Source organism: Telopea speciosissima, chromosome 4 (assembly GCF_018873765.1).
Source record: "Telopea speciosissima isolate NSW1024214 ecotype Mountain lineage chromosome 4, Tspe_v1, whole genome shotgun sequence".
Classification (NCBI taxonomy): domain Eukaryota; kingdom Viridiplantae; phylum Streptophyta; class Magnoliopsida; order Proteales; family Proteaceae; genus Telopea; species Telopea speciosissima.
In genome coordinates this window covers 50,278,997-50,351,085 of record NC_057919.1, presented here as the reverse complement: position 1 = coordinate 50,351,085, position 72,089 = coordinate 50,278,997, and the positions used below count along the sequence as shown (strand labels likewise).

Sequence of the window (72,089 nt, the reverse complement as noted above, 5' to 3'; positions counted from 1 at the left end):
CCGTGTTGCATTATTGGAAGGCATTTCTGCTGGTTATACTGATCTTTTGGTGGAGTCTAATCATATAGGTGTTGTCAATTATCTTCAACATGGTGGGGGTTCGATATTGATGGAGATCATACCTATTTTGGAGGATATTCTGTTAATATCTTCCTCTTTTATTTCTTATTTTTTTGCTTATGTTCCAAGGGAGATATATAGCTTTGTTGACTCCCTAGTAAGAAGGGCTCTGTCAGTAACGTGTACGACAATCAGGCCTAATTTTGATCCCTGGTTTGTGAAATTTGTTTCTTTATCTCCACCTATGTACTACACGTTGATTAATAATATCTACTCCTTTATACAAAAAAAAAAAGGGAATTGTTAATTTTATATCCTAAGAAAAATCTAAAACTAATTACGACCAAGGGTAATAAGAATATAAGAAACTTATAAGAAAAGACATGAAGAATGATAACAGAAAGAGAGAATTTAAATAAAAAAAATAAGGATAAAGATGTCCAATAAAAGTTTTACCACGAAACATGAGTTTGTGCACTTATATAATAGTATGATCTCTCTCTCTCTCTCTCTCTCTCTCTCTCTATATATATATATATATATATACATAAGTCTATTTAACTTGCATATAGGATGAGAACCATTGATGTGGAATGAACACAACTCATTGGCGAGGTTGGGGGCCCTACCTTTTCAACAGAAGATATGGGAAGTTCGTTTCACAGTGGGAGGACTACAGACTTGGCTACAAAAGCAAAGCAAACAAAATCCATCGAATATGTTGAAGGATACATGTGTGGACAACTTAAAAGACTGACAGATGTCTTTGATCTTCTAAAAGGAGTGGACATAAATAAATAATTATATTTTTTTAAAAGGAAGGAGGATATGTTGAAAGTATCACATGCACTGAACTTATGTCTCGAATACATTTGTTTCTCTTCTTGGATTATGTACATATAAAATGCCGAAGGAAGCATAAGTGTTTTTTTTAATCAGTTGATGCACAGTTTGGTAATGACTTTGTTGCCTTGGAACTGGATTTGGTTGTGCCCAAATGCTTAAATTTTGTCTTAAATACAGTTCGGTCATCTTCAAAGTGTCTGAATTTGCTTTCCTAGTGTGAAGATATGAATAGGGCAATAATTTTTTTTAATAGTATTGCCTCTTCTATAGTGCTCATAGAATGCTTGCTATTGAAAATTTGGAATGAGCAAGTCTATTGGAAAGTTGAAATGAGCCCACTTCTGTAAAATCCTAGTGATGTTACTGTTGGTTTGGATTTCTATAACCTTAACTAGAAATTCGAGTGATGTTACTGTTGGTTAAGATTACGGATCTTCCATAATACAGGCAAGCAAAATTCTTTTTCTTGATTTAGAACTTAACTAAATCGGTTTTGTTTTTCTAGAGTCTCCATCTCATTCTTGGGTTTTTTAGTTCTGTTTTTCACCCAAGTTGGTGATGCGAGCTTTTCTCCATCTTCCTTGCAGAGAACTGGCAAAATTTTGATTCAATTTACAACCTTGAATTTGGGAGTCAACAGTTTTGTGTGACATTGCTAGTGGGGAAAATGCTAAGTATTTTATTATACTTCTATCCTTTACATAGGACATCGATCGGAAAAGATCTCAGACATGATGCAACTTTGCTGAAGACTTCCAGAGGGATTCTGCATTTTCCCTAAACCCAGCCCTATAGTGGCATGAATCCCCTTGGAACCTAATAATTTGGCTGACAGTTCCAACAGTAAGTGTGTATTCTGAATCATTGCTTGTATATATAGGAAGATTAATTAGTGAATAAGAACCCAAGTAAAGGAAATGAAATGTTAGTGAACTGCAATGAATCATTCTGCCACTCAGTTGAAAGCCCACTTATCTTATATGAACAAGTATACCAACATTAAGAAGTAATGAAACATAAATTCTTGCTGTGCTGGATCCTCTAACGATTTTAAGTACATTCAACCTCCAATGTGAACAACATTGGCAATTACAACTACTTGCAAACTACTTTAGTGAACTTTCTTTTAATGTCTATAATCTATATTACAAAACCCCAACCAAGCAATGTCTAATTCTGAATCATTGCTTGCATACATAATAAGTGTGCATTCTGAATCTTAACAAATAGTAACATCACTAGGACTTTACAGAAGTGGGAGTGATGCAGAAGGTTCTAACAACCTTAACTAGAAATTCAACCAATGATAAAAATAAATACTGAAGGTTCCTGTTTCCCTCTAAGATGATAACTAAATAATCTGTAGAATTCATTGCTTGGTCATCTACAAGAAGCAAAGCAACTACATCTTATTAACGGAAAGGTTCCAAATTTGATTAAAACAAAAATAGGCCTCCTCTACAACTGTCTTCTTGTTGCCACAACAAAAAATTTACCAAGCTCTGTTTTAGCTAACCATAAAAAAGCCTTAGTAGCACACCTCCACATAATGAGCTTCAGCTTCATTGGCCAACTTCAAATTCCACTAATTCTGTTCCTACATTTCATTAGACATTACACTCAATTAGACAATATATAAACTCTTATTGTCAAGATATGTATTTACATTCTAAAAAAAACTTATAATAAATTTACCAAACTTGTTGTGCCATTTCCTTCCTTGCTTTGAGTATGGTGGAGCACTGATGTTGAGCCTTGAGAGGAGTACATCAAAGATTGTGAATAACCAATATGTCCCTACACAACAATAATAATGCAATTAAGATGGGAGGGATAAAAACATGTATAAATAAATGTTAAATTTTAGCATAAAATATACCATTAATGGTGTCGTAAAGGAAGAACTGTTCTCCAAACCATGCCATATATAAGATGGAGCCATTTGTACTGGATAGGAGGTTGCATTTGGTTGACTTTGATGAGCATCTTGGGAATAGGAATGAGATCTAGTGTTCGTTTTTTTCTTTGTAGTCCTCTGCATTTCAAACCTAGATTTTATTCTTTTTCCACAGTGGTTTTTCTCTTTCTTCTTCAGCCCTTTGTTCTCTAATTGCACAATGGCACTCTCACCACTATCATCTGGATCCTCCTCATTGCATTGAAAATTTTGAAGTTGTTTACACAACTCATGGGCATTTTTGTGAGCCAAAGTGTATCCCTCAGCTGAAGTCAATGCTTGTGAAACTATTTTAACATACAAAGGGCAAAGAACATTATAACATTGTGTATAATCCAACTGAACATCTTCCTTAACTATTTTCCCTTGATTGTCTTCCACCTCAATATTCCTCACTGCCCTAGTCCATCTCCTCAAAACTTATGATTCAGGAATTTTCTTGATATCTAGTACATTTAAAGTTTTAAGAGCATGGCAACATAGAATGCCATACGTCTCAAATTTCTTGCAACTGTAAACAATCATAGGCTCAAATGGATTACATACGACATGAAATTCTTCATCCACATTATCCACAACAACTATATACTCACGATAGACACTACTCTCATTTCTCAGTTTTATGTAGCAATCCCCAACCATGTTGAACTCATTGTGGAATACGTCAAATATTTTAAGAGTGTAAACTTCTGCTGCTTGTCTAAGTAGTGGATGAATATAATGCCTTGGCCTTGTAATTTTATTCCTTGCCTCATATTATGCTTTCATCTCATTGTGACATTTGTCATTTATCACCTTTTTAAAATGCTTAAAAAATTGAGGAATGTCCAAACCGGATCTTAGGTAGTTCTTTAAACTCCCATTTAAATTTTTACTGAGTTGCGTACTCCTTATACCTTTGGTGAAGGTCTTCTTCATATAGCAGTTAGCCCATTTATGTCTTAGCCCATAGATACAATCTAACGATGAACCATCATTCACTTCACAATCAATACACAGCTTCTCCCATGTCTTTTCAAATTCTACTTCATCATAGAATGAATCAACAGTCTCATCATATAATAGTGCAGCCCAAAAAAATTACAACTCCCCTGTGATAATTGTATCCGACTCTGTACTTGGTATCAGAGCCAGCTCTCGATGGGGGTGTGGATTGTGGCAAAGCTGCGAAAGCTTTAGTCCCACATCGCTCAGCGAGGCTGTATACTCTAGCTAATATAGAGTTGCCACCCTTCCCCTGGTAGACGCGTTTTCTCAGGTGCGTAGGCGCGACTCTGTACTTGGTATCAGAGCCAGCTCTCGATGGGGGTGTGGATTGTGGCAAAGCTGCGGAAGCTTTAGTCCCACATCGCTCAGCGAGGCTGTATACTCTAGCTAATATAGAGTTGCCACCCTTCCCCTGGTAGACGCTTTTTCTCAGGTGCGTAGGCGAGATACCATATTCAGAGTATTCATTAATTTACGGAACTTGACTTACAAACAGAGCAGACGAGCTGCTTAAATAGAAAAACTTCTAAATACAAACAAACTAAACCAAGGTTATTAACCAAGGTTACTTGAAGACTTTGAATACAAACTACGGTTACTTTAAGACTTTAATACAAACCACAGTTACTTTAAGACTTTAATACAAACCACAGTTACTTTAAGACTTTAATACAAACCAACCCTGTTGACTAATACAATACAGGACAAAATAAGACACGACACGACAAACACTAGTCTGTGTCGAAGTCGGTGTCACTGGTGTAAGGGATGAACATGTCCAATGCATTATCCACTTCGAACTCCAGGTGTTCGCTCATGATTCGCTGAATGACTGGGTGCTGTAATTCGTTGTTGACATCCCAAGCTGTACGGGTGCTGCGGAGAAGGCAAGCTGGCAGGGTTGTAGGATCAACATGGTTGTAGGAGCACATGGTGGTCATGAAGGTGTACCATCGTTTTTTGTGAGCCTCAGAATCATCACGGTGAACGAAGAGATCTTCGGTACTGGTGCCATGGAGAGAGAAGGTCGGATCATAGGCAATAAGATTGTGATTCAGGATGGGAGGTGTGACCAGGTGATGATGGATGAAATCAGGTGGTCGATGGAAAATATAGGTGACGAAGGGGTCGTCATCAAGAGCAGAGAGTGACAGAAGCCATTGAGGTATGGGAGCAAAGAGACGGAGAAAACGGGCAAGACACTGAGGTCGTTGGAGACGAAAGTAAATAGTGCCAATAGGATTGGAGAAGATGGTGGAGACTGTACTCGGATAGTGATAGAGAGTATGACGGTTGAAGGTGAGAGCAATCGTGAACAGCAAGAAGGTGCCGAAGAACACGACACATTCTTTATCGAAGAGGGCCGGATTGATGGTGAAAGGGGTAAGGAAAGGGAAATCGGGTGACGAGACTACCCAATCAAACGAAGACCACTATTATGGACTATGGAGATAAGGACGATGGTAGGTTGATATGCTATTGGTCCCGAGGTACGAAGGGAAATATTACAAGAGGGATGTTGGAAGATCTCGTAAGAGGTCAAGGAGTGGGTCGTGGGTCGGGTAGTGGTGGAGCTGAAGAGGATGAGGAAGCTCCAGGGATAAGGGGCATGCAAAGGGTAGGGATGGAAGAAGATAATGGTAGATTCTTCTTGGTCCTAGAGAGGAAATCGGCAAGGACATTATCTTTGCCTTTGATGTGACGAATCGTAAAAGACCATTGTGAGAACCATCGTGTGCCCATCGAAGTAGCCGAGATTCGGGAGCTGCCGCTTGAACTGTAACATCTTTGGGAAAGCTGTCATATCCATCTCGATCTGGAATGTATGGCCAATAAGGAAGAACTGGAATTTCTCAATTCCACGACGAACTGCAAGTATCTCTTTGAATGTGGAGTGGTAGTGTTGTTCAGCTGGTTTGAACATGCCACTACGGTATCCGCATACACGTCGTAACTTGTCTGGAGATTCTTCAAGTAGAACTGCACCCCATTGGGTATCACTGGCATCTGACTGGAGAATACGGAGTCCTGTGGATGGGATCTGTAGAGTTGGTAATGACTGGGCCAGGGCTTTCAGATCTTTGACTGCCTGGGTATGAACAGAGGACCAGGGTGGTGCATCCTTTCTGAGGAGTCGGTGAAGATGATGCGTGAACCGAACCTGGTGAGGTAAGAACTCGGTCATATAATTGATGATGCCGAGGAACTGCGCAACTCTTGCTTGAGTAAAGGGGCCATCTCGAGAAGTCGAGGAGGGAGAGGCCAATATGTGGCTGTAGCTGAAATTGTCCTTTGGATATAGTAACGCCGAGAAAGTCAATAGTGTCGACTGCAACTTCCATTTTTGTGGGTGAAAGCATTATACCATGGGCTATGGTGATGTCTAAGAACTGCTGAAGTAGAAGAGCATGATCTTCTTCTGTACTGGAGAAGAGAAGTATGTCGTCTATATAGATCAAAGCATGTTCTTGAATGGGAGCATAGACCTGTAGCATAGCTTGTTGGAATAGGGAAGGAGCCACCTTGAGACCAAAGGGAAGAACTGTCCACTGGAAGTGTCCACCGGGAATACAGAATCCGGTTTTGGACCTGTCATCTGGATGAATTCCGAGCTGCCAAAATCCTGCTTTGAGATCAAACTTGCTGAATATCTTCGCCTTAGAGAGTTGAAGTAGAAGGGCAGGCCTTGTAGGTAACGGGAATTTGTCGTCAGCCAAAAATGCATTGAGGGGCTGATAGTTGATCACAAGCCTGAGTTTGCCACGCTTCTGTTCAGCTCTTTTGTTCACATAGAAGGCTTCACAAGCCCAAGGGGAAGATGTCTTCTCAATAAGACCTTGTGCTTCTAGCAGGGCAACTTCTGTTGTGCATTGGTGAGATGTTCGGAGCTTCATACCGAGTGACTGGCTTTAGTAGGATTTGCATCCTCATTCTTTTTGAAAGGGAGGCGGATGAAGAACTTCTGGTTCGCCAGAGGGGATGATCACACTTGGTAAGGAAGTCTGCATGATTCTCAGCACCACATCGGAGGAACAATTGTGCTTTAATATCTGCAATAGGAGTGATTAGTAGCAAACTAGGAACAGTTGTCCAAGGGATGAAATGCTTCTTGTGGCTGAGACCATGTACACTCCATCGGAGGTGGGGTAACTGACAAAGGATGTCAAAACCAATAAGAGCATCACGACCGGGAAGAGAGGATCCTAGGACTGTATGACATAAGGTAAGAGAGGGAAACATTTGAAAACGGATAGGGTGTTTAGAGATGAGGTTGACCGAAAAGGTTTGACCATCGGCTGCAGTGAAGAACTGCTTGTGAGGTTTCCAACAGTCAGAAGGAAGGATATGGGGAGCTAATATGGTTGTGGAACAACCTGTATCAAAGTAACCAATAACTTTGATAGGACGGTCCCATGTGGTAGGAGATATGGAGAGGCTAGCTTGAGGAAGTGGGGTCTTGGTGATAGCAAAAGCTGGTGACTTAGAAGGGCTAGGAGGGGACAAAGGAGAGGCTATCGGGTAGATGGGGTCAAATCCATCGGACTCGGAGTCGGGTGAGGAAGAGGTATCCAAGGCTTCTTCTTCTTCTTGAAGGACAAATAGTAGGTCCGGGGAGAAGTCATCATCTACAGAGTAGAGGGATTCAACATCCGCATCTGGATCATCATTGATGGAAAAGGGGGCTAGCATATGCATTAGTTTGGCCTGCTTAGTTTTGTCAGGGCAATTGCGAGCAAAGTGGCCAATTTTTCCACACGCAAAACACTTGGTGGAGGTCTTCTGCCGAAATTTCTTTCGTTTGAAGAACTTATAGGGCTGCTGCCTATGCTGATGCTGATGCTTGCGTTTGAACCGAGGAGATCTGTGCATTCTGGAAAACCTTTCTGGTCGAGAATTGGTCTTGAAGTGGGACTTCTTCTTGGATGGACAAGAACAGTCTTTGTCTTTGCACTTGATCTTAAGATGAGATGTGTCACACGCATCAGTGAGTCTATGCGTGGCCTTTTCCCATTGCTTGAAGAAGACTTGCTGATCACACAACTTCTGCAGAGCACTAAGGATTTCTTGGTAGAGACGACCGATAGGAGCTTGATCAATTTGGAGACCAAAATGGTGCAATGATTTTAGGGCTTCTTTGCCCAAGGGTTCAGGGAAAGAATTGAGGAACACTTGCTTCCTATTTGGGTCATCCAATCCTCCAAGGATGTAAAATCGATCCAACATCCGTGTATAGTGCTTAGCAAGATCATTCTTCTGAAAAGAGCAACACTTCATCTGGAAGTATTCTTCTCGGGCTTTGAGTCTGTTGTTCTCAATGGGTCCAATCATCTCATTGTACAATTGTGCGATGAAGACATCAATGGGAATCTGAGTCCATTGGAGTTGGCGATAACCACCAAGGGCCATAAACCATTCTCTGAGGGTTCCATGGGTACGGGCCAAGAACTTGGTGATAACGATTGCCTCGTGGCTCCAAGCAACTAACATTTCTGCGATGAGCCAAGCATGAAACTCCGAAATGCGCTCAGGCCATTTGTGAAAAGGGAGACCATCAAAAGTGAAGAGCTGCTTCGGGTCCTGATTGGTAAAGGGACTGGGATGTGGTGCCTGAGGGGGAATATGAGGAGCTGCAGGGGCGGCTCTGGGCTGGTGCTGCTGTGTTGCAGTATCAACTTCACTGTCGCTGCTATAGATAATGGGTTCAGTTGGAGCCTGGGAGGCATCTGGCGCCGGGGGATGGGTTTGGTAAGCAGGTAGAGGACTCTGGGTAGTGGACGAATCTGTGTCTGAAAAGGAGGTAACAGAGGCAACCTTGGCTATGGACAAAACCGGTATGGTCTTGGGTGGAGTCAAGGTCAACTGAGTGAGAAATGTACTGAGGGTGTTACTCTCTGGGAGAGGAATAACAGGACAAGCTGAATCAGGGATATCGGGTTTTGATCTGGGAGGAACCCAAGGAACAAAACCAGGGGGTCCTGGTTGTTGGTCAGGTAAGGTTTGGAAAGTAGGTTGAACCATGGGTTTTTGCAGGGAAATAGGAGTAGGTTGGAAAATAGGTTGAGAAGAGACAGGGTAAGATGTATGGGATCGCTTCGGTTTCGGGGATCTGGCTTTGAGCGAAGCTAGATGTCTCTGTTGGTCCTGTAACTCCTTAAACATAGCAGTGGGAAAACTATGTGGAGTGGAATACTCATGGTAGACTGGGGTTGTGAATGAATCAGGGAAGAGAGAAGGGCTGGATGGGAATGGTTGAGTCTGAGCCATCCTGAGCTGTTCTTCCAACAATTTCTTTTCCTTTTCTCGGCCAGAGATGAGAAAGGAGGCATAAGAGGAATCTTTCACCGTCATAGCTATAGTCATCAGCTCCTGGTGGAGAGATTCAATCCGTGTTTTGAGATAACGGATGTCAGATTCATTCTGCCGGAGTGCAAGAGTATGGTGCTCTTGGTAGGAAAGAAGCTTGTTCAGTGCGGTTCGGACCAAAGCATTTTTCGCCGCCGATTAAGCTGTGCTTCAATCGTGGGAATTGGCGACCATCTGGCCCATGTTGTCAAGGACATTAGGGGGAGTGGCTTTCCATTTGTGGCGGCGACGATCAGCATCTTCATAATCAGCAGTGGGAGGGAAATTCCGACTGATCCCTTCTGAACTAGAAGCCATAAAACAGGGAATAGGTTGCTGCACTTGAGTCTGCCACAACATCACCGGGGGATCCGTTGGAGGGGAAGGCAGAGCCGGAGGTAACGCTGGTTTATGGTATCAGAGCCTTGTGAGTAATCCCTTGCCTTCTGTTCGACGGAGCTCTGCTCCTTGGCTCCTTATCTGTAATGATGATGATATCTCCTTATGCAGCCTAAGTATGCTCTGCAGTTGCCGTCTTCGACGGATCCTCTACATCAGAAACAGGTGTGTGTGGTGTATGGTGGTCTTCTCCGACCAGGTTGGTAACGTCCCTTGAGTAAGGTGTGGGTCCGCAGACGGAGACCGCTCTAAATCCTGGCACACTCGGGTTACCTCCGGTGCAGGTCGAGAAAAGGACACTATTCGCCTTACACTATGCTTACTTTTCCCATCCCATGACAGATAAGAGTCCGGTGCACCTCTGAAGGACGGAAGACATCCCTCTTACCTCCTATCATGAGTTTACAACCTCCTACTGCTCCAGTGACACTTAAATCTTCCCATGCCTCTAAGGTAGACTACTTATATGAACTTAATTATACCCGGCTGAACAACAAATACACCCCAACTTCCCTATCATAAACCCTTATGATGTTTTTCCCCAATCTTCTACCTCGGTCACCAGGAAGATCCGACAATCCTATCTCCTAAAAAGACTCAAGGTCTAAAGGAATATGTCCAGGCTCCTCCTTTTTCCCGAATCGAGATCACGCTAGTGGCAAAGAGCGATTTCCCTGTGAACATCGTTCGAGTTGATCCGCCAGTGGATCCAGTTAGGGTACACCCATCTCCATCTTGGTGCCGTCAAAATAGCCGTTACCTTCCACGGTCGTAAGGGTCTCCCAGTGGCCATGCGCCTAAATCTTCTGGACACCAGGTTCAAGAATTTCCCGCATGCAACCATCACGGACGTTCAGACCACCACGAGCGATGGCATTTATTTTCTACGGTGTATCCCAACTACAACATCTCTCTGAAGATCCGAACACGCTTTGATGCTTGGCGCTTTTACGTCTGATTGGCCGTGCGCCTCGAAAGAGACAACAATAGCAGCCACTCTTCACTACCAGGTGCACTACTGAGACTCCAAAACCATGCCATGAACCTTAATACTGGATTCTCCAGTAATGATGCAGCCCTGTTCGTTCAGATTGGAGAGGATCGGATCCCTACTATCACTTATGTCCCTCGCCAAATCGACAGAGCAGCCCTGCTCAAACTCATTCCTGAGTCATGGATCACGGCTTACGAGTCTACTCATAACATCCCAGATGCTATTCCACCTCTGACGGCTACAAATCCTGTCTACAAGCCTCTTGAGGATGGCCGCACACTTGTCACATATCCAAAGCCTGCGGACATGTGCTCTATGATTCCTACGGTGTTCCCAGCCTGGATGGACGACGTCGATGATCTTGAAGAAGATCCTCCACCTCCTCCACCTCCAAAGCCAAAGAAGAAAAAGCGCCAGCCAGATTCTCTATGGCTCCGCTACCAAGCCGGCTGTCCAAATGTCGGATCACTTGGAGAAGATCGTGGGAGATACCAATTTATAGTGGACTATGGCAACAACAAGCCCTGTTCTTTGGGTTGCTGTTCTCCACCGCCAGCTCAATCTCCTCCACCAGTCACGCCCTACTGCAAACCAGCGTTACCTCCGGCTCCGCCTTCCCCTCCAACGGATCCCCCGTTGATGTTGTGGCAGACTCAAGTGCAGCAACCTATTCCCGGTTTTATGGCTTCTAGTTCAGAAGGGATCAGTCGGAATTTCCCTCCCACTGCTGATTATGAAGATGCTGATCGTCGCCGCCACAAATGGAAAGCCACTCCCCCTAATGTCCTTGACAACATGGGCCGATGGCGCCAATTCCACAGATTGAAGCACGCCTTAAGCTCGGCGGTGCGAAAAATGCTTTGGTCCAGAACCGATTACTGAACAAGCTTCTTTCCTACCAAGAGCACCATACTCTTGCACTCCGTGAGAATGAATCGACATCCGTTATCTCAAAACACGGATTGAATCTCTCCACCAGGAGCTGATGACTATAGCTATGACGGTGAAAGATTCCTCTTATGCCTCCTTTCTCATCTCGGCCGAGAAAAGGAAAAGAAATTGTTGGAAGAACAGCTCAGGATGGCTCGAACTCAACCATTCCCATCCACCCTTCTCTCTTCCCCGATTCATTCACAACCCCAGTCTACCATAAGTATTCCACTCCACATAGTTTTCCCCTTTGCTATGTTTAAGGAGTTACAGGACCAACAGAGACATCTAGCTTCGCTCAAAGCCGATCCCGAAACCGGAAGCGATCCCATACATCTTACCCTGTCTCTTCTCAACTTGTTTTCCAACCTACTCCTATTTCCTGCAAAAACCCATGGTTCAACCTACTTTCCAAACCTTACCTGACCTACAGGACCCCTGGTTTTGTTCCTTGGGTTCCTCCCGAGATCAAAACCCGATATCCCCGATTCGACTTGTCCCTGTTATTCCTCTCCCGAGAGTAACACCCTCAGTACATTTCTCACTCGATTGACCTTGACTCCACCCAAGACCATACCGGTTTTGTCCATAGCCAAGGTTGCCTCTCATTACCTCCTTTTCGCACACGATTCGTCCACTACCCAGTCCTCTACCGCTTACCAAACCCATCCCCGCGCGAGATGCCTCCCTGGCTCCAATCGAACCCATTATCTATAGCAATGACAGTGAAGTTGATACTCGCAACACAAGCAGCCCAGCCGAGCCGCCCGCAGCTCCTCATATTCCCCCTCGGGCACCACATCCTAGGTCCCTTTACCAATCAGGACCCGAGCGAGCTCTTCACTTTTGATGGTCTCCCTTTTCACAAATGGCCTGAGCGCATTTCGGAGTTTCATGCTTGGCTCACTGCAGAAATGTTAGTTGCTGGAGCCACAGACGGTACTGTTATCACCAAGTTCTTGGCCCGTACCCATGGAACCCTCAGAGAATGGTTTATGGCCCTTGGTGGTTATCGCCAACTCCAATGGACTCAGATTCCCATTGATGTCTTCATCGCACAATTGTACAATGAGATGATTGGACCCATTGAGAACAACAGACTCAAAGCCCGAGAAGAATACTTCCAGATGAAGTGTTGCTCTTTTCAGAAGAATGATCTTGCTAAGCACTATACACGGATGTTGGATCGATTTTACATCCTTGGAGGATTGGATGACCCAAATATGAAGCAAGTGTTCCTCAATTCTTTCCCTGAACCCTTGGGCAAAGAAGCCCTAAAATCATTGCACCATTTTGGTCTCCAAATTGATCAAGCTCCTATCGGTCGTCTCTACCAAGAAATCCTTAGTGCTCTGCAGAAGTTGTGTGATCAGCAAGTCTTCTTCAAGCAATGGGAAAAGACCACGCATAGACTCACTGATGCGTGTGACACATCTCATCTTAAGATCAAGTGCAAAGACAAAGACTGTTCTTGTCCATCCAAGAAGAAGTCCCACTTCAAGACCAATTCTCGACCGAAAAGGTTTTCCAGAATGCACGGATCTCCTCGGTTCAAACGCAAGCATCAAGCATCGGCATAGGCGGCAGCCTATAAGTTCTTCAAACGAAAGAAATTTCTGGAAGACCTCCACCAAGTGTTTTGCGTGTGGAAAAATTGGCCACTTTGCTCGCAATTGCCCCGACAAAACTAAGCGAGCCAAACTAATGCATATGCTAGCCCCTTTTCCATCAATGATGATCCGGGATGCGGATGTTGAATCCCTCTACTCAGATGATGACTTCTCCCGGACCTACTATTTGTCCTTCAAGAAGAAGAAGAAGCCTTGGATACCTCTTCCTCACCCGACTCCGAGTCCGATGGATTTGACCCCATCTACCCGATAGCCTCTCCTTTGTCCCCTCCTAGCCCTTCTAAGTCACCAGCTTTTGCTATCACCAAGACCCCACTTCCTCAAGCTAGCCTCTCCATATCTCCTACCACATGGGACCGTCCGATCAAAGTTATTGGTTACTTTGATACAGGTTGTTCCACAACCATATTAGCTCCCCATATCCTTCCTTCTGACTGTTGGAAACCTCACAAGCAGTTCTTCACTGCAGCCGATGGTCAAACCTTTTCGGTTAACCTCATCTCTAAACACCCTATCCGTTTTCAAATGTTTCCCTCTCTTACCTTATGTCATACAGTCCTAGGATCCTCTCTTCCCGGTCGTGATGCTCTTATTGGTTTTGACATCCTTTGTCAGTTACCCCACCTCCGATGGAGTGTACATGGTCTCGGCCACAAGAAGCATTTCATCCCTTGGACAACTGTTCCTAGTTTGCTACTAATCACTCCTATTGCAGATATTAAAGCACAATTGTTCCTCCGATGTGGTGCTGAGAATCATGCGACTTCCTTACCAAGTGTGATCATCCTCCTGCAGCGGAACCAGGAAGTTCTTCATCCGCCTCCCTTTCAAAAAGAATGAGGATGCAAATCCTACCAAAGCCACTCACTCTGGTATGAAGCTTCCGAACATCTCACCAAGTGCACGACAGAAGTTGCCTGCTAGAAGCACAAGGTCTTATTGAGAAGACATCTTCCCCTTGGGCTTGTGAAGCCTTCTATGTGAACAAAAGAGCTGAACAGAAGCGTGGCAAACTCAGGCTTGTGATCAACTATCAGCCCCTCAATGCATTTTTGGTGACGACAAATTCCCGTTACCTACAAGGCCTGCCCTTCTACTTCAACTCTCTAAGGCGAAGATATTCAGCAAGTTTGATCTCAAAGCGGGATTTTGGCAGCTCGGAATTCATCCAGGATGACAGTCCAAAACCGGATTCTGTATTCCCGGTGGACACTTCCAAGGTGGGCGGTTCTTCCCTTTGGTCTTAAGGTGGCTCCTTCCCTATTCCAACAAGCTATGCTACAGTCTATGCTCCCATTCAAGAACATGCTTTGATCTATATAGACGACATACTTCTCTTCTCCAAATCTGAGAAGAAGATCATGCTCTTCTACTTCAGCCAGCTTCTTAGACATCACCATAGCCCATGGTATAATGCTTTCACCCACAAAAATGGAAGTTGCGATCGACACTATTGACTTTCTCGGCGTTACTATATCCAAAGGACAATTTCAGCTACAGCCACATATTGGCCTCTCCCTCCTCGACTTCTCAGATGGCCCCTTTACTCGGCAAGAGTTGCAGCAGTTCCTCGGCATCATCAATTATATGACCGAGTTCTTACCTCACCAGGTTCGGTTCACGCATCATCTTCACCGACTCCTCAGAAAGGATGCACCACCCTGGTCCTCTGTTCATACCCAGGCAGTCAAAGATCCCAAAGCCCTGGCCCGGTCATTACCAACTCTACGAGATCCCATCCACAGGACTCGTATTCTCCATCGGATGCCAGTGATACCCAATGGGGTGCGGTTCTACTTGAAGAATCTCCAGACAAGTTACGACGTGTATGCGGATACCGTAGTGGCATGTTCAAACCAGCTGAACAACACTACCACTCCACATTCAAAGAGATACTTGCAGTTCGTCGTGGAATTGAGAAATTCCAGTTCTTCCTTATTGGCCATACATTCCAGATCGAGATGGATATGACAGCTTTCCCAAAGATGTTACAGTTCAAGCAGAAGCAGCTCCCTGAATCTCAGCTACTTCGATGGGCACAGTGGTTCTCACAATGGTCTTTTACAGTTCGTCACATCAAAGGCAAAGATAATGTCCTTGCCGATTTCCTCTCTAGGACCAAGAAGAATCTACCATTATCTTCTTCCATCCCTACCCTTTGCATGCCCCTTATCCCTGGAGCTTCCTCATCCTCTTCAGCTCCACCACTACCTGACCCACCTGACCCACTCCTTGACCTCTTACCAGATCTTCCAGCATCCCTCTTCAGTAATATTTCCCTTCGTACCCTCAGGACCAATAGCATATCAACCTACCAGTCCGTCCTTATCTCCATAGTCCATAATAGTGGTCTTCAGTTTGATTGGGTAGTCTGTCACCCAGATTTCCCTTTCCTTACCCCTTTCACCATCAATCCGGCCCTCTTCGATAAAGAATGTGTCGTGTTCTTCTGGCACCTTCTTGCTGTTCACACAGTTGCTCTCACCTTCAACCGTCATACTCTCTATCACTATCTGAGTACAGTCTCCACCATCTTCTCCAATCCTATTGGCACTATTTACTTTCGTCTCCAACGACCTCAGTGTCTTGCCCGTTTTCTCCGTCTCTTTGCTCCCATACCTCAATGGCTTCTGTCACTCTCTGCTCTTGATGACGACCCCTTCGTCACCTATATTTTCCATCGACCACCTGATTTCATCCATCATCACCTGGTCACACCTCCCATCCTGAATCACAACCTTATTGCCTATGATCCAACCTTCTCTCTCCATGGCACCAGTACCGAAGATCTCTTCGTTCACCGTGATGATTCTAAGGCTCACAAAAAATGATGGTACACCTTCATGACCACCATGTGCTCCTACAACCATGTTGATCCTACAACCCTGCCCAGCCTTGCCTTCTCCGCACACACGTCTGACTTGGGATGTCAACAACGAATTACAGACACCGAGTTATTCGGCAATCATGAGCGAACACCGGAGTTCGAAGTGGATAATGCATTGGACATGTTCATCCCTTACACCAGTGACACCGACTTCGACACAGACTAGTGCTTGTCGTGTCTTATTTTGTCCTGTATTTGTATTAAAGTCTTAAAGTAACTGTGGTTTGTATTAAAGTCTTAAAGTAACTGTGGTTTGTATTAAAGTCTTAAAGTAACTGTGGTTTGTATTAAAGTCTTAAAGTAACCGTAGTTTGTATTCAAAGTCTTCAAGTAACCTTGGTTAATAACCTTGGTTTAGTTTGTTTGTATTTAGAAGTTTTTCTATTTAAGCAGCTCGTCTGCTCTGTTTGTAAGTCAAGTTCCGCAAATTAATGAATACTCTGAATATGGTATCAGAGCCTTGTGAGTAATCCCTTGCCTTCTGTTCGACGGAGCTCTGCTCCTTGGCTCCTTATCTGTAATGATGATGATATCTCCTTATGCAGCCTAAGTATGCTCTGCAGTTGCCGTCTTCGACGGATCCTCTGCATCAGAAACAGGTGTGTGTGGTGTATGGTGGTCTTCTCCGACCAGGTTGGTAACGTCCCTTGAGTAAGGTGTGGGTCTGCAGACAGAGATCGCTCTAAATCCCGGCACACTCGGGTTACCTCCGGTCTGGTCAGAAAAGGACACTATTCGCCTTACACTATGCTTACTATTCCCATCCCATGACAGATAAGAGTCCGGTGCACCTCTGAAGGACGGAAGACATCCCTCTTACCTCCTATCATGAGTTTACAACCTCCTACTGCTCCAGTGACACTTAAATCTTCCCATGCCTCTAAGGTAGACTACTTATATGAACTTAATTATACCCCGGCTGAACAACAAATACACCCAGCCAACTTCCCTATCATAAACCCTTATGATGTTTTTCCCCAATCTTCTACCTCGGTCACCAGGAAGATCCGGACAATCATATCTCCTAAAAAGACTCAAGGTCTAAAGGAATATGTCCAGGCTCCTCCTTTTTCCCGAGAATCGAGATCACTGCTAGTGGCAAAGAGCGATTTTCCACGTGAACATCGGTTACGAGTTGATCCGCCAGTGGATCCGGTTAGGTACACCCATCTCCATCTTGGTGCCGTCAAAATAGCCGTTACCTTCCACGGTCGTAAGGGTCTCCCGGTGGCCATGCGCCTAAATCTTCTGGACACCAGGTTCAAGAATTTCCCGCATGCAACCATCACGGACGTTCGAGACCACCCTGAACGATGGCACTGTTTTCTACGGTGTATCCCAACTACAACATCTCTACGCAAGATCCGAACTGCTGATGCTTGGCGGTTTACGTCTGATTGGCCGGTGCGCCTCGAAAGAGACAGCAATAGCAGCCACTCTTCACTACCGTGCTACGCTGACTCCAAAACCATGCCATGAACCTTAATCTTTGGATTCTCCAAATGATGCAGCCCTGTTCGTTCGATTGGAGAGGATCGGATCCCTACTATCACTTATGTCCCTCGCCAAATCGTGAGCAGCCCTGCTCAAACTCATTCTGAGTCATGGATCACGGCTTACGAGTCTACTCATAACATCCCGAGATGCTATTCCACCTCTGAAGGCTACAAATCCACGTCTACAAGCCTCTTGAGGATGGTGCACACTTGTCACATATCCAAAGCACGAGGACATGTGCTCTATGATTCCTACGGTGTTCCCGGCTGGATGGACGACGTCGATGATCTTGAAGAAGATCCTCCACCTCCTCCACCTCCAAAGCTAAAGAAGAAAAAGCGCCAGCCAGATTCTCTATGGCTCCGCTACCAAGCCGGCTGTCCAAATGTCGGACCACTTGGAGAAGATCGTGGGAGATACCAATTTATAGTGGACTATGGCAACAACAAGCCCTGTTCTTTGGGTTGCTGTTCTCCACCGCCAGTTCAATCTCCTCCACCAGTCACGCCCTACTGCAAACTAGCGCTCGATGGGGGTGTGAATAGTGGCAAAGCTGCGTAAGCTTTAGTCCCACATCGCTCGTCGAGGCTGTATACTCTAGCTAATATATGATCCTATACCCTCACTTGTGTAACCGATTTTACGGGTCGAGGGCGCGGTCTTTATTGGTATCAGAGCCTTGTGAGTAATCCCTTGCCTTCTGTTCGATGGAGCTCTGCTACTTGGCTCCTTATCTGTAATGATGATGATATCTCCTTATGCAGCCTAAGTATGCTCTGCGATTGCCATCTTGACGGATCCTCTGCATCGAAAGCAGTGTGTGTGGTGTATGGTGGTCTTCTCCGACCAGGTTGGTAACGTCCCTTGAGTAAGGTGTGGAGTGCGGACAGAGATCGCTCTAAATCCCGGCACACTCGGGTTACCTCCGGTCTGGTGAGAAAAGGACACTATTCGCCTTACACTATGCTTACTATTCCCATCCCATGACAGATAAGAGTCCGGTGCACCTCTGAAGGACGGAAGACATCCCTCTTACCTCCTATCATGAGTTTACACCCTCCTACTGCTCCAGTGACACTTAAATCTTCCCATGCCTCTAAGGTAGACTACTTATATGAACTTAATTATACCCCGGCTGAACAACAAATACACCCAGCCAACTTCCCTATCATAAACCCTTATGATGTTTTTCCCCAATCTTCTACCTCGGTCACCAGGAAGATCCGGACAATCATATCTCCTAAAAAGACTCAAGGTCTAAAGGAATATGTCCAGGCTCCTCCTTTTTCCCGAGAATCGAGATCACGCTAGTGGCAAGAAGCGATATTTCCCTGTGAACATCGATTCACGAGTTGATCCGCCCGATGGATCCGGTTAAGTACACCCATCTCCATCTTGGTGCCGTCAAAATAGCCGTTACCTTCCACGGTCGTAAGGGTCTCCCAGTGGCCATGCGCCTAAATCTTCTGGACACCAGGTTCAAGAATTTCCCGCATGCAACCATCACGGACGTTCAGACCACCCTGAACGATGGCACTGTTTTCTACACGGTGTATCCCAACTACAACATCTCTCTGCAAGATCCGAACCTGCCTGATGCTTGGCAGGTTTCGTCTGATTGACCGGTGCGCCTCGAGAAAGAGACGGCAATAGCAGCCACTCTTCACTACCAGTGCACTCTGAGACTCCAAAACCATGCCATGAACCTTATCTTGGATTCTCCGATGTGATGCAGCCACCTGTTCGTTCAGATTGGAGAGGATCGGATCCCTACTATCACTTATGTCCCTCGCCAAATCGACAGAGCAGCCCTGCTCAAACTCATTCCTGAGTCATGGATCACGGCTTACGAGTCTACTCATAACATCCCGGATGCTATTCCACCTCGACGGCTACAAATCCGTCTACAAGCCTCTTGAGGATGGCCGCACACTTGTCACATATCCAAAGCCTGCGGACATGTGCTCTATGATTCCTACGGTGTTCCCAGCCTGGATGGACGACGTCAATGATCTTGAAGAAGATCCTCCACCTCCTCCACCTCCAAAGCCAAAGAAGAAAAAGCGCCCGGCCCGATTCTCTATGGCTCCGCTACTGCTTGGCTGTCCAAATGTCGGACCACTTGGAGAAGATCGTGGGAGATACCAATTTATAGTGGACTATGGCAACAACAAGCCCTGTTCTTTGGGTTGCTATTCTCCACCGCCAGCTCAATCTCCTCCACCAGTCACGCCCTACTGCAAACCAGCGTTACCTCCGGCTCCGCCTTCCCCTCCAACGGATCCCCCGTTGATGTTGTGGCAGACTCAAGTGCAGCAACCTATTCCCTGTTTTATGGCTTCTAGTTCAGAAGGGATCAGTCGGAATTTCCCTCCCACTGCTGATTATGAAGATGCTGATCGTCGCCGCCACAAATGGAAAGCCACTCCCCCTAATGTCCTTGACAACATGGGCCGGATGGCTGCCAATTCCACAGTTGAAGCACAGGCTTAAGCGCGGGCGAGAAAATGCTTTGGTCGAGAACCGATGCACGAACAAGCTTCTTTCCTACCAAGAGCACCATACTCTTGCACTCCGGAGAATGAATCGACATCCGTTATCTCAAAACACGGATTGAATCTCTCCACCAGGAGCTGATGACTATAGCTATGACGGTGAAAGATTCCTCTTATGCCTACTTTCTCATCTCGGCCGAGAAAAGGAAAAGAAATTGTTGGAAGAACAGCTCAGGATGGCTCAGACTCAACCATTCCCATCCAGCCCTTCTCTCTTCCCTGATTCATTCACAACCCCAGTCTACCATGAGTATTCCACTCCACATAGTTTTCCCCTTTGCTATGTTTAAGGAGTTACAGAGGACCAACGAGACATCTAGCTTCGCTCAAAGCCGGATCCCGAAACAGAGCGATCCCATACATCTTACCACTGTCTCTTCTCAACTTTGTTTTCCAACCTACTCCTATTTCCTGCAAAAACCCATGGTTCAACCTACTTTCCAAACCTTACGACCAACAACCAGGACCCCTGGTTTTGTTCCTTGGGTTCCTCCCAGGATCAAAACCCGATATCCCACGATTCACTTGTCTGTTATTCCTCTCCCAGAGTAACACCCTCGATACATTTCTCACTCGATTGACCTTGACTCCACCCAAGACCATACCGGTTTTGTCCATAGCCAAGGTTGCCTCTGTTACCTCCTTTTCGGACACGGATTCGTCCACTACCCGAGTCCTCTACACGCTTACCAAACCCATCCCCGGCGCCGGATGCCTCCCAGGCTCCAAGCGAACCCATTATCTATAGCAACGATAGTGAAGTTGATATCGCAACACAAGAAGACCAGCCCGAGCCGCCCGCAGCTCCTCATATTCCCCCTCGGGCACCACATCCCGGTCCCTTTACCAATCGGGACCCGAAGGCTCTTCACTTTTGATGGTCTCCTTTTCACAAATGGCCTCGAGCGCATTTCGGAGTTTCATGCTTGGCTCATGCGAAATGTTAGTTGGAGCCACGACGGCATCTATTATCACCAAGTTCTTGGCCCGTACCCATGGAACCCTCGAGAGAATGGTTTATGGCCCTTGGTGGTTATCGCCAACTCCAATGGACTCGATTCCCATTGATGTCTTCATCGCACAATTGTACAATGAGATGATTGGACCCATTGAGAACAACGGACTCAAAGCCCGAGAAGAATACTTCCGGATGAAGTGTTGCTCTTTTCGGAAGAATGATCTTGCTAAGCACTATACACGGATGTTGGATCGATTTTACATCCTTGGAGGATTGGATGACCCAAATATGAAGCAAGTGTTCCTCAATTCTTTCCCTGAACCCTTGGGCAAAGAAGCCCTAAAATCATTGCACCATTTTGGTCTCCAAATTGATCAAGCTCCTATCGGTCGTCTCTACCAAGAAATCCTTAGTGCTCTGCAGAAGTTGTGTGATCAACAAGTCTTCTTCAAGCAATGGGAAAAGACCACGCATAGACTCACTGATGCATGTGACACATCTCATCTTAAGATCAAGTGCAAAGACAAAGACTGTTCTTGTCCATCCAAGAAGAAGTCCCACTTCAAGACCAATTCTTGACCAGAAAGGTTTTCCAGAATGCACAGATCTCCTCGGTTCAAACACAAGCATCAGCATCAGCATAGGCAGCAGCCCTATAAGTTCTTTAAACGAAAGAAATTTTGGCACAAGAACTCCACCAAGTGTTTTGCGTGTGGAAAAATTGGCCACTTTGCTCGCAATTGCCCTGACATAACTAAGCAGGCCAAACTAATGCATATGCTAGCCCCCTTTTCCATCAATGATGATCCAGATGCGGATGTTGAATCCCTCTACTCTGTAGATGATGACTTCTCCCCGGACCTACTATTTGTCCTTCAAGAAGAAGAAGAAGCCTTGGATACCTCTTCCTCACCCGACTCCGAGTCCGATGGATTTGACCCCATCTACCCGATAGCCTCTCCTTTGTCCCCTCCTAGCCCTTCTAAGTCACCAGCTTTTGCTATCACCAAGACCCCACTTCCTCAAGCTAGCCTCTCCATATCTCCTACCACATGGGACCGTCCTATCAAAGTTATTGGTTACTTTGATACAGGTTGTTCCACAACCATATTAGCTCCCCATATCCTTCCTTCTGATTGTTGGAAATCTCACAAGCAGTTCTTCACTGCAGCCGATGGTCAAACCTTTTCGGTCAACCTCATCTCTAAACACCCTATCCGTTTTCAAATGTTTCCCTCTCTTACCTTATGTCATACAGTCCTAGGATCCTCTCTTCCCGGTCGTGATGCTCTTATTGGTTTTGACATCCTTTGTCAGTTACCCCACCTCCGATGGAGTGTACATGGTCTCACCACAAGAAGCATTTCATCCCTTGGACAATTGTTCCTAGTTTGCTACTAATCACTCCTATTGCGGATATTAAAGCACAATTGTTCCTCCGATGTGGTGCTTGAGAATCATGCGAGACTTCCTTACCAAGTGTGATCATCCCCTGCAGCGGAACCAGAGTTCTTCATCCGCCTCCCTTTCAAAAAGAATGAGGATGCAAATCCTACCAAAGCCAGTCACTCGGTATGAAGCTCGAACATCTCACCAGTTGCACGACAGAAGTTGCCTGCTAGAAGCACAAGGTCTTATTGAGAAGACATCTTCCCCTTGGGCTTGTGAAGCCTTCTATGTGAACAAAAGAGCTGAACAGAGCGTGGCAAACTCGGGCTTGTGATCAACTATCAGCCCCTCAATGCATTTTTGGCTGACGACAAATTCCCGTTACCTACAAGGCCTGCCCTTCTACTTCAACTCTCTAAGGCGAAGATATTCAAAAGTTTGATCTCAAAGCGGGATTTTGGCAGCTGAATTCATCCGGATGAGCGGTCCAAAACCGGATTCTGTATTCCCGGTGGACACTTCCATGGGCAGTTCTTCCCTTTGGTCTCAAGGTGGCTCCTTCCCTATTCCAACAAGCTATGCTACAGGTCTATGCTCCCATTCAAGAACATGCTTTGATCTATATAGACGACATACTTCTCTTCTCCAGTACAGAAGAAGATCATGCTCTTCTACTTCAGCAGTTCTTAGACATCACCATAGCCCATGGTATAATACTTTCACCCACAAAAATGGAAGTTGCAATCGACACTATTGACTTTCTCGGCGTTACTATATCCAAAGGACAATTTCAGCTACGACCACATATTGGCCTCTCCCTCCTCGACTTCTCGAGATGGCCCCTTTACTCGGCAAGAGTTGCGCAGTTCCTCGGCATCATCAATTATATGACCGAAGTTCTTACCTCACCAGGTTCGGTTCACGCATCATCTTCACCGACTCCTCAGAAAGGATGCACCACCCTGGTCCTCTGTTCATACCCAGGCAGTCAAAGATCTGAAAGCCCTGGCCCGTCATTACCAACTCTACAGATCCCATCCACAGGACTCCGTATTCTCGGTCGGATGCAGTGATACCCAATGGGGTGCGGTTCTACTTGAAGAATCTCCGGACAAGTTACGACGTGTATGCGGATACCGTAGTGGCATGTTCAAACCAGTGAACAACACTACCACTCCACATTCAAAGAGATACTTGCGGTTAAGTCGTGGAATTGAGAAATTCCATTCTTCCTTATTGGCCATACATTCCAGGATCGAGATGGATATGACGCTTTCCCAAAGATGTTACGATTCAAGCGAAGCAGCTCCTCGAATCTCGGCTACTTCGATGGGCACAGTGGTTCTCATAATGGTCTTTTACAGTTCGTCACATCAAAGGCAAAGATAATGTCCTTGCCGATTTCCACTCTAGGACCAAGAAGAATCTACCATTATCTTCTTCCATCCCTACCCTTTGCATGCCCCTTATCCCTGGAGCTTCCTCATCCTCTTCAGCTCCACCACTACCTGACCCACCTGACCCACTCCTTGACCTCTTACCAGATCTTCCAGCATCCCTCTTCAGTAATATTTCCCTTCGTACCCTCAGGACCAATAGCATATCAACCTACCAGTCCGTCCTTATCTCCATAGTCCATAATAGTGGTCTTCAGTTTGATTGGGTAGTCTGTCACCCAGATTTCCCTTTCCTTACCCCTTTCACCATCAATCCGGCCCTCTTCGATAAAGAATGTGTCGTGTTCTTCTGGCACCTTCTTGCTGTTCACACAGTTGCTCTCACCTTTAACCGTCATACTCTCTATCACTATCTGAGTACAGTCTCCACCATCTTCTCCAATCTTATTGGCACTATTTACTTTCGTCTCCAATGACCTCAGTGTCTTGCCCGTTTTCTCCGTCTCTTTGCTCCCATACCTCAATGGCTTCTGTCACTCTCTGCTCTTGATGACGACCCCTTCGTCACCTATATTTTCCATCGACCACCTGATTTCATCCATCATCACCTGGTCACACCTCCCATCCTGAATCACAATCTTATTGCCTATGATCCGACCTTCTCTCTCCATGGCACCAGTACCGAAGATCTCTTTGTTCACCGTGATGATTCCGAGGCTCACAAAGAACGATGGTACACCTTCATGACCACCATGTGCTCCTACAACCATGTTGATCCTACAACCCTGCCAGCTTGCCTTCTCCGCAGCACCCGTACAGCTTGGGACGTCAACAACGAATTACAGCACCCAGTCATTCAGCGAATCATGAGCGAACACCTGGAGTTCGAAGTGGATAATGCATTGGACATGTTCATCCCTTACACCAGTGACACCGACTTCGACACAGACTAGTGTTTGTCGTGTCGTGTCTTATTTTGTCCTGTATTGTATTAGTCAACAGGGTTGGTTTGTATTAAAGTCTTAAAGTAACGTGGTTTGTATTAAAGTCTTAAAGTAATGTGGTTTGTATTAAAGTCTTAAAGTAACCGTAGTTTGTATTCAAAGTCTTCAAGTAACCTTGGTTAATAACCTTGGTTTAGTTTGTTTGTATTTAGAAGTTTTTCTATTTAAGCAGCTAAATGCGCTTCTGTTTGTAAGTCAAGTTCCGCAAATTAATGAATACTCAATATGGTATCGAGCCTTGTGAGTAATCCCTTGCCTTACGTTTCGACGGAGCTCTGCTCCTTGGCTCCTTATACTGTAATGATGATGATATCTCCTTATGCACGCCCTAAGTATGCTCTGCCGATTGCGTCTTCGACGGATCCTCCGCATCGAAAAGCAGTGTGTGTGGTGTATGGTGGTCTTCTCCGACCAGGTTGGTAACGTCCCTTGAGTAAGGTGTGGGTCTGGACAGAGATCGCCCTAAATCCCGGCACACTCGGGTTACCTCCGGTGCAGTCGAAAAAGGACACTATTAGCGCCTTACACTATGCTTACTATTCCCATCCCATGACAGATAAGAGTCCTGCACCTCGAAGGACGGAAGACATCCCTCTTACCTCCTATCATGAGTTTACAACCTCCTCTTGCTCCAGTGACACTTAAATCTTCCCATGCCTCTAAGGTAGACTACTTATATGAACTTAATTATACCCTGAACAACAAATACACCCACCAACTTCCCTATCATAAACCCTTATGATGTTTTTCCCCAATCTTCTACCTCGGTCACCAGGAAGATCCGGACAATCATATCTCCTAAAAAGACTCAAGGTCTAAAGGAATATGTCCAGGCTCCTCCTTTTTCCCAGAATCAGATCACTGCTAGTGGCAAAGAGCAGTATTTCCCTGTGAACATCAGTTCTGAGTTGATCCGCCAGTGGATCCAGTTAGGGTACACCCATCTCCATCTTGGTGCCGTCAAAATAGCCGTTACCTTCCACGGTCGTAAGGGTCTCCCAGTGGCCATGCGCCTAAATCTTCTGGACACCAGGTTCAAGAATTTCCCGCATGCAACCATCACGGACGTTCGGACCACCCTGAACGATGGCACTGCTTTTTCTACGGTGTATCCCAACTACAACATCTCTCTCGCAAGATCCGAACTGCCTCGATGCTTGGCAGTTTCTGATACAGTTGACCGGTGCGCCTCAGAAAGAGACAGCAATAGCAGCCACTCTTCACTACCAGGTCTGCTACAGACTCCAAAACCATGCCATGAACCTTAATCTTTGGATTCTCCAGAATGATGCAGCCTGTTCGTTCAGATTGGAGAGGATCGGATCCCTACTATCACTTATGTCCCTCGCCAAATCGACAGAGCAGCCCTGCTCAAACTCATTCCTGAGTCATGGATCACGGCTTACGAGTCTACTCATAACATCCCAGATGCTATTCCACCTCTGAAGGCTACAAATCCTGTCTACAAGCCTCTTGAGGATGGCTGCACACTTGTCACATATCCAAAGCCTGAGGACATGTGCTCTATGATTCCTACGGTGTTCCCAGCCTGGATGGACGACGTCGATGATCTTGAAGAAGATCCTCCACCTCCTCCACCTCCAAAGCTAAAGAAGAAAAAGCGCCAGCCAGATTCTCTATGGCTCCGCTACCAAGCCGGCTGTCCAAATGTCGGACCACTTGGAGAAGATCGTGGGAGATACCAATTTATAGTGGACTATGGCAACAACAAGCCCTGTTCTTTGGGTTCTTTGTTCTCCACCCCACTCAATCTCCTCCACCGATCACGCCCTCACGCAAACCAGGCGTTACCTCGGCTCCGCCTTCCCCTCCAACGGATCCCCGTTGATGTTGTGGGAGACTCAAGTGCGCAACCTATTCCCTGTTTTATGGCTTCTAGTTCGGAAGGGATCGGTATCGGAATTTCCCTCCCACTGCTGATTATGAAGATGCTGATCGTTGCCACCACAAATGGAAAGCCACTCCCCCTAATGTCCTTGACAACATGGGCCAGATGGCTGCCAATTCCACAGTTGAAGCACAGCTTAACTGGCAGGCAGAAAATGCTTTGGTCCAGAACCAGTACCTGAACAAGCTTCTTTCCTACCAAGAGCACCATACTCTTGCACTCCGGCAGAATGAATCTGACATCCGTTATCTCAAAACACGGATTGAATCTCTCCACCAGGAGCTGATGACTATAGCTATGACGGTGAAAGATTCCTCTTATGCCTCCTTTCTCATCTCTGGCCGAGAAAAGGAAAAGAAATTGTTGGAAGAACAGCTCAGGATGGCTCAGACTCAACCATTCCCATCCAGCCCTTCTCTCTTCCCTGATTCATTCACAACCCCAGTCTACCATGAGTATTCCACTCCACATAGTTTTCCCACTTGCTATGTTTAAGGAGTTACAGGACCAACAGAGACATCTAGCTTCGCTCAAAGCCAGATCCCCGAAACCGAAGCGATCCCATACATCTTACCCTGTCTCTTCTCAACCTGTTTTCCAACCTACTCCTATTTCCCTGCAAAAACCCATGGTTCAACCTACTTTCCAAACCTTACCTGACCAACAACCAGGACCCCCAGGTTTTGTTCCTTGGGTTCCTCCCAGATCAAAACCCGATATCCCTGATTCAGCTTGTCCTGTTATTCCTCTCCCAGAGAGTAACACCCTCAGTACATTTCTCACTCAGTTGACCTTGACTCCACCCAAGACCATACCGGTTTTGTCCATAGCCAAGGTTGCCTCTGTTACCTCCTTTTCAGACACAGATTCGTCCACTACCCAGAGTCCTCTACCTGCTTACCAAACCCATCCCCCGGCGCCAGATGCCTCCCAGGCTCCAACTGAACCCATTATCTATAGCAGCGACAGTGAAGTTGATACCGCAACACAAGGCGACCAGCCCGAGCCGCCCTGCAGCTCCTCATATCCCCCTCAGGCACCACATCCCGAGTCCCTTTACCAATCAGGACCCGAAGCAGCTCTTCACTTTTGATGGTCTCCCTTTTCACAAATGGCCTGAGCGCATTTCGGAGTTTCATGCTTGGCTCACTGCAGAAATGTTAGTTGCTGGAGCCACAGATGGTACTGTTATCACCAAGTTCTTGGCCCGTACCCATGGAACCCTCAGAGAATGATTTGTGGCCCTTGGTGGTTATCGCCAACTCCAATGGACTCAGATTCCCATTGATGTCTTCATCGCACAATTGTACAATGAGATGATTGGACCCATTGAGAATAACAGACTCAAAGCCCGAGAAGAATACTTCCAGATGAAGTGTTGCTCTTTTCAGAAGAATGATCTTGCTAAGCACTATACACGGATGTTGGATCGATTTTACATCCTTGGAGGATTGGATGACCCAAATATGAAGCAAGTGTTCCTCAATTCTTTCCCTGAACCCTTGGGCAAAGAAGCCCTAAAATCATTGCACCATTTTGGTCTCCAAATTGATCAAGCTCCTATCGGTCGTCTCTACCAAGAAATCCTTAGTACTCTGCAGAAGTTGTGTGATCAGCAAGTCTTCTTCAAGCAATGGGAAAAGACCACGCATAGACTCACTGATGCGTGTGACACATCTCATCTTAAGATCAAGTGCAAAGACAAAGACTGTTCTTGTCCATCCAAGAAGAAGTCCCACTTCAAGACCAATTCTCGACCGAGGAAAGGTTTTCCTGAATGCACGGATCTCCTCGGTTCAAACGCAAGCATCAAGACCATAGCAGCAGCCTATAAGTTCTTCAAACGAAAGAAATTTCGGCAGAAGACCTCCACCAAGTGTTTTGCGTGTGGAAAAATTGGCCACTTTGCTCGCAATTGCCCTGACATAACTAAGCAGGCCAAACTAATGCATATGCTAGCCCCCTTTTCCATCAATGATGATCCAGATGCGGATGTTGAATCCCTCTACTCTGTAGATGATGACTTCTCCCCGGACCTACTATTTGTCCTTCAAGAAGAAGAAGAAGCCTTGGATACCTCTTCCTCACCCGACTCCGAGTCCGATGGATTTGACCCCATCTACCCGATAGCCTCTCCTTTGTCCCCTCCTAGCCCTTCTAAGTCACCAGCTTTTGCTATCACCAAGACCCCACTTCCTCAAGCTGGCCTCTCCATATCTCCTACCACATGGGACCGTCCTATCAAAGTTATTGGTTACTTTGATACGAGGTTGTTCCACAACCATATTAGCTCCCCATATCCTTCCTTCCTTAATCGTTGGAAACCTCACAAGCGGTTCTTCATGCAGCATGATGGTCAAACCTTTTCGGTCAACCTCATCTCTAAACACCCTATCCGTTTTCAAATGTTTCCCTCTCTTACCTTATGTCATACAGTCCTAGGATCCTCTCTTCCCGGTCGTGATGCTCTTATTGGTTTTGACATCCTTTGTCAGTTACCCCACCTCCGATGGAGTGTACATGGTCTCAGCCACAAGAAGCATTTCATCCCTTGGAAAACTGTTCCTAGTTTGCTACTAATCACTCCTATTGCAGATATTAAAGCACAATTGTTCCTCCGATGTGGGCTGAGAATCATGCAGACTTCCTTACCAAGTGTGATCATCCCCTCTGGCGAACCGAAGTTCTTCATCCGCCTCCTTTCAAAAAGAATGAGGATGCAAATCCTACCAAAGCCACACTGGTATGAAGCTTCAACATCTCACCAAAGGCACGACAGAAGTTGCCTCGCTAGAAGCACAAGGTCTTATTGAGAAGACATCTTCCCCTTGGGCTTGTGAAGCCTTCTATGTGAACAAAAGAGCTGAACGAGCGTGGCAAACTCGGGCTTGTGATCAACTATCGCCCCTCAATGCATTTTTGGTGACGACAAATTCCCGCTACCTACAAGGCCTGCCCTTCTACTTCAACTCTCTAAGGCGAAGATATTCAAGCAAGTTTGATCTCAAAGCAGGATTTTGGCACTGAATTCATCCAGATGACAGTCCAAAACCGGATTCTGTATTCCCGGTGGACACTTCCAGTGGACAGTTCTTCCCTTTGGTCTCAAGGTGGCTCCTTCCCTATTCCAACAAGCTATGCTACAGGTCTATGCTCCCATTCAAGAACATGCTTTGATCTATATAGACGACATACTTCTCTTCTCCAGTACAGAAGAAGATCATGCTCTTCTACTTCAGCAGTTCTTAGACATCACCATAGCCCATGGTATAATGCTTTCACCCACAAAAATGGAAGTTGCAGTCGACACTATTGACTTTCTCGGCGTTACTATATCCAAAGGACAATTTCAGCTACAGCCACATATTGGCCTCTCCCTCCTCGACTTCTCAGATGGCCCCTTTACTCGGCAAGAGTTGCAGCAGTTCCTCGGCATCATCAATTATATGACCGAGTTCTTACCTCACCAGGTTCGGTTCACGCATCATCTTCACCGACTCCTCGTAAAGGATGCACCACCCTGGTCCTCTGTTCATACCCAGCGATCAAAGATCCAAAGCCCTGGCCCGGTCATTACCAACTCTACAGATCCCATCCACAGACTCGTATTCTCGGTCCGGATGCCGTGATACCCAATAGGGTGCAGTTCTACTTGAAGAATCTCCAGGACAAGTTACGACGTGTATGCGGATACCGTAGTGGCATGTTCAAACCAGTGAACAACACTACCACTCCACATTCAAAGAGATACTTGCGGTAGTCGTGGAATTGAGAAATTCCAGCTTCTTCCTTATTGGCCATACATTCCGGATCGAGATGGATATGACACTTTCCCAAAGATGTTACGTTCAAGCGACGGCTCCCGAATCTCGCTACTTCGATGGGCACAAGTGGTTCTCACAATGGTCTTTTACGATTCGTCACATCAAAGGCAAAGATAATGTCCTTGCCGATTTCCTCTCTAGGACCAAGAAGAATCTACCATTATCTTCTTCCATCCCTACCCTTTGCATGCCCCTTATCCCCGGAGCTTCCTCATCCTCTTCACTCCACCACTACCGACCCACCTCGACCCACTCCTTGACCTCTTACCGAGATCTTCCAAGATCCCTCTTGATAATATTTCCCTTCGTACCCTCGGGACCAATAGCATATCAACCTACCAAATCGTCCTTATCTCCATAGTCCATAATAGTGGTCTTCGATTTGATTGGATAGTCTGTCACCCGATTTCCCTTTCCTTACCCCTTTCACCATCAATCCGGCCCTCTTCGATAAAGAATGTGTCGTGTTCTTCTGGCACCTTCTTGCTGTTCACACAGTTGCTCTCACCTTCAACCGTCATACTCTCTATCACTTCTCCAATCCTATTGGCACTATTTACTTTCGTCTCCAACGACCTCAGTGTCTTGCCCGTTTTCTCCGTCTCTTTGCTCCCATACCTCAATGGCTTCTGTCACTCTCTGCTCTTGATGACGACCCCTTCGTCACCTATATTTTCCATCGACCACCTGATTTCATCCATCATCACCTGGTCACACCTCCCATCCTGAATCACAATCTTATTGCCTATGATCCGACCTTCTCTCTCCATGGCACCAGTACCGAAGATCTCTTCGTTCACCGTGATGATTCTGAGGCTCACAAAGAACGATGGTACACCTTCATGACCACCATGTGCTCCTACAACCATGTTGATCCTACAACCCTGCCAGCTTGCCTTCTCCGCAGCACCCGTACAGCTTGGGATGTCAACAACGAATTACAGCACCCAGTCATTCAGCGAATCATGAGCGAACACCTGGAGTTCGAAGTGGATAATGCATTGGACATGTTCATCCCTTACACCAGTGACACCGACTTCGACACAAACTAGTGTTTGTCGTGTCGTGTCTTATTTTGTCCTGTATTGTATTAGTCAACAGGGTTGGTTTGTATTAAAGTCTTAAAGTAACTGTGGTTTGTATTAAAGTCTTAAAGTAACTGTGGTTTGTATTAAAGTCTTAAAGTAACTGTGGTTTGTATTAAAGTCTTAAAGTAACCGTAGTTTGTATTCAAAGTCTTCAAGTAACCTTGGTTAATAACCTTGGTTTAGTTTGTTTGTATTTAGAAGTTTTTCTATTTAAGCAGCTCGTCTGCTCTGTTTGTAAGTCAAGTTCCGCAAATTAATGAATACTGCATGTATTCTTTGTTGGTGCCACATGTAGTGTTAAACGTAACCACATCACCAAATAATGCATAGTCTATAATCATCCTTGGATCAACCCAAAATATATTTGTAATATGTTCTTCGCTATTCAACTGCACTGAGTATGCGAAAGAAGGATTTACCTTGGTTTGTTTCTCAAAGTACCTCAACAAACTCCCGCTTCACCGTAAGCTAAGTCTCGTTGCCGTTTGGTTTGGAGATAATTCTTTTGGTCTTGTTTGGTGTGTCCAATGTTTTCTATACCACCTACCTGCCTGCCCATGTAATCAAATATGGCCTTGGGTTTAAGACCAGAATCATCGACCAAATAAATCTCAGAAGCATGTGCATCTGAAATTTTTCTTTGTGACCTCATCATATACGAGGTAGCCGGAGTGTGAAGAGGGTGATTATGATTTTCAATAAAATCATGACACCAATATTGTCCATTATCCATTATTCTAATTCTCATCCGTGCAAGACAATTGGTTCTTGTTTCTTCTTGAGGTTTTTTTGTTTTTTTTTGTTTTTGTTTTAAACACTTGTAAGTCATTTTTCTTCACTCATTGTTTACTACAAACAAACCTCCTCGGAGTTAATTTTGACTTGTCTGACTTACTCCAATGTCCATATTCTCTCCTAATACTAAAAACCATCCTTGCTCCATATGTGTTGTAAAAGAGATACGCCTCATCCTTTGTATTAAAAATCATGCCCACCTTAGGGTCATTTTAAAGATCGTCATCATCCACATTGCTCATCTTTAACTAGTGTACACAATATAACAAATAGTTAAAGTTTAAATAATATAACAAAATGCGTTGTTTAACACATATATCTATTAAGACGCAATTAATTGTGGTTTTAAATCCAAATTTGATTAGGCACAATAAATGAGCATAATGATTAATTTTGAGCTGCTTTGGAGTAAGAATTTCAGATCTAATGGTTAACATGATAAAGTCAAAGTGAATAGAAAAAAAAATTTAAACTTATATTATGAAAGCCAGCTTAAACACAAAATAGAATCCATACAATGTTGATTTCCCTAACATACTTATATCCTCATGGCAGTGTTGGAAGGGGACTCATAGGTTACAAAATGAGTTTTTAATGTCTTTGGTCATTCGATCAGATAAAATAAATCCCCTAAATTTGTGATCAATGGCAGATAAAACATTGAGATTATAAGAAATCTTAAATGTTCCATACTTGATGATTCTTTACGAGAGCAATGTCTCCACCTGAACCCATTTGATTTTTCAGTAGGTAAAGGTCCCTAACTCCACAAAGTGCAAGCACATATTAGAAAGCTATCATATAACAAATTATACTGCTCAAGTACATGAGATTAGAGATGAACTAGATGGGATCTATAGTCATAATACAAGAAAACGATGCACTGTCATTAAGGAGTGGATCATATTATCCTTTCACGACAAAGTGTGGATGGACATTTCTTCCAAGTTTTACTACAGATTATCGTTCTCTCTAAGAAACATTCAATGAAGCCTATAAAGGATTTTAAAGGAGCAAATATTTTCAGTTATTTATTTTCAAATGTTGATTTTATCGGCCCTGCAGTTCAAGTTTTCTAGACTTGGGAAATAGGAAACATTTGATGTACAAAAAAAAGAGAGATAGAAAACAGAGAGAGAAGAAGATGAGTCACATTACCTGGTTAGCCTCACCGTCACCGTATCCGTTGAAGTAGATGAGTAATGGCGGTGAGTAGCAAAAAATCTTCTTCCCCTTCCCCTGTACCAAGAACGAAAATCCAGTTTTTAGGGTTTTTAGAACAAAAATGAGAGAGAGAGAGAGAGAGAGAGAGAGAGAGAGAGAGAGAAGATGAGTCACATTACCTGGTTAGCCTTGCCGTCGCCGTTGCTGGATCCCTTGAAGAAGATGAGTGGCTCAAGTTCAACCAGGGAAGACGGAGATTCGCATAAAGGGGAAGAGAAAGAGAAAAGAGGGTTTTGATGAGAGGAAGATGGATTTTGAATGGAGTCGGGTCGGTTTTTGTCAAACGAGAGGGTGAGAGAGGAAAATGGATTAAAACGAGAGTTTAAAATTTCTGACCGTTAGATGTATAGCTGGCCAGGTGGAATGATCTTAGGGGGTGCTGGACCGTCCAGCTCCCGCCACGGTTCTGGGATTGGCAAATTTACCTGGATAACCTTACATTTACACACAACCTTTCCCGATAAGGAGAAGAACCCCACCCCCCAAACCCAAGGAAAATTATCACCTCCAGTTTGCTGACCGGCCCAGTTCCCCAGTTCCTCTAATAGGGGGATGGTGGACCCCACCCGGACAGAGTGTTTGGGCATGGGTAGAGAGGTCATTTCAGCCCCTCTTTGTTAGAAGAACTGGGGAACTGGGCCGGGCAACCAACTGGAGGTGATAAAGATCCCCAAACCCAAACAAGAAAAATAGGCAAGCAAAAGTGCAGACCTTCCAACCATAACGACGACTTCATAAGTTCATTTGGTTCTCTCTCAATTAGGCAAGCAAAAGAGCAGACCTTCTTCCAACCTTAACGACGACTTCATAAGTTCATTTCGTTCTCTCTCTCTCTCTTGGTTTTGGTGACTAGGCCAAAAATTTCTGCAATGAAAAAGGCCAAGGTTCGATTCTTTCATCTTGGTGGATTACTTTCTCTCTCCCTCTCACTCTCTAGTGTTAGTTTTGGTTCTCTACAATCTGGTAGTATCTGTTGTGCCTATTCATAAATTTTTTAAAGAAGAAATTATGGATTTTGATTTGGTTTGTTGGATTTTTGGTTATTGTTTGTGGATTTTATCTCAAAATAGATTTTGGCTTCAGTTTTTTGCATTTTTTTATCCGTTAAGAACTCTGGATGGATCTCTTCTTTTTTTTACCTATCCAAAATAATTGTGATTAGTTCTTTGTTCTGAGAAAATCCAATGTGTGGATCAATCCCGATGATATTTGTTGATTTTGGTATTAGTATTTCGTCAGACCTATTTTATGCATGTGGAATATTATTGGGTTTCGTGTGGTTTCTCAAGTCATTTGTCTATTTGTTTATCTCATGGACTTTGATTGGTTTTATATTTCGTAGAAATGCTTGAGATAAATGTCCGGGTTCGTTTACTTTCTTTTGCTCGAATGAGAGAACAATGGGTGTTTGTATTTCGGATTTTGACCGGACGAATCAGAAGCGCCAACTCCAGAAATTTTTTTTAGGTTTAATTGAATGATGACACCAATAGGGGTCGATCTTAACTGGTATCCAAAAGCTGTTGATATGGGAGTTAGTTGAAGGTCCATCCATTGGGAAATTCAATTGAGATTGTTTTCTCATAATTCCCTATTGGATTTGCGTGGAAATTATTTTTCTTATTTCCCGTTTTCAGATATTTTTGTGATTTCTTTCTTTTAGTATTATTTTTCTTTATTCAAAAGGTATTTTGAGTATTCAATAAGAAATCTACCTTGTTTGAGAGGTTGTATTTTGCGTGACTTCTTGGTTTCCTATGCATTGAAATTGAATTGTTATGGTGATTCAGTGCTTTTCTTCATTCTAGCTGATTCTCTCAGTTGCCTTTTGTAGTATCACTTGATGTCTGATCTATCATGTCTAGATTGAAGTTTGTTATCATGAATAATCATGTTTAGAAATGTCAGTTTGTAGCATGACAAAATTATCGTATTCTACTTATTGGGGGATAGCACCCTTGCTTCTCCCTCCCCCTTCCCCCTGAAGAAAAAAGTATTACCTTTTCAGTCCGGAACATGTATGTTTTTAATTGTTTGTATTTGTTACAGTCCTTCAACAATTTCATTGCATGTTCGGCCAGCCCCAGCCTATATTGTATTGAGTTTTTGACTTTAGTAGTTCATTATCATGCATCACGGTGGGAATCAGAGAATGTAGCATGAAGGGTTCACCTCTTTGATGAAGTTATTGATGTTAATATATGTTGTTTCTTACGCAAGGCTGGGGGATTCAAGTGTTTTGCATCAAATGGTTATCTGTGGTTGAGAATTTTGGATCATATGCTCTGTTGTGATGGATTACTGCATCCTACATATATTTTCTTGGTGGAATTGACTTTATCTTGTTTTCTTTCTTATATCAGTATAACCATTTTTTTTCTGAAAATCAGGCTGGTTTTTAGGGTTTCCGTTTTTCAGTGAACTCCAATGATTCTTTAGTTTATACTTATTACATTGATGTTCCTCTCAGTAATTAGAGAACTCTTTCTGGTATTACCGAGACTTTGATAGACAATTTTTTCAACCATTTGCAGCTATTTATAGCTCTGGCACCATATCAAGTATTTGTTCTATACTTCTGTTAGACTTTGTGTTGGTATCTTAATTGTTCTCTTTATGGAATGGTAATTTTGCAGGTTGCATGTTTAAATTCCAACATGCTGATTTCAAAAAAGAAAGGTAAATGCTTTTCTGCATGAGGATTTATATGTACATAGATTTCTTCTGGGTTTTGATACCTTTGACTAGAGCATGGACGATGTCCTGTTGAATACCAATTGGGAAGATGTGATTTGCCCTATATGTTTAGATTACCCCCATAATGTTGTCCTTCTTCAATGCTCATCTTATGAGAAAGGATGTCGTCCATTCATGTGCGACACAGACCACGCACACTCAAACTGTCTTGATCGTTTCAAAAGTGCAAATGGGATGTTAGGAACTGCGAAAGACCCCTCAACATCTGATCCAGCTTCCACAGAAAGCACACAGCCAGTCACTAACTGCCGTCCAGCTTGTCCATTGTGTAGAGGGGACGTAACAGGGTGGGCTATCCAGGAAGAAGCCCGTTTGCATTTGAACAAGAAGCAACGATGCTGCGAAGAGGAATGCTGTTCATTTGTTGGCAACTACGCAGAGCTTCAGAAGCACGCTAAGCTTAGCCATCCACATGCTCGTCCATCAACGATAGATCCTGCTCGGCAACTTGATTGGGAAAATTTCCAGCAGTCCTCTGAGATAGTAGATGTTTTGACCACTATCCATTCAGAAGTACCTCATGGGGTGGTGCTAGGGGACTATGTGATTGAGTATGGGGAAGAAGAAACAGGAGATGAGTTTGAGGACTTCCCTGGGGATGAAGGCAACTGGTGGACCTCATGTATCTTGTATCAGGTATTTGATAACTTCAGGAATTCAAGAAACAGAAGACAGTCAAGAATTAGTGAAGCAAGGAGAGGACGACATAGGTCAAACTATGATGCTTCAAATTCTGATGAGGGTTCTGTGACATCTGTAGAACTTGGAGACTATAGGGTTGATGAGACTGATGATTATTCTGTGGTTGCTAGTGGATCCTCTAGGCGGAGCTCTAATCAACGCAGGTTAGTGAAGAGCATTTTCTAATGGTTCTCCATATGTGGTTGGTCTCAAATATGAACTTTATGGGTTTTTCCCCCAGGCACTCAGGCCTTGGTTTACTAATTGTCAACAAACTCTTTTCCCCCTTAAAGTTTTTCATAATATGGAGGTTTTGTTTCCTTTTTTGGTTTGTATCCATTTGTTGCATTTGAAATTACTAATAGAAGTGATCACAACTTCAATTCCATTCACACAACATCCATATCCAAACCAGACGATCAATGTGTCATCTTGGGCTTTCAGTGAATCCAATTGTTTTCTACCAAAAAAAACAAAAAAAGTGAATCCAATAGTTAAGAGCCAATATATCGAGCTATCTCATGAATGGATTAATTGATAGTCACAGGAAGTACTTAAAAAAGAAGTGATCACAACTTCAATTCCATTCACACAACATCCATATCTCTGATTCATTATTATGTGACTTTGAAGGATACCTAGTATAAGCATATGATGGGCCAAGAGAAGGGGTACTGAGGCCATGCCTCAGCACTCTCCCATCCCTAAAGATTTTGGAGCCCCTTGATCTAATATGATTGGGGGGGGGGATGGTGTGTGGAGAACACCATGGTGCCTCTTTGATCATGTCGTTAAGAGATAAAAAATAAACCCTATATTACTGCTAGAATAATGGTAAGAAGGGATTGAATCCACAGGGAACTGGACGACTAAATCTACTAAGATGATGTGAAAGTGGTTTTGAAAAGCAATTTGCAAAATTTAAAACTAAATTAACGATTAATTAACAAAAGTGAGAATTGATGAGGAAAACAGCCTTTAGGTTTCAAATCCCCATTGACATGATTATTTAACTCTGGCACATATTTTGGTTCATTATAGCTACAAGCCTAATGCAACCACACAATGATAATTTTAGTTCATCCTAGTTATATAACCTATCTTGCCAATCACTATCGTCTTTCGCATACACTTAGTACGCTTAGTTCGGTCAGTTATAAGCTATGATCGGTGCAGCCAAAATTTCGATAAAAGCTATTGTTTGAATAGAAAATATGAATCACAGAAGCACATTCTCCAAAGTAAATAATTCAATTAAAATCGTCCACAAAGGGATGGAGTCTCAACATCAAACAATTAAGTATGCTTAAACCAGAAATTAAATAACAATTGTCAAAGGTTCATCTACATCTAAAGGCAAAGGGAACTTAGCCACTCATGGTGCCAATCAACGTGAAGAAGCTGTGAAGATGATGATCCATAGAAGACAAAGCGCTAGAGGTTGGTGTCGCAATGAGATCGATTCAATGAAGCTTAGATGAAGAGCTCCTCTTGAGGGTTCTAGATCCAAAAATAAAAATAAAAACGAGACAGAGAACCTGGGACCAAAGAGAGAGAGTTCCTTGTTGTAAAAATTGTTAAGGGGTTCCAGGAAGAGAACGAAAGATGGGAGAGATATAATCGTGGAGGGAGATGGGGATAGAGAGGAGAGATAGAATCCGAGAGGGTTTAGGAACCGTGGGTAGCATGTGAGCGAAGAGAGAAATTTTAGGAGAGAATTGGATTTAAGGAAAAATGGCAATCGTGGGTGATTTGGGAGGGAAAAAAGAGATTTTAGGGAGAGGTTTTAGGAGATATAGGAGAATGTGAGCAGCACATGGGAGATAGATGACATGGAGGGAGTTTAGGAGAGAATATGAGTTTAGAAAAAGTGGGAGTTTCGCAAAACCGTGGAGGGATGGGATAGAAATATTTTAGGGGAACTAGAGGCGAGATGGGAAAGCCGTGGGCAACATATGCTCCCCCTCTAGATCATCTTTAAAACCCAATTCCTCTTTCTAATCCAATTCCCTTTTTTGCCCTTCAAATACATATTTCCTTCCTCTATAACCTCTTAACCCAACTTATATCATCTTCTTCCATTTAGCATCAAATACGCGCACATCCCTTCTCACATTGATGCCGAATCTGCGAATATCTTTAAATCATGCGAATGTGCTTCAAATCCTCGGGCTGCCATCAATCGCCTACAATCATTAAAAATTACAAAGAGATATCAATTTGATCATGAATAATATATTAAAAACAGAAATTAAATATCACTTTTCATGAATATTACGGCCTGATCACTCTTCCACATGCATTAGGTGTTTATCATGGCCTCTCCTCCCCAGCTTTGTCTTTAATTTACTTACCAGAAAAATGTTTTCTTATAAAGATTATGATTCATCTTTGTCATCTACAGGACCTGTTTCTCTTTGTTTTATTGGATTTTGAATCACATTTCCCATTGGATAATGATGGAATGCAACCTAGGATCCATATATGAGGCCATAAATTTGTGCCATTATTTAGAAAGCTTTCTTTGCTGTTGATGAAATAGGGTTGATGCAGATTCAAGGTTCAAGTTGCACTATGCTCACAGTAGGTAGAAGAACAAGCTACCAACATAGCTTGCAGTTGGTTTGGTTTCCTCATGGACCAGTTGATGCAGTATAAAACCCTTGAAAGGGAGGCCCAAATTTGGGCCAATGTTTTGGGGTTATTTAAGCCCATTGGTCTAGCTATATTCTGCACCAAGATAGCCATCGATCAGCAGGTGGAAGAGATTTATTTTGCCTGATTTTGTGGGTCCCAGTTTGGACTTTGCATGATCTTTGCTGGAGTGGTTTCCTTACAGTAGAAGAATATTGGAAGATTTGGTGGGCCTACTGCCAGCTTGCATGGGAAGGAGAATAGAAGCTGTTGATGAAATCCATCAACATCTTTATCTGCTTGCTATTTTGATTACTTTCTTTGTAATGATATTAGTTAATTAGGTAGTTTCTAATTTCAGTTTTCAGTTTTAGCCTTCTTGTCATTGTTATAGCAATCTAGGAGTTTCTTGTAATTGCTGACTTTATTTTATAAATAGAAGAAAGAGAAGACTCCTCCATCGGTTTCGGATGTTGAAAACAAAACGCAAGCTTTGTGCTGGAATGCTGAGAGAGTCAGTTCCTGTAGGTGACAGAGTGTGGTGAGAGACCACAGGTGAGAGGCTCTTCCCTATCCCTGATCCCCTTCTTCTTTAGTCTCTATATATTTAATCTGCAACCTGTGTTACTGGGAGGTGAACCGAGACCTCTTTTCTCTGTTATTTGAGTTGCTATTGGTTGGACTGGTTTTTTTGGTCTACCGATTCAAGTTACTGGTTCTTTTTAAAAACCAGAGCGTGGGGTTCTGTTGTATTTTTATTTTATTTTATTGTTTCTAGAAGGCTGGGCTGGGCAGCTGTCATAAGTTCCAGCCCACTTAGTTTCTATTTTCTTATAGTTTTAGAGAATTTATAATTTAGTTGTTTGGAACTCGTCTAGCCCACACATGAAGGGTTCCTAAGTTCTGTTGTGGTTCAAAGCTATAAATAAAGAAGGGTTTTTTAACCCTTCCCCACTATTTTGAAAATACATTCAGCCTTATGCTTGCTTGCATATTTCTGTGAGATCACTGAGATGTAGTCCAACCTTGGTGGGATGCCAAGTTGGACTAGTAAGATGCTAGTCTAGTTCTCTAGTTCTGATCCAGATAAATCACCTAAACAAGCTTATTTTATTAGAGATAAGCCTTGGGTTGGGAATATATGTGTTGGCCATTTAGTCCAATGGGTTTTCATTGTAAGGGTCATTTTAATGGGCCTATAATATGGGTAGAGGCTAGGTTTACGGGATTAGTGCAGTCAGTGCCTTTATTTCTTTGTTATTTCAGTTTCCTAGTCATTTAGGTTTCCTTATTACTTAAGGATTCGGTTAGGCCTTTCCTTTTTAACATAGGAGTCTATTTTTGAGTCTTCTATATAAGTTTGTAAGGGAGGTCAGTATTGTACACGGAATTGTTTAATGAAAAGCTTTTGCTGCTCTCTTCTCCATTGAAGATCTCGTGTTTGATCAAGAAACCCCTTGGAGTTGTGGTGGAACTCTGAGTGGATTGTTCTATTACTGGATTTATTCTTCTTAATGTTTAAAGTATCAGTATTGGGTATTGTATCGGAAGGGTGATTCTAAGAGACATATCGTATCGTATCAGAGATACATATTGTACACTACAGATACGCATAGAAATGGTCAAGATACACATGAAAAAACACTTTTGGAGCAAAAAAAAATAAAATATAAATAAGCAATATATAACATATATCATGCATAAACACTAAAATGGAGAACAATGTATAACGAGACAAGAGACTTTAATCGATTTGAGTACAAATCCTTGTTGATGATCAAGTTTGATGAATCAACTAAAATCAATCGATTTATAGCAAAAAATAGCCATTATTTAAACACAAAGATCAAGCTTTTTTGAAACCTACATTTTTTTTGTGAATCTCCTTAAATCTCTGATCTCAAAAACAAAATCTTAGTCTGATAGTCACATGGGCCTTTAATGGCCGTGATGAGCCAAATTGTTACTCACCAATCACATGGAGGCACATGGCAGCAAAAAATGGATATGAGCCCAGATCGTCCCAGTAGCCAAACCGAGTGCCCAGTATGGTACCCCGCTAAGTTTGGAGAACAGACAGGCACAGTTTATCATAGGATGAACATAGGTAGGGAGGCAGACCTGATCAATATCCAGCTTAGAACAGTTATGTACGAGTTGACCCTTCAAGTCAGTTATAGAAGCTCATCCCCCCAGGTTTCACTGAGGCCGAGCCCTTAGGTTGGTCAGCAAAATCATTCGGAATGCCAAGCATAAGCTTGACCAATGCACCAGGCTGATCTCACGGGTCGTCTTCGGAATTTCTAGGTTCAAGGTAACACTAGGCTGATCTCACGGGTCGTCCTCAGAACTTGGTTCGAGGAAGCATCAGGTCGGCCTGATCAACGACATAACCACAAACAATCCCATATTGAGATCCTCAGATTGCCAGCTCGGCAGATCTAGTTAATATCCCAACAAGTAAGCAATCGCAGTAACATAACCGCAAAAGGACTCTTCTCAGAAGAGGAAGGACTTTCCTAAAAGGACTCCACTATTGAATCTCCTACTAAAACCAGTAGACTTGCCACAGTGGGACTCTCTCCAGGACGGCCTTCAGTGCCGCAGGTCTCTGGTCCGTCATCGCCACTGGATTTGTCGATGTCTTAGCATTTGCAAAAGCTGCAGGCTTTGACCCAGCTGCCTCTACTTCTGTTTCCCTTGTCGCATCCGCAAGCTCAGATGGCCTAAGCTATTGATCCGTTGGTTCCAAGCTCAGATGGCTCTCCTTTCGCTGTTGAAGGTTCAGATCTTGGAATTGCCGACTCCACGGTTGGTGCTCAAGCCTCTGGTCCTCTGGCCACTATGCTCCAAAGCTGCCTGCCATCGTACGCCCTGCCTCCAGTTCACTAAGCTCCTGCCAGTATGGACTTTGTCCTCACCGCCGCTACTACTCCCTGGAAAGTATCCCTTCCCCTGCTACCCAACCTGAACCCTTACACCTGCAACCACCTTTTGCCCCCTCGACGTACTCCTTTTGCGCTAAACCCCCTAAAACGTCCTCTTCCCAACTCCCCCCCCTCCTTTATAACCCCCATCCTCGACTTCTCCCCTCTTCCCCTTTTTCCCTTTTAACCTCTCCTAATCATCCTCTTAACCTTAGTAACCCTCTTAACCCAATGTGCCCCAATATCAGTGATCCTATTTTGGCCCCACGTGCTCCTATTTCACACTCCTTTTATAACCCTGGTCCTACTCAACCATCCCTGGCCCACCACTTGCGTCCTCATCCGCCTCTGACCCGACCTTTAATCTCTCCCATGGACTGCCCCCTCTAACCGTACCCAACCGAACCAAACCATCCAAAATCCTACTACCTACTTGGTTCCTTTGTTTGGTTTGAACTCCCCTACCCCATTCTGCCCGTCCAACATTGAGGTCCATTCTGGTGAGAACCCCCTCCCCCTTCAGGCTCTACCGTGCCTTCCCCTCTCTCAATCCTGCCCTCTTGTGGTCTTCCCCCTGTGGCTAATGCCATGACTCGTAGCCATCTTGTCCCCTACTCTCGCAAGAGATATAAAAGCCTTCCCCCTCAAATGTCGACGCCCAACCCCTTTTAGTTTTCCATGTGTGTTGGTTTTATTTAGAATGTCAGGGGTCTTAATTCCCTGGCCAAGCTTGCTGAGATTCGTGCTCTCATCAGATCCAACAATGCCTGATTCTGTGCTCTTCTTGAAACTAGAGTTTCTCGGGACAATGCGCCCCGGATTGCCTCCTCCATTGCTCCCTCTTGGTCCTTCCTTTCCAACTATGACCACTCCCCCAATGGGTCGTATTTGGATCCTTTGGGACCCTTAAAAACTTCATATCTTGTCCTCCCAAATTCTTCACCTGCATCTTTCCCTCCTCAACCCCTCGTCCTCTTTCTTCCTATCGGTTGTTTATGCCCTCAACAGAGCTATCGATCGTCTTCCTTTATGGAATGACCTTTCTCTCCTCCATTCCAGCGTTGGCTCCCCCCCCTGGGGTGTTGGAGGTGATTTCAATGTTGTCTGTTTTGGCTCTGAAAAAATTGGTGGTCGCCCTCTTGATCTCCCCTCAGTCAATGTTTTCAATGATTGCATTAAAGATCTCGAATTCAATGATCTGAGATGATCGGGTTCCCCGTTCACCTGGCATAATAAGAGAGTGGGGCCTGATCGTATTGCTTGTAAAATTAACCGTTTCCCCATCAATGATGCCTGGTTATACCTCTTCCCCAATTCCCATGCCTCTTTCCTCCTACCTGGTATGTCTAATCATAGCCTTTATCACATCCTCATTCAACCCTTCTCCTCCTTTGGCCCTAAGCCTTTCAAATTCTTTGATATGTGGACTCCCCATTCTCTTTTTCTCCCCTCTATTCGTGAGGCTTGGTCCAAGCATGTCCATTGTTTCCCTCTCCTTGCTTTTGCAAAAAAGCTCCGTAATACCAAAGCTGCTCTCAAAGTCTGGAATTCTTCCATCTTTGGTAACATCTCCTACCAGCTTTCCTCCTGCCATTCCAATCTCTCCCTTGTCGTCAGACATCCTCAACCCTTTGCTTGCTGAGGAAGAGAAAAGGCTCTCCTCTGAGCTATTCACTCTCTCCTCCCAAGAAGAGAGCTTTCTCCACCAGAAATCCCACATTAAATGGCTTGAGCTTGGAGACTCTAATTAGGCTCATTTTTATCGTTCTCTGAAAGCCCGCTCCAACTCTAATTCCATTACCATGCTCTTGGCTCTGGATGGCTCCCCCATCTCTGATGCCCCTGACATTAAAAATCAAGCTATCTCCTTTTTCTCCTCTCTCTTCTACCCCCCCTCTCTCCTCCCTCCCCCCATCCCCCCTAATCTCATCAACAAATTTGTCCCCTCCTTTTTGGATCTCCTTCAATCCATTCCTTCGGATGATGAAATTCTTGAAGTAGTTCTCTCGCATAAGTCCAATTGGGCTCCAGGCCGTAATGGGTTCAGTATGGGATTCTTCTTGGCTAGTTGGGACATTGTCAAAGATGATCTCATTAAATCCACCCGTAGCTTCTTCTATAATCCCGGCCAGCTCCCTTGCATTAACCAAACTTTTCTATGCCTCATCCCCAAAAAAGAGGGGGCCTCTTCCCTGTCGAACTTTAGGCCTATCTCCCTCTGCAATCTTCTCTACAAATTCACTGCCAAACTTCTGGCTAATTTGCTTCAATTGGTGATTCCTTCTTTAGTTAGCCCGAACCAATCGGCCTTCATCTCTGGCAGAAGCATTGCTGACAATATTCTCCTTTGTGCAGAGATTGTATGGGGCTTTGACCGCAAATCTCATTCTCCTGTTGCCCTTTTGAAAATGGCATCCATAAAACTTTCGACTCCTTAAGATGGGACTTCATTTGTGATGTCATGACCCAGATGTCCTTTCCCTTGTCTTTGTCAGGTGGATCCATTCCTGCATTTCTTCCCCTTTCTTCTCGGTCATTGTTAATGGTTCCCCTGCAGGGTTTTTCCCCTCGAAAGTTGATATTTGCCAAGGCTGCCCCCCCTCTCCTTTCCTCTTCTCCCTTGCTCTTGAGGTCCTCTCTAGGGGCATCGAAGCTAAAACTGACCAACATCTCATCTCCCCCATTCCTAAGTGCAAAATCTCAATCTCACCCACCTTGCCTTTGCTGATGATCTTATGATCTTTTCCAAGGCTTCCCCCTCCTCCATCTCCTCCATCATGTCTTCCCTTCAATTCTTCGAATCTCTCTCTGGTTTGCGCATTAACCTCTTAAAATCACAAATCTTTCTTTTTGGGGTCTCTGAGGATGTCAATGCCTCCCTCTTCAATCTGACTGGGTTTTCCCTTGGTTCCCTTCCTGTGAAATACCTTGGCCTCCCCCTTATTCCTGCCAAACTGATTGGCCATCACTGCACCCCTATGCTTGATCTTATTCATAAGAGGTTCCACCTTTGGAAGGGTAAATTCCTTTCCTATGTGGGCAGGATTGTTCTGATCAAATCCGTTATCCAATCCTCTTACATCTACTGGTGCGGTATATATGGGCTTCCAAAATCCACAATCAAAGCTATGGAATCTCTCTTCTGTGCTTTCCTTTGGAAAGGCCAAGAGTCCTCCAAATTCCTCCACCTGATCAACTGGGCAGCAATCTGCTCAAATCTGAAGGAGGCCTTGGCATCCGTCGATTCCACGAGTACAATATTGCAGGCCTCCTCAAGCTAATCTGGAAAATCTCCTCCAAGCAGGACTCAATTTGGGTTAATTGGGTTTACTCCTACTTACTCAAATCTGATTTCATTTGGATTGTTCCCCAGCCAACGGACCCCTCCTGGGTCTGGCGAAAAATCCTTCTCCTTCATCCTTTAGCCCTCAGTGCCACTTCCTTTGTGATCACAGATGGTACCTCCAGTAAAATTTTTTTTTTTGAAAAAGAGAGAGGATGCATTGGTTCAAGATCTTGCAAACAATTGGGAGCAATTAGACTATGGGGCAAAAATTGCCACTTTTCCTTCGGAGACAATATTGTCAAAATTGTTAGTCAATCTTCGAGGGTAAAGCCCTCAGTTAAAATGAGAAAGTTTGTCTAACTTCTCGATTACCCTTCTGGAAAGAAAAATTGTCAAAATCCCCCCCCCCCAAAAAAAAGAATTCAATTACCAGATTCCTGGTAGAATTTTGGGAGCGAAAATGTAAAGTCATGGTTGGACCCTAGGGGCATATTTGAGCCTCTATCATCCTTCGGAACCCAGTCCTAAGCCCCATTACAACCCAATAAAGTCCTTTCGGGCTAAACGATGATGAGATTCTCCTCAGCAGCTTCGAGCTTACCTGGCTACGGAACTTAATTATCAAGGCTTTGACGTTGGGACATCTTTGACCTGAACTACGTTCCACCTGATCCCTACTTAGGGTACGTAGGCAACTTGATAAAAAGAACAATCAAGTTCGGTCCTTCCACATATACAACCCTTTGTTCATCCATTTGCTTATTATCTCTTCTACTCCATATTTTTTTTCGAATTCTCTCTCTCTTTTTTTTATTTTTGGGACTCTTTTATCATTTCCCTTTTTTTTTTGAACTCTCATTATTTTTGATTGGCTCAACTTTGGTTTTGGAGATGGAGCTTTTCTTTTCTTTTTATCCTTCGGAAACGTATTACCCTTGTGACATCTTCCTTCAACACGGAGACTCCTTCCGGTCAAACCCTAGAAGCTAGTGGGATATTTGGTAAGCAGGAGGATGTATGGATAATGGGGTGTAGGTGGGCCAAGATGAGTTTTTTGTTTTTAGAAAAGGTTAAGGCACAACTGGGGGACTAGCGGGTTGTTGTCTTAGGATTTATCTGGGATAACTAGCAGCAAAAGGGGGCCTCCTTTAACAGGCTTTATGAGATGAAATCTTCATCTAAGCTTTCTAATGTAGTCCTATATAGGCAAGGCCTAATAGGAGCCAGGTAAGATCAGAGTTCTGAAACTGTTTGCTAATTAGGCAAATTTGGGGCTGTTTAGGGTAAAACTAGGGTTAGGTTTAGGAATTTAGGTATGGTTTATATATGGTTTTAATGTGCAGGTTTAGGGGATTAATATGGTATAAAGAAAGTAGGGTTTGGATAGGTTTAGAAGTTCTGCAGTTTTAGGGTTAGGGTTAGGGTTTTAGGTTTCAGATTTTAGGCTAATTCTAGGGTTTAGGAAGGGGCTTTGGGGCAGGGTTTGTGGTCGAGTGTAGCTGGCAGTAGGGGGGTGATTCGATCAGGCTTTGGTGGTGTTTTGATGGTTAATTAGGGCTAGACAGAATTTAGAATGGTTTTTAGGGTTTTGGGTTTTATGGGAGATGAGGGGGACTAGGGTTTGAGTGGTTTGATTGGGCTAAACGTAGGATCAAGTGTAGGGGGGAGTGTGGTGGATGTATGCTGAAAGTTTGGGACAGATCTAATGGTGGGATGATGGTTGCTTAGAAACTAAGCTATGATTCGAAGGTGGAAGTTGCAGGTTTAATGGAGGGCTAGGTTTGATGGATGGAGAGGGAATTGGAGTAGGTTTAATGAAGGGGAATGCTGAACAGTATAGGTAGGCTAGGGTTAGAGGATTAGAAGAAGAAGGTTAAAATAAAAATTGCAACTTCAAACTCACTGAATTGTAGAGAACAATTGCAGCAGCTTGAAACTAGAAGACACCTCCCGATCTTCGCGATGCAAGGAGTCAACTGGAGATCCACCAGTCCCTACACCGTGATGTTACTCACAAGGCAACCTTGATATTACTCACAAGGCACACTCACGATGGAGCAAAGGCAGCAACAAAGGCAGCAAGCATAAAGCTGAGTTTTTATTAATCAAATTCGTATTCAATGCTGGCCTCCCTTACAAACTTATATAGAAGACTAAAAAATAGATTTAGACACTAAAAAGGAAAGGCCTAACCTAATCCTTAACCTATTAGCTAACTTAAACTGATTAGGAAATTGAAATAGACTCACAATAGAGTTCTAATCCAGCCTAACTAAACAACTAAAAGAAAAACTAATAAAATCACTTAAATTGAACCATTGGTTGAACCGGTTCAATTTAAAACACCAAATAAAAAGCTAGGTATGGAAATAAAACTAAGTACGGGAGCTAATCCCGTATGTAACCTATTTACCCATATTTTAGGCCCATAAAAGTGGCCTATTACATTAGGAACCCATGGGATCAAAGGCCCAACATGTATGTAACCCAATCCTAGACTTATTCCCAATGAAACAAGCCCTATTTGGTGATGAATCTGCATTACTTTTGGCTCGTTTGAAGGGGATCAGATGTATGGAATGCTCAAGATCTTTGACCAATCAAGACTTTGACCTTTGGGAACAGGGTAATGATTTTTTTTTTTTACTAACAGTTAGGAGATCGTCCTAAACTGTCATTCGAATGAAAGTAAAAAGAAAGAGATTGGACAGATGGAAAGGAAAACATGTTCATTGACAGCTAATGAACAATACACTATAGATGAGATTACAGAAGGAAATTTAACTGAATGAAAAAACCTAAAGACCTAAGGGACGCGGACCCAATGATGTCTTCAGTGCGATTCTGTCTACACAAGAGTAAAGTACTATCACTGCTTTGTCACGGGACTATGCAGTTTGTACCATCAAAAGTGCCCTTCTAACCAGAGCTAGGTACTGGATCCATTTTAAGTCGGCCAGCGAGACTGATGCTCATCAAGTTAATGACCATAGTTTAACGCCTTCGGGCAACAGTGATATCCTCAATCACGCCCCCGGTTTAAACTTTCCTGATTCTAGTAGGTCTTGGATAGCATGCCCGAGTGCAATGCATTCATCAGTAGGGTGCCCCTTTTGGGTGTGATAGTCACAATAGTGACCCGGGTCATACCAAGGTGGTGGAGGATCTCTGACTGGTCGTGGTCGGACTGTGCCCAAATGCCCTAATTTCTTCAATTCGGTGTATGCCATAGACCTTGTCATGCCCAAATCAGTGAACTCACGCTGACTTGAATTTACCATGTTCACCTCCGGGTTTTGGTTTTGATTTTGCATCATGTGATTGTCCTGGCCGTTTGCTTCTTTGAACAATTTGTCTTCAATGCGCTTCCCTGTGGCTATGAGCGCTTCGAAAGTTGTGAGGTGTTGACAATAGAGACAATCATGATATTCTCCATACAGATTCTCCAAGATCATCTCCACCTGTTCTGCTTCCGTCGGGCGGTTCCATATTTTTGCGGCCTTCTCTCTAAACCTCATGATGAAATTGGAGAACCCTTCATTCGGCCCTTGCCTTAGTGTCTCCAACTCTCGTCGTGTGATATCCAATTAAGTGTTGTAAGAATATTGCTTTGTGAATGCCTTCACAATTGCCGACCAGGTTTGAGTTTGAGTCTGGTCCAATTGAGTGAGCCACCTCAGAGCCGATCCATTGACCTGATTTGGAAAGCCATTATTTTGATGTTAGCTCTAGGCTCCACATGCTTTCTCATGGTTCTCTTATAGACTCCCCAAGGAACAGGCACATTGTTGTTACCTAGGGCTTAGATTCTTCTCTTTTTTGGCTCTCCTAGCCAAGCTCCCTAGGCCTGTGGTTTGAGCTTGTATAGTTCCCCCCCCTCCCCTTCTTCTCTTCCTCCCCTCCCTTTGGGGTTTTGGTAATGAATTTTTTATTCACCAAAAAAAAAAAAAAAAAAAGACACTAATTAGGAAACTGACCCAAATGAGGACTATAACTGAACTAATGAAGTAAATCTTATAGTCCTACCTCTTACCCATATTTTAGGTCTATTAAAGTGGCCCATTACAATGAATACCCATTGGACCAAAGGGCCAACATCAAGAACACAACCCAAGGCTTATTTCAGTGGAAATAAATCTGCTTCTGTTTTTTATCTGTATCAGAATAGGTGCACTTATATTGGCATATCTCTTTTAAGTTTCCTGCCTGTTGTGGTTGTTGCATATGTCATTTGCTGGTTTTGTTCATTTCCACTTATTTATTGTCTTCCTCTTTTTTTTGATTGTATGTCACAGATATAGGAGGCGCCGTTCCCGCTTCTATGACAGTTAGGTATGCACTACCTATGTCTCATGTAATCTTTCTTTTATTGCTATTTAAAGAAAATCCTGTTGCTCATACCTTAAATATATATATAGTTGTTTGTATGCAACTATAGTGCATAGGTTATGTTTGCTTAGAAGATCATCCTATATATTTGGAGATGACAATGTTAGTAATTAAACAAGGGAACAAGTCTCCTCCCCTTGGTTAAAGGTATACTTTACTCTTACCATTCTGTTGATGTGATGAGTCTAAATTTTCTGCCTGAGAGATAAAATCTCCCACAAAATCACGTACGTTGAAGATGGCTTTCTTGAGCCAAACACAATCATTGCCCAATGTGTGGTGTTCGATTTTGCAATGAGTAGCAGCTCTCAATTTTGGAGTTAAAGAAAGAAAGAAATTGAATATAAACAAAATTTACTTTTTGGCCTTGTTGAGGAAGATTGCCAGGTTAAACCTACTATGTGAGAGTAGAATTGGTTGAACACTTAAGTGGCTCAAGCTCAGCTTCCATGTCTAATACATCTACACAATAAATTATAGATCTGTATGGCACATTAGCCCTAAAGCATATTCGTGTATCTAATTTGCTGTAATCAGCAAATATATTGTTGAATAGCTGTTTCTTAGGAAGTCAACTATTCTTCTCTTACTCTACCAAGCCTTAGAACCTTCGTGCTCAAGGTTGCACAGATGACCCGAAAGCGCACTATTTACTGTTACCAGTGCTTGGTTTGTAACCCTTATTTCAATGTTCTAACTATTATCAGGTTGAAGACCAGGACTGATATGAACTAAAATTTGATCTGGATTGTATCCATATCCTTGGTACCGATATGTTTTTTTTTTATCATGTATTAATTGTTGATAGAAGTGTCAAATTAAATGCTTTAATGCTAGCAATGCAAATTCACTTTATATGTGCAACAATGGTATGTGTACTTTACTGGCACCTACTTCCCCGGTTTTTGGGGGGTGGGGTGATGGGTGTAAGGAATGGCCATGTAATGGCTTGCAATTGATCATATTTGTTCCCCTGACATTGGAGGATTGTTTTCTGTGAGCACTCAACCAACAGAAGAATGCATATAAACCTATCTTCCAACTGTTCTCTCCCAGCAAGTTAACTAATAACTTGATGTATTAGGGCTCGCTTATTGTGGGAAAATGTAGAATCTGCGATTGTCTTCGTTCATTATTATTATTTCCTTGGCTTTATGCAAATTCATTAGTCAGTTCTTATTGGGGGGAGAGAAGGTTGTGAACATGGGTTCTCTAAAAGAAGTGATGTATAGTCAATGGTTGTGAATCTGGGCAGGGGGATACAAAGGATTTGAAGTTGCACTCCCTTGGTGGTCATGACCGTGTGGTCAGAGATATTGGGGTGGTTGGTGTCATCTGAGCATCAACCTTTTCTCTACAAAGAGGTGTCTGCTGTGTTGATCATGTCAAAGAAGCATCTTCCAGGATGACCTGTGGTGTGGTTTCTTTGCTTAAGTGCTTCAAAAGTGTTACATATAAAGCTCACAAACTCACATTGACATTTCACAATGATATGGAAGTTTATCAGGACTCTTTACCAAAAAAAAAAAGAAGTATATCATGACTTATTGGTTAGTTTAGCTTTTATTGGAACTAAATGGACAGTTATTTTTCAAAAATGTGAGAAAAAAGAATCTCTCTTATCTTGAAAAGATTCCCGTGCTAGCAAATTAATCTTTTTGATTCTTTCAAGTTTGATGACTTGTGTAATTAGTGGTTGCCACACTTAATTCTCCTCTGTTATCTTGCCATCAGTAGTATTCATCAAGAGGTCTGCTTAACACCAATAAATTTTGTACTTTCATGGAAGGTTTTCTTGCCAGATGAATGGCCTAGATCGCTGTTTGTAAAACAGAACAGTCCCTGAAACAGTCAGTGCTACTCTCTGATCTCTTAATACAAGGATAGCGTCCTGACCATCTCAGGGATAATGTAGTAGTAAAAGTATCTTTAAGATGACAGATCTGATAACCTCGATGATAGTGATGAAAACGGATTCTCTTAGTGTCACTCAAAGGGAGAGAAAAACATGGGAAACCGTTGAGCAGGAAAGAGTCGAATCCAAATACAGGAGTGGAAATGAAGAGAAGTTGGGGGGGGGGGGGGGTTCTGGTTTGTCTCCAAGGTTCCTTCACATGGATTCTGGTGGAATGCCCAAATGACGGGCAAGGCTTTGCCTTGGGCATCCCCTTACCCAGCCTATTTCGTGGTTGAGTAGATGCATTTCATTAGATACATAGGCTGTATTTGTTTCACTGAAAAATAATTTAGGAGAATTTAGTTCATTTTTTATTCTGTACTTCTCTATCATTTGCCATTTTTTGTTTGAACATAGACAATATGCACATTTGTTTTTAATTGATAAAAAAACAAACAGAAATACATTACCCGAAGAAGTTACATAAATCAGTAGTAATGAGCGTTGAGATACGCTCGTTCATTGCCCGAGTTGCACACTTATGTGTGAAATAGACACTTTTGGTTAGAGTTTTCTTAATATTTACACAGAAGTTCTTATTAAGCACAAAATATCATTCAGCAAAACATAGTTCTCTCAAGCTACAGTCCCGAAGTTTTGACACTAGCAGTCTCTACATGACCATGATTAAGATATGCTGCAACAAATGAGATTGCAAAAGTAATAGAGATGACCACCCAACCCTTCCCTCTGATTGTAAATAGCTTCCATTGCATATAATCAATAATGATTCTTCCATTGCATATAATCAATAATGATTCCCCTGCTAGCAGCTTCTGGTACTCTTCAAGAGACAAGACTGGATAGTCCAGTGTCATGAGGAACCAAACTTCTCAAATGAACAAAATTTAGATCAGCAACCCATTTTTCAATAACCTTACCAAGGGCTTGGCTTCATTTGTTTAAAAATCAGGGAGTTCCTAGTAGCCAAATTAAGTAGAAGGAAATAACTAAAACTGAAACGATCCGACTCTTATCAGATTGGGTTAGAGAGGGAGTGGTAATCGTATTAACAAAGAAATTAACAAGAGAAGAGGTAATAAATTCAGTTCGAAGACCTAATGGCCCAGTAGTTAGATTATGCTTAGTAAAGTCATAAGAAATAAATATGTGCCATTCTGTCCCTGTCTCTTTCCTGCAAAATTCACTAAGATCCTCGGTTATAAAGGAAGATAATTTGTTTTCCACAGGTAACCAGACAAAACTCCACATTCTTCTTATTCCTCTTTAAATTCTACAATTATTATGGAATTGCATTAACAACTTAACAACTACTTGCATAGTCAGCCTTATAAACAGGGTAGAACCATACACTCCTAGACCCATTATGATGTAGGGGAATTCTCAAGATAGCCCTAACCACAGGCTGCTGTAATTCGAAAAAACCTCTAAGGATGGAACCCATGGATCATCCATAATGGAGATGGAAGTACCTAAGTCTACTTTCCTACATGTGGGATGACTGTACAAATACTTCTCCAAATAACAGAACCATTTGGCCTTTCGATAGAATTTTAAAAATATCTTATCGGGAAAAGGAACGCTAGCCGGTGTTGCAACATGACGTGTACGGTGTACCTGCACCCAGGCACAGCCAAACGCGAAATGACCGGCACACCTCTGATCCTTTCCACCTTTCCAAGGGGGGCACTGGTCATTTTGCACACGGCTATACCTGCAGCAGGTACACGCCGAGGCACAACATCGGTTTAACGTTCTTCTCCCATATTTATTATGGAAGTATTGACCCTTTATCAATTGGGCCCATAATTGCTCAGGTTGAGTTATTAACCACCACACAAGTTCTATTCCACCTTGATAAACCCAGATTCACACGGACCAATTAGAAGCCGCCATGTGTCTGGCCCAAGAAGGTGGGCTGTCTCAGGACCGGTGGAGAACCAGACAGGCCCGAACTAGACGAAGACCAGGCACAGGCACAGACTCCCCCTATGGGCGTGGACTCCTCATGGGCGCAGACCCCCCATGGGCGCGGACTCCCTTGGGCGCGAACCCCCATGGGTGCGGATTGCCTATGGGTGTGGACTGCCTAGGGGCATGGACCTCAGACAGGCGTGGACCCAAACGCAGGTACAGATCGGACAGCGGACGTAGACCCTGATCTAAGACCAGGCCACTACCACGGCCATCAACAAGACATGCTCCACCTCAAGGACTCTAAGCCACCGTCCACCAGTCACGTAGTCCTAGACAGACTCAACCACCACAAACCTTATTCGCCATACGTAAGCGTCTATCTACTAAGGACATCAACCCTACTGGGACACTACCTCCCTTAGGGAAACGACCAACCAAGGAAGAACCCCGCTACCTAGGGACTCTATCAACTACGAGGACTACTTGCCATCAACTGGGACTCTCCACACCGTCACATTCCACTATAAAAGGGAAAGTACTCTACCCCATCAACTCATCTTGAATTCAATCATTCATTTGTTTGCTCAGAGAGATCTAACTTAGGCATCGGAGAGTCCTAGGCCGGAACCACACCGGTTCTCCTTTGTTACCCAGGTTCTTTTGTAGGTAACGGCACTCAAAGGACCATTGGACGATTTTCTGACGCAACAGATTGGCGCCATCTGTGGGAACGACTCTAGCCATCGTACCTACTAGCTTGTTTTCCTAATTACTCAATGGCACCACGAGGCAAGAAGACCGTCCCCTCCACCAACAATGCTGCGAGGGAGGGGAATGGATCACCTCCTCCAGAGAGCTCGTGTCGTAGAGCCACTAACCATGTCTCTCAGGAGAGGGAGGTCCCAGATAACCAACAAGTTGAGGCAGTCAACCTCAACCCCGAAGCAGCCATGGAAGCCGCCATGGAGCCAGTACCAGATCCTAATGCACCAGCGACTGTGGGTCAGATCAATGACTTGCAGCGACAGATCCTCCATGACCAACAACTCTTCCGCGACTACCTGAGGCAGCGTGCAACATCACACCGTCGTAGGACAGATCCTCGACAGGAGCAGAGCCCTAGGAGGTCACCTCCCAGGGGTGATAGGTTCGAGAGGTACACCAGGCAGCGGGGAGAGCCTTCCCGACCTCCCAAGAGAACAGCGGACCTACCCGTACGGTCGGACCGTGGGAGAACACCATCACACCGATCCGTGGTACCCAACCCAGGAGGGTCCATCAGGAGGTCGGTGTTCCAAAGTCGACTAGGAGGGAGTCACACACCAGGGCAAAGCCAGACCTATCGAGAAGAAAGCCCCTCGCATTCACATCAAGGTTCATCGCGATGTGACCCTTCACCATCCCACCAACATTCGAGACGGGAGGGGACTTCAAGGAGAGGACGAGAACGAGGTCGTAGTGAACGACCAGCTAGACGTGAGGGACAGTCATGGGATGAGGAGCTAAACAAGAGACTCCAAGATTTGGACGAGAAGCTGGAAGGACTGAAGAAGCAGACCAAGGGCCAGACACACTCGATCCCCGGATAGCATTCGTTCTCGGAAGAGATCATGTCAGCCTCACTCCCACCCAGGTTTAGGTTACCCACCTTCGAACTCTACAGTGGAACCACGGACCCTAATGACCACATCAACTATTTCAACGAGATGATGACCTTATATGGTGGATCGGATGTGGTCTCCTGGCGAGCATTTCCTGCATCTCTCAAGGGAGCAGCTACCTCATAGTTCTCCAGACTACGACCAAGCTCGATAGGTTCGTTTGCAGAATTATGCGAGCAGTTCATCACCCGCTTCCAGAGCAATGTCAAGCAGAAGAAGACCACGGTCAATCTACTGAACGTGATACAGAACCCTGGGGAGTCCCTCAGGGAGTATGTCAGCAGGTTTACTAAGGAGTCCCTAGAGGTCCAAGACTTAGACGACCAAACCCAGCATGCAGCCTTGGCTGAGGGTATCAGGGACCTTGGCTCGATCAAAGACCTGGCATGTCATAAGACTAGGACCATGAAGGAGCTCCTGGAGCGGTGTAACGAGTTCGTTAACATGGCCAAGGTACTACAAGCTCGGAAGAAGGTGATCAAAGCCAAGCCCCAGGATAACAAGAGGTCGGCGTCGGAGGACCGCAAAGAAAGTAAGAGGTCGAGGATCGAGAGTCGACAGGAGAAGGGTGATCGCCCGTCAGGAAGGAGCGACTGTCGCCTAGAAAGGAGTGAACGGGCAAGCAGCCATGAATTCTCTCCTCTAAACACCACCAGGTCCCAGATCCTTATGCAGATCCAAGATTGTGACCTACTCCGTTGGCCACGACCCATGCTAGCAGGGCCTGAGAAGCGCAACCCTAACAAGTACTGTCTCTGCCACAAGGATAACGGACATGATACAGAAGAGTGTTACCAAATGAAGAGGGAGATAGAGCAACTTGTAAGGACAGGGAGTCTGAACAAGTACATAAAAGGAAGGCGTGACGGTTGTTTGGGCCAAGGAGACCGAGGTCGTGATTGAGAAAGAGAAGAACCAAGAAGGGAAGAAAGGAGGGCGGATCGAGATAGGGAGAGAGACCGCACAGAAGAGAGGAGAGATGTACCCGAACCAAGCGGCACCAAGGGAGCCCCCATCCTCACCATACTTGGAGGACCGGGGCAAGAGTCTACCAGAAAGTCCAAAGCCCATGCCGGGTTCGTAGGAGTAGCAGAGAAGCCAAGCAAAGTAGCAAAGATCGAGATGGTCATCTCTTTCTCGGATGCAGACTTAGAAGGTGTGAGCTTTCCACATGAAGACGCCCTAGTAGTGTAGGTGGAGATAGCCAACCGACCAGTGCACAAGGTACTAATCGATACATAGGTATCTTTGGATGTGCTCTCATTGGAAGCCTACAGCCAATTTGGGTTCGGGGACGCCCAACTCAAGCTAGAGCCCACCTACCTCCATGGATTCTCGGGCACCACTGCCTCCATCAGAGGCACTATAGAGCTACCCGTCACCTTTGGAGAGCATCCTCGACAAGTGACCATCATGGTAAACTTCATGGTCATCAGATCCGTGGTGTCATTCAACGGCTTCTTAGGGCGACCATCTTTGATAGCCCTTAGAGGAGTCGTATCACCACTCCACTTAAAGATGATGTTCCCCACTGACAACGGAGTAGGCGAGATCCGAGGCGATCAGAAGAAAGCTAGAGAATGCTATGCCACCTTTGTCAAGAAGAACAATGGTAATACTCGGGGAATGATACTGTGCATGGAAAACCTGGTCAGCGACCAGAGAGATGAACTGACAGAGAAAAGAGGAAGGCCGGTGGAGGACCTCATCCCATGGCCACTCAGCAAGGATGACCCCTCCAAGGTTGTACAGGTTGGCTCGTTGTTGAACGATGAACAGAAAGAAGAACTGGGACACCTCCTCCAAGCCAACATGGATGTCTTCGCATGGTCGACCGTTGACATGCCTGGCATACCTAGATCTATAGCAAAGCACATGCTACATGTGGACTCAACCAGGAAGCCCGTCCAACAGAAGCAGCGGAATTTTGCCCTCAACCAACAAGCAGCTATCAAGGAAGAGGTCGAGAAGCTGAGACGATCGGGGTTCATCAGTGAAGAGAAGTTCCCTACTTGGCTTGCAAATGTAGTCATGGTACCAAAGCCCAATGGGAAGTGGAGGATGTGCGTCAATTACACCGACTTAAACAAAGCATGTTCGAAGGATGAGTACCCACTGCCCAGGATCAATCTGTTGATCGATGCTACTACCGGCCATGAGATGCTGAGCTTCATGGACGCCTACTCTGGGTATAACCAGATCCTCATGCATGAGGATGATGAGTCCTACACCGCATTCCAGACGGACAAGAAAAACTACTGCTACCCCGTCATGCCATTCGGATTGAAGAATGCAGGGGTCACCTATAAGAGGATGGTCAATAAGATGTTCGAGGAATAGATCGGATGCAACATGGAGGTGTACGTGGATGACATGCTTGTGAAAAGCGTCCAAGCCCACCAACATCTGACTGACCTAGAGGAAGCATTCACTGTGTTGAGAAGGAACCAGATAAAGCTTAACCCCGCAAAGTGCGCCTTCGAAGTAACGTCAGGGAAGTTCTTAGGGTTCATAGTCTTAGTACGCGGAATCGAAGCCAACCCATCCAAGATCAAAGCCATTCAAGAAATGGCACCACCTTGGACGGTCAGAGAGGTGTAGAGGTTGAATGGAAGGATCGCCGCCCTTTCAAGGTTCATGTCACGGTCGGGGGACAAATGTCTACCATTCTTCAAGACATTGAAGAACCTCTGAAGTTCAAAAGACTTTGCATGGACAGAGGAGTGTTAAAGAGCATTCGAAGAATTGAAGGAGTACTTGGAGAACCTACCATTGCTTGGGAGACCAGAACCCAATGAAGAGCTATGGATCTACTTGGCTGCAACCCTAGTCGCGGTGAGCGCAGTACTGTTGAAGGAAGAAGGAAAGATACAGAGACCCATCTACTATGTCAGTCATGTCCTGATTGACGCAGAGACTAGATACACAAGGGTAGAGAAGGTAGCCCACGCGCTAGTAATCGCAGCTAGAAAGCTATGACCCTATTTCTAAGCCCATACTATCACAGTACTCACCAACCTACCATTGAAGAAAGTGCTACACAAGCTAGATGTCTCCGGACGGTTAATTGCCTGGGCGATAGAGTTGAGTGCCCCATGACATCAGGTTCCAATCAAGGACGGCCATCAAAGGCCAAGCTTTGGCGGACTTCGTCATCGAATGCACTTTATTCGTGATTGAGCCAGAAGCAGAAGAACCAGAGGAACATGATCGAGGATCGTGGGAGATATACGTGGATGGTTTGAGTAACACTGCAGGAAGTGGGGCTGGCTTCATACTCACAAGCCCCGAAGGATTTTGAATCCAGTATGCTCTTCGATTCACCTTCCCAGTATCCAATAACGAAGCAGAGTGCATTACTGGATGGACTCCGGGCGGCCAAGGCCATTCAAGTTACATACCTATCCATCCGGAGTGATTCCCAGCTTGTAGTAAACTAGGTGAATGGAGAGTATGAGGCGAAGGTCGAGCGAATGGCATCATACCTAGCACGTGCTTGAGCATTGATCAGAGAGTTCGTAAAGTTTGAGATGGTTTGGGTTCGCAGGATCGAGAATGCCACCGCAGATGCCCTATCCAGGCTAGCCAATGACGAGCTCTGGAACTTGGCCAGTGCAGTCTACATTGGGATCTTATATGAGCCAACATACCAGGAGAAACATGTCAATGAGATTGAAGAGGAGCCTAGCTGGATGGACCCTATAATCAACTACCTACAGAATGACGTCTTACTAGAAGACAAGGTCGAGGCAAGGAAGATAAAGATGTGAGCTGCAAAATACACCGTTCTGGATGGAGTACTATACAAGGGGGGGGGGGTCACAGCAGCGCTACTCCGGTGCCTAGGACCCAAGGGAGCCAAGTACGCCTTGACAGAGATCCATGAGGGGATATATGGAAGCCACACGGGAGGACGAGCTCTAGCCTACAAAGTCCTCCGCCAAGGGCTCTACTAGCCACCAATGCAGGAAGAAGCAGTACAGTATGCCAAGACTTGTGAGCAATGTCAGTTGTTCGCTCTAGTACCCCATTTACCCGCCACCAAACTGACATCTATCCTTTACCCCATCCCCTTTGCCATGTGGGCGGTGGACATCCTAGGCAATTTCATGGCGGCATCCGGGAACCGCAAGTACTTGGTGGTTGTCATTGACTACTTCACAAAGTGGGTCGAGGCTAAGCCATTAGCCAAAATAACAGAGAATGAAATGGAGAAGTTCATCCGTGACGATGTCATCTATAGGTTCGGGGTACCAAGAATACTAGTCTCAGACAACGAAAAATAGTTCAACAACCCCAAATTCAGAGCATTCTGCCAAAGCTACAACATTGACTATCGGTTTGTCTCGGTAGCCTACCCACAGGCCAATGGTTAGGTGGAGGTGACAAATAGAACATTGCTAGAAGGAGTCAAGAAAAAGCTAGGGATGTAAATGGATATTCGTAAATCCGTATTCGATCCGTGTTCGTATCCGTTTAGGAGAATCCGAATCCGTTCGAAACTAATCGGATACGAATATGATAATCCCCCTATCCGACCAATTATTATCCTATTCGTTTAGCAGTCCAACGGTAATAAAATATCTGAAATATAACTCTGTGTTTGTCTATCCTTTTAAGTTACCTTATTGGATTTTGTTATCTTATTTTTATAAAGTTATAAGTTAAGATAATGTGATTCTTTTTCTAGATTTGCTATTGGTTTATATCTATTGTTTTATGCAATGTGATGTATGGAATTAAGTATAAAAGACTAAGAAGAGTAGAAGAAAGGGTAGTTACTGAACTCTCAAGTCTCAACCCTAACCCTCATCATAAAAGCAGTAAATATGTCAACGAATAGTCAAAAAATCATATTTGATCCGTATTCATATCCATTTAGGAGAACCTGTATTCAATAAATCACTATCCAAATATTATCCGAATCCATCTGAAAACCGATAGGATATTATCCGAATCCGTCTGAAAACGAAGGATATTATCCGAATCCGTCCGAATATAATCGGATACGAATATGATAATGCCACTATCCGATCGAATTTGATCCGTTTACATCCCTAGAAAAGGCTAGAAGGAGCCAAAGGGAAGTGGGTCGAGGAACTACCAAGCGTCCTATGGGCTTACCGAACCACAGTAAGGACACCCACAGGAGAAAGCCTATTCCCCCTAGCATACGGCACAGAGGCACTGGCACCAGTAGAGGTCCTCGCCATGTCCCACAGGGTACTGCACTTCAACGAGTGCACTTACAACGACGGATTCTGAGCAAACTTGGACTTCTTAGATGAGGTCCGTGAGAAGGCACTCCTAAGGAGCGTGGCATATCAGTAGCGAACAACCAAGTATTATAACGCCAGAGTAAGAGAAAGGCTCTTCCACCAGGGGGACCTAGTCCTAAGAAGGGCCAGCGCATACAACCACAGAAGGAAGGGAAGCTGTCAGCCAACTGGGAAGGACCTTACATAGTTTTCAAGCAGATATGTCCAGGGACCTACCGCTTGAAAACTCCGGGGAGCAAGAAGATAGATCGCACATGGAACTCAGAACACCTGAAGAAGTACTACTAGTAAGAGTAGCAGTAGCAATAGCAGCCCTGAAGAAGCATCACCAGTAAGAGTAGTAGTAGTAATAGCAGTAGCATAGTCAGCTGTCAGCCATGGTACATAGTAGGTTACAGTTTTCAAGGATAATTTAAAATTTTATTTGAGATTTGAAGAAAATATTTGATGTTGGGATACACTCGGTCGAACAACTCCAAAGCACCATGGTCTACGGATCACCTCTAAAGCACCATGGTCTATAGATCACCTCCAAAACACCATGGTCTCTGGACCACCAAGGAGCAATGCCACAAAGGTCAGTTGACTACTAAGGCGCAATGCCATTAAGGTCCGTTGACCACCAAGGCGCAATGCCAACAAGGTCTGATGATGTAATGCCACCAAGGTCCGCTGACCACTAAGGCGCAATGCCACCCAAGTCCGATGACCATCAAGGCGTAATGCCACCAAGGTCTGATGACCATTAAGGCGCAGACCAACAAAGTCTGAGAACCATCAAAGTTCTAGGTCACCGAGATCAAACGACTACCAAGGCCTATCAGCCACATGCGAGGGATGAGGAATAACACCCAGAAGGGAGACTACTTACTTGGGCGGTACTTCCCCAACGTCAAGCCGCCGACCCGGAAGAATGGAAAGCGAGCTGCAATGACCAACAAGTGAACCCATAAGGGCCGTAGATGACAGGCCATGGACATGGGCGAGGTTCGAGGTCTGAGGTCGAAGTTCGCGAGTGGTCGAGGTCAAGGTTCGAGTAAAGACGTGTCTATGGCCAAAGACCAATTCGACTCAATACAAAAAGAAAAAGGGGGAGAGCAAATATTTTATATACTAGAGTAGACAGGCATGGACCAACGGAGATGGGCGCGGACAAGCCAATGGGCACGGAGCCAATGGGCGATGTTTAAGTTAAAATAAAACCGCAAGCGTACGGGTCGAACACGAGGAGATATACGCCACTCTATTTAACTAACTTAAAAGTAATACAAAATGAACCAAATTAAAGTGTTAAATTAAACTAATTAAACTAACGAAAATCAATGCATCCTAACTCATAAGCATCTAACAAAATTAAGGGATTAAATCGGCGTCCTAACACATGAGCATCTAACCTATCAAACTAAAGCGAATTGAAAGGAATAAAAATGCAGCCACACATACTAACCACATAAAAACAAATAAGAGAATAAAAATGCATCCATAAACCACAACCATATAAAATTAAAATAAAAGAAATAGAGGGGAAAGAAGAAGAAGATAGAGAGAGATAGAGGAGATGGAGAATGAGATTGAGAGTTTAGATAGTAAAACCTGGATGTGCTTGCATGAAAAGCTTGAATACTTGCATAAACTTACCATGGCCTCCTCTTCTAAATCTTCAAGTCTTGTCATCAACTTAAGAACTTAGACTAGAAGGCTTAAAACCTAAACTAGAATTAAGAAATTACAACCCAGTTGAAGACTTAAATTGAAATTAAAGCATAAACTAAACCTATTATAACCATTAACTAAAAATTATAAAAGCAAACTAGAACTTAGAAAAGCCAAAAATCACAAATTAGAAGGAGAAGAAGAGAAGAAATTTCACTAAGTGAATGAGCAAATTTTTACAAGAGAGGTAGGGGGTATTTATAGGTGGAAGAGAGGAGAAGAGAGAAGATGGAAGTGTAGGAGAAATATTTCCTAAGAAAAGAGAATATTCTCTTCTCTTTCCTCTTTTACAATGCCTTGAATCCTAAAAAAAAAGAAAAAAATAGAAAGAAGAAGAAGAGAAGATTGTTTACATAGACCTTCTATTTCTAGAAAAATAAACTTCTAATTCTAACAAGTGCTTCCTTTTCTTTGTAGATATCTTCTCCAAGCAATAAAATCAAAGCATCTTTGATTTTTCAACTTTTCATAGATGAGAAAATATAAATCTATCCCAAGTAGAATTTCAGAAGTGCCCTTGAGAAGTTGGAGGAGAGAGAGAGTAAGGGTGATGACTAGGATTCCTTCAAGAATAAATAAAATACCCATTCTGTCCTTCAGAAAACGTGGAGCATGGGGTGCTTATATAGGTCTCACCATTGTGTTCCTTGCAAAAAATCACACAAAATAGACCCAAATTTCATCTAATTCGGAGTTGGGGAGCCCAAGATATCTCAAGTTGAAGTTGGACTGTCCATAGCCTTCCAAATGGAACCTTTCGGGTACAGTAAAGTAACTTCTGATAATTGCAGTAAGGCCCCTAAAATCCAAACTTCCGCTTCACTTTGTCCCCATCCGACTGTCAATAATTATAAATAAACCCTGCAGACCATTTTCACGCGTCGTTACGAAAACGGTCATAACTTCTTCGTTTCAACTCAGAATTAAGTGTCGTTTGAACCATTGCGAAGCTAACTCGATGGGCTATGCATCCATTTACACTTCTAAAAAGCTTAAAAACATCTCCTTAGCATCATCCCCTTCATTTTCACAAGAATTCACCTAAACCCTGAAAAGCACAAGAAAGCACCAAGTAACTCTGTCCAATGTGATAAAATGTATAATTTATGCCCTAAAATTTCACACATAAATATACTCATCAGATTCCCCCACACTTGAACGTTACTTGTCCTCAAGTAAAGCAAAAATAAAAACTAACCTAGAATGCAGAAAATCCTAACTCACTTTCGTAGGAATCACGGTTGCACTTAGCATGTGCAACAAGCCTTTAAACCCCTAGGTTACCCCTAGTGGACGAGTTGTGTCTCGTGGGTGTTTGCAGTGAATATACACCCAAAATTCAATTGTAAATAAATACTGCAAATTTTAATCATGGCATAAGTAGGACAGTGCACATAATCCCAAAAAGTGTTCAACTAATGATCAAGGAGCCAAAGGTTCCCCCACACTTGAATTTTATCACCCCACATCAATTCAAGTAATAAGCATGCATCAAGTTCAAGGGATCTCCTCATATTTTCTGAACACTACTCACCTTCAAGTAAACCCCCCATAGCATCGATGGAACCAAAGACTTAGGCATTGAGTATTGTTGACCATACTTTTTTTTTTTTTTTCAGGCATTAAGGCAAAAGTTTTTTTTCTTTCTCAACCACAAACTCTATTTCTACTCCACTACTGTTCTCTGATCAAATACTTGGTAGCTTCGCTTTTTGCATATATCCATAAGACATTGAGACATTGAGACATTGATGCAAGAGTTTTTTTTTTTTTTTTTGAGTTTCCTTTCAAGGAATTTCGATCAAGTCACCCTGCTTCATGAGGCACAGTGCCCTGTCTAGTCCTAAAGAATTCCACTTTCTTTTCTGTTCCTTATTTTTTTTCTTTTTCTTTTTTTTTCATTCACTTCCACTTTCATGCCTTGCCTTGCCACAAACAAATTGGTCTCAACTACTAGCCAAAAGATCAAAGGGGTCCATAAACACATAGAGGAATCTAACCATCACATGAAGTAGCACTCATATTTTCAAACTCAATCCCCATCACCGGATACAAACCAACTACCATCATTGAAAAGGGATTTTTTTTATTATTTCGCATGTTAGGAGGGCACTTAATTCCCTCTCACTCTCGCTTTGCAAATCGAAGAGACTTATGCACATACCCAAAAACTATCGCCACAATCAAAATTCACAAAATTCAAAATTCACAAAATTCACAATTAAAGTCCAACACACACCCCCACACTTAATTCATGCAGTGTCCTCAATGCATGCAGAAAAGAAAGAATAAGGACAAGGGAGGGGATACATACCAGGATATCAGGGGTTAAGGTAAAGAGGCTCATGGAGATTCATGACCTCTTCGTCAACTGGAGTAGGCATCTCTATGTACGGCTTCAATCTTTGGCCATTGACCTTGAAAGTAGCTCCTGTACTTGGATTGAGGACTTCAACAGCCCCATGAGGATAAACTTTTTGAACAATATAGGGGCCATCCCATCTAGAACGTAGCTTACCTGGAAAGATATGCAAACGAGAATTGTACAATAAAACATTCTGGCTTACCTCAAAAGATTTTCTCAAAATGTGCCTATCATGGAAAGCCTTGGTTTTTTCCTTGTAAATTCGGGCATTCTCATATGCCTCATTCCTAAGCTCTTCCAACTCAGATAGTTGGAGTTTCCTATGGGCACCTGTAGTACGTAGGTCAAAGTTAAGCTTCTTGATAGCCCAAAAGGCCTTGTGCTCAATCTCTACAGGTAAGTGACATGCCTTTCCATACACCAGACGGTACGGAGATTGACCAAGATCGGTCTTGAAGGCTGTCCTATGGGCCCACAACGCATCTACCAATCGATTAGACCAATCCTTGCGGTTCGGGTTGATGGTTTTTTCAAGAATTTGCTTGATCTGCCTATTTGAAACTTCAACCTGGCCACTGGTTTGGGGATGATAGGGCGTGGCCAACTTATGGACGACACCATACTTTCTCATGAGGGCCTCAAAAGGTCGATTACAAAAATGCTTGCCCTGATCACTAATGATAGCCCGGGGAGTACCAAAACGGGAGAAGATGTTCTCCTTCAGAAATTTCACAACCACCTTGTGGTCATTGGTCTTACAAGCAATTGCCTCAATCCATTTGGACACATAATCCACAGCAAGTAATATGTACAGGTTACCAAAAGAGTTAGGGAAAGGCCCCATGAAATCAATATCCCATACATCAAACACCTCAACCACCAGAATTGGGTTGAGGGGCATCATATTTCTTTTAGTAAGACGCCCTAAGGATTGGCATGAAGAACATGCCTTGCAATAGGTAAAAGCGTCTTTAAATAGACTAGGTCAATAAAATCCACATTGTAAAACCTTGACCGCAGTCTTATTAGGCCCAAAATGGCCTCCACAAGCCTGATCATAGCAAAAAGATAAGACAGATTGTTGCTCATGATCAGGGACACATCTCCGGATTACTTGATCCGGGCAGGTCTTAAAAAGATAAGGATCATCCCAAAAGAAATACTTAACTTATGAAAAGAAACGATTCTTATCTTGGGTGGACCAATGTGCAGGTGTCACACCCGTAACCAGATAATTAACAATGTCAGCAAACCAAGGTTCACTAGACACTGCCATCAGATATTCATTAGGAAAATTCTCGTTGACTGGAGAATCAACAGTCAAGGAATTAGGCAGCCGGAATAGATGGTCTGCAACCAAATTTTCACATCCTTTCTTATCCCTGATTTCAAGATCAAATTCTTGTAACAAAAGGACCCACCTAATGAGGCGAGCCTTGGCATCTTTCTTCTGCACAAGATATTTGATAGCTGCATGGTCAGTATAAATAATCACATGTGATCCAACCAAGTAGGGCCTAAACTTCTCTAAAGCAAATACAACAGCTAAAAATTCTTTCTCAGTGGTGGTATAATTAAGTTGTGCATCATTAAGAGTCCTACTTGCATAATAAATCACATGGGGCAATTTATTGATTCTTTGCCCAAGAACAGCCCCTATAGCAAAATCAGAGGCATCACACATAAGCTCAAATGAAACTGTCCAAGTTGAAGCTTGAATAATGGGGGCTGAGGTCAAAGCTCTTTTCAATTGCTCAAAACTATCATGACACTCAGAAGAGAAATCAAATGGGCAATCCTTTGCCAAAAGAGATGTGAGAGGTCTAGCTATCTGGCTAAAATCCTTGATGAATCTTCTAAAAAAACCTGCATGACCAAGAAAAGATCGAATGTCCTTTACACTCTTGGGTGGTGGTAAATTGACTATAAGGTCCACCTTAGATCTATCAACCTTGATCCCTTCTTTGGACACAATGTGACCAAGAACTATGCCTTGCTTCACCATGAAGTGGCACTTCTCCCAATTCAGGACCAAGTTCTTCTCTATGCATCTTTTAAGAACCAAAGAGAGATGATGCAAGCAATTAGAAAAAGTAGAGCCGTGAATAGAAAAATCATCTATAAACACCTCTAGGAAGTGCTCTACCATATCAGAAAAGATACTCATCATGCACCTTTGGAATGTAGCAGGGGCATTACAAAGCCCAAAAGGCATACGCCGGTAAGCAAAGGTTCCATAAGGGCATGTGAAAGTAGTCTTGTGTTGGTCCTCTAGGGCAATAGGAATTTGGTTATAGCCTGGATAACCATCAAGAAAATAATAATATTCATGGCCAGCTAGTCTCTCTAACATCTGATCAATAAAAGGCAAGGGGAAGTGGTCCTTCCAAGTTGCCGCATTCAATTTCCTATAGTCAATGCATACTCTCCATCCCGTTTGGATACGGGTTGGAATCAACTCATTATTAGCATTCTCAACTACAGTGACTCCTCCTTTCTTAGGCACAACCTGCACAGGACTCACCCATTGGCTATCAAAAATAGGATAAATGATGCCATGATCCAAGTATTTTAGGATATCTTTCTTGATTGCCTCTTTTATCACAGGATTAGCCCTCCTTTGGAGTTCCCTAGAAGGTTTGAAACTCTCCATCAAATGTATATGATGTTGAACAATGGAGGGGCTAATACCTTTGATGTCAGACATGGTCCAACCTATGGCTTCTTTATGGTCATTTAGAAGCTTAATCAACTCTTCTTCCTGAATAGAAGTCAAATCAGAAGCAATAATAATAGGAAGAGTATGATCATGTCCTAAGAAGGCATACTTGAGATTAGAGGGCAATGCTTTCAACTCTAATGTGGGGGGCTCAATAATAGAGGGTTTGGGAATGGAAGTGGATAGGGGTCCAAGGGGCTCCAAAGGTGGTTGGATGCTCCAGACCTCAGATAAGGGAGTATCATCAACACCCTCTAATTCCTGCATACATTCTTGAAATCCCAAATCAAAATCAATCTCAAAGAACGTATCAATATCATCGAAAAATCCTTGAAGCATATGCACCTCTTCATCCATGTCAGGCTGTTTGCCCAACCTAAATACATTGAAGTCAACAGAAGTATTGCCAAAAGATAATTTCATGAGGCCATTCCTGCAATTGATTAAAGCATTACTGGTAGCTAGGAATGGTCTACCCAATATGATTGGGATTTGGTCCTTGAAGTTGGCAGTGGGTTGGGTATCTAAAACAATAAAATTCACAGAGAAAATAAATTCCCCAACCTTCAACAGGACATCTTCAATCATTCCCTTAGGAACTTTAACCGACCGATCTGCAAGTTGAAGAGTAATTTTTGTCGGTTTCAGTTCTCCCAATCCCAGTTGTTGGCAGACATGAAAGGGTAAGAGGTTCACACTTGCACCAAGGTCCAATAAGGCATGATCAATAGTAGTATGGCCTATAGTACAAGAGATGGTGGTGCTTCCCGGATCCTTATGCTTGGCTGCTACTGGCTGTGAGATTAGAGAACTAATGTTTGCAGCCAAGAATGCCTTTTTGGGCACATTGGTGGTCCGCTTTTGGGTGCATAAGTCTTTGAGGACTTTAGCATAAACGGGGATCTGGGCAATAGCATCCAACAAGGGGATATTCACCTGAACCTGTTTGAACACATCCAATATCTTCTCCACAGAAGGAGACTTCTTGCTAACCAACCTATTTGGGAAAGGAGAAGGTGGGGTATAAATTCTTTTAGGGTTGGTCTTTTTAATTTCCTCAACAGAATCCTCTTTGGTTTCCTCAACCAAATCATCTGGTATATTTTTAGGTTCATCAGACGAACCTGGAACAGTAGGCACTTCAATGGCCTCTTCAGAAAGGGGAGAGTCAACAGGAGTATGAGATGGTGAAGACTGAGGTGCACTAACCTGTTGATACTTACGGCCACTCCTTAAAGCATAAATAATATTTACCTATCTAGAGGGCTCTTGGTGCTGTTGGCCTTGTGCAACATTGGTTGGAGGAGCTTGGGTACCTTGCTGAATATGAACCTGATGCCTAGGATTTGGCTCAGGCTGGCTAGGTAATTTTCCTGTTTCCCTCTCATGCAGGATTGTGACAAGCTGGGTGAGTTGTTTTTCCATGTTATTGTGGTTTGTCATGAGAAGAGCTATCTTGTTGTCCATCTCATTCAGTCTTATTGCCTCTCCTGTATTGGTAAACCCTGGGGGTTGCTGATAAGGTGCAAGGAGAGGAGGCCTAGCAGAACTAATAGAAGGTCCTGGATGAGGACGAGGGGGAAAGGGGTTAGGAGACATTCCTTGGCTTTGTGGTGCATAGTTGGTCCTTTGGGCACCAACCTGGCCTTGATGGTTAAAGTTGGATGGGCCTGCTTGGTTCCCTTGATTCCATGAGAAATTGGGGTGGTTTCTCCATCCTGGATTGTAAGTATTGCTATATGGGTTATTTTGGTAGAGAGCACTTACATTCTCAGTGCTGGAATTGCCCACCAAGGTGTTGGGGCATTTCTCAGAAAGGTGTCCAGGGGTTTGGCACCAACTGCATACTGACACATGGTTGACCTGGTTGACCGGATTAACTGGTATAGACTCTTTAAGAACTATGGACTCCAACCATTTTATGAGGCTATCAAGTTTGGCCTCCTTAGCTGGCATACCCTCAATGAGATACCCCTTAGTGGTCCTTTCAGCCTCTTGGGAAGATTCCCATTCCCTAGTCTTATCAGCCAAGTTGGTTAAGAATGTCCATGCATCATTCTCCTCAGAAAAAGAAGTAAAGCCTGCTGGACACATAGACTCTACAAGTTGCTTGGTCTGATAATCAATACCCTCATAAATAATTTGGCATAGCTGCCACAAGTCAAAACCATGGTGAAGGCATTCTAAGAGGAAGTCCTTGAATCTTTCCATGAATTTAGAAAAGGACTCATGTGGTTTCTGCCTGAACTGGAGGATGTCACTTTTAAGCTTATTGGTCTTGTGAAGAGGGAAGAATTTTCTCAAAAAGACAATGGTGAATTCGTCCCATGTATTAAAGGAGTTTGTTGGCAGTCCATAGAGCCACTTCTTGGCCTGGTCTTTCAGGGCAAATGCTATAAACCTAAGCCTAACTGCATCATCAGTCAAATTCTGGACCTTAATTAGAACACAGACCTCCTCAAATTCCCTAAGGAAGAGATATGCATCCTCATTAGCCATCCCATGGAAATGGGGTAGCATACTGATGAAGTTGGTCTTGAGTTCATAGTTATTCCCTGTAACAACAGGCGACTAATGCATGAGGGTCATGCAGCCCTAGTGGGGTAAAACCTATCCTTAAGAGTCTTGGGTTGTTGGTCACCCATGGTCAAAGGTGGTAGAGAAGGTGATCTTCTAATAAGACGATTACTTGAATCACGAGTCCACACCTTAGCCACCTAAATAGATATGAGGTCTCCTTTAGAAAAATTAAAGAAAAATAAAACACTTAAAAAAAAAAAAAAAAAAACTAGAAACAAGAGGGACCCCAAGGTAGATAGTGCATCTCTATCCCTCAAAAATCAAAACAATGGTTCAAAAGCTGTAAGGATGCCATATAGGTTGACAGCAAGGGAACCCGTATAGTCTTCTATAGCCACCTACGTGCGACTCCAATATGGATTCTGATGTAGAATGGAGGTCTACTATACGTTTATGTTTCCAACACTCTCACTATGTCGCTTTCCTGTTATCAAGAGTGGTCACCTCCAAAGATAAGTCACATGTCAATCCACCCAATCAAGTCAAGATGTAGCGTCATAGGTAACTTAATCCTATGAGGGACACCAAAAGATGGAGGGTTGAAGCATATGAAGGACTTTAGATTGGGCGCACACTATTTGAAACAGAAAAGAAACAAGAAGAGGTTTTCAAAAACTGATTTTTTTTTTTTTTTTTTCAAAAAAAAAAAAGAAAAGAAAATAATAAACTAAAACACTTCGAACTACTTAAAAATCAGATAAATAAAATGGACAATAATCTCCCCGGCAACGGCGCCAAAAACTTGTTTAAGTTAAAATAAAACTGCAAGCGTACGGGTCAATCGTAGCTACGGGTCGAACACGAGGAGATATACGCCACTCTATTTAACTAACTTAAAAGTAATACAAAATGAACCAAATTAAAGTGTTAAATTAAACTAATTAAACTAACGAAAATCAATGCATCTTAACTCATAAGCATCTAACAAAATTAAGGGATTAAATTGGCGTCCTAACACATGAGCATCTAATCTATCAAACTAAAGCGAATTGAAAGGAATAAAAATGCAGCCATACATACTAACCACATAAAAAGAAATAAGGGAATAAAAATGCATCCATAAACCACAACCATATAAAATTAAAATAAAAGAAATAGAGGGGGAAGAAGAAGAAGATAGAGAGAGATAGAGGAGATGGAGAATGAGATTGAGAGTTTAGATAGTAAAACCTGGATGTGCTTGCATGAAAAGCTTGAATACTTGCATAAACTTACCATGGCCTCCTCTTCTAAATCTTCAAGTCTTGTCATCAACTTAAGAACTTAGACTAGAAGGCTTAAAACCTAAACTAGAATTAAGAAATTACAACCCCATTGAAGACTTAAATTGAAATTAAAGCATAAACTAAACCTATTATAACCATTAACTAAAAATTATAAAAGCAAACTAGAACTTAGAAAAGTCAAAAATCACAAATTAGAAGGGGAAGAAGAGAAGAAATTTCACTAAGTGAATGAGCAAATTTTTACAAGAGAGGTAGGGGGTATTTATTAGGTGGAAGAGAGGAGAAGAGAGAAGATGGAAGTGTAGGAGAAATATTCCCTAAGAAAAGAGAATATTCTCTTCTCTTTCCTCTTTTACAATGCCT

At 43.7% G+C, this 72,089-nt stretch overlaps 1 protein-coding gene across 2 annotated transcripts; it reads left to right on the top strand.

Annotated features, from left to right (window-relative positions):
- The first annotated feature begins 36,133 nt into the window (after positions 1-36,133).
- LOC122657710 lies at positions 36,134-51,097 on the top strand. Of its 2 annotated transcripts, XM_043852502.1 has the most exons (3): positions 36,134-37,276; positions 50,255-50,291; positions 51,056-51,097. In XM_043852502.1, the coding sequence occupies exons 1-2, from the start codon at positions 36,426-36,428 to the stop codon at positions 50,289-50,291; spliced, it is 888 nt and encodes a 295-aa protein (XP_043708437.1). In that variant the 5' UTR covers positions 36,134-36,425; the 3' UTR covers positions 51,056-51,097. The 2 variants fall into 2 exon arrangements, with proteins under 2 accessions (XP_043708437.1, XP_043708438.1); XM_043852503.1 differs by lacking the exon at positions 51,056-51,097 and having other exon boundaries at positions 50,255-50,336.
- The last annotated feature ends 20,992 nt before the right edge of the window (positions 51,098-72,089 follow it).

Bases quoted from the DNA above. Each gene is read 5' to 3' on its own strand.
- LOC122657710 (XM_043852502.1), top strand. From the start codon at position 36,426: ATGGACGATGTCCTGTTGAATACCAATTGGGAAGATGTGATTTGCCCT. The intron at 37,277-50,254 runs GTTAGTGAAGAG...TGTATGTCACAG, and splicing joins CGGAGCTCTAATCAACGCAG to ATATAGGAGGCGCCGTTCCC.